Raw genomic sequence first — 71,778 nt, 5'->3', positions numbered from 1 at the left:
TTGTTTCTAATTATGTGCAATCCCTGGGATCGAACCCATGACCTTGGCGTTGTTAGCGCCATGCTCTAACCACTGAGCTACAGGAAAGCATTTATTCGCTTGTGCACCTCCATTAAATCACCAGTTCAGTTTACTCCGTGTGTGGCATCGTCTTTCTGCCTGAAGGTCTTACAATATCATTCTAATATATGTTTTAGAATGTTGATTATAATGAATAAAAAGAATAACAGGCATGCTTTAAAAACATTGGATAAGAAGTCAAATCTGTATTGTTACTGTAAACTTAAATATGAATAATTTAGCAGATATTTACCACCAGAAGAAGCGCTAAACACATCTGTAAAGTTAAGACAAATATTTGACTTCTATTTCTGCATCCATACATCAGTGATTATTGGATAATCAAACATGTCTTCATGATTTGGAGTCATGTGTTCCTTTTGTTTATATTTGAAGTGATTTTGTGTTTGTGTTGGCTATGTTGCAAAGTGCTATAAAGATTTTAAAACAAACAAAAAAAATGTATAAATAATTGAAATAATAGAAGATTCAGGCACAACAATTGTTATATAGGCCTAGGTCTCGAAAGAGTCAACCAAGAGCATTTATGTACTAATGCAAATATATATATTTTAACATAACCTCACAAAGTGGAAGATTGTTATTGACACACGCTCCCAGTAAGCCATGAACACTTAAAGTATAATATAGTAATAGTGCCTTATATTTAGCTTCTTGTGGTAATGTTAAGTAAGACTTTCATTAGTTGATTGATTTATTATGTAGATTGTATATAGTTTCATAATATTAACATTAACAATGTAATCCTAATATTTCATTTGCTCAACTTTATGCAAAGGATGGGCCACTTTCGGGAGCGACAACAGGAGTAAAGCAGCGCAGCTCACATCATCCGTCTCTCGTCAGTTACTGCATAGTTTTTGTTTATAAATTTTACTAATGCAACCAAAGCTAGAAACGCCCTCTAACAACCTTGTAACAAGAGACTAGCGACACCTAGACAGAGTCGCTGGCGGTGTGAACGCACAGTTACACACAAACATAGATGCAAAGCAACATATGATTTGGCTGATTTATGAACCTGCTTTAGTGAGTACCACCTAAAGTAAATTTTCCGACACGTTTCACTATATTTGTGAGGGCAACTTTAAAAATCTGTCTCTCAGAGGTACCGTAGCTACTAGCTACAACCTAAACTTTACACACACTCATAAACGCACACAGAGGAAGAAACTATTTGTAGCTATACATCTTCATATAATTGAGCGTGTAATGGCTCCTCTGAGCTTTCTCACAGCCAGGGGCCTTTCTCTAAAACTCCAATGATTCACACTCACCAATGTCACTGCTTTGTTTGCACCAACCCTTCATTTCATCCATTCCTCCAGCTCTTTTCTCTCTCGATCTCTCCGTTTCCCCCCTCTCCAGTGTAAACACACACTTCTCTTTTCACAGGAGCACAGTCATTACAACGTTTATAATTTTTTCATTATACCACCATTTACCAATTACCCACTGCACATGTTCCCTGCTCTGGATGTCATTAACCTCTCCTGAAACTCCCTTCTCTCCCTGTCCCTGCGACTCGCTCCGCGAGGGAAAGGCTGAGCATGCCGATCCGCTGGTCTGATATTGGGAGAGTCTCAGTCAAATCATCGGAGTGCTTCTCTGGTCTGCGGCTCCTAATTGCTGTGTGCCACAGGGTCCTTATGAAGCAATCAAGCAGGCAATCTCAGAAGACGCCTGTGCCGTAACACGTTAACAATCCTTCCCCCTCCCCTCTCTCTCTCTCGCTTTCACCTCTTAGTGGAGCTGGGCTACCCCAGGTCCCAGCAGCAATTAATGACCTTGCATGGATCTGAGCTAATAAAATACAGGCATGTTTAATGACAGAAAAAGACAACGGAGAGAAATGCTGAAAAGTTCCCATTTTGGACAATAAAATAAACCAACAAGGTAATAAATGTGATCAAACTCTCCCTATACCAACACACATTCAGAGGTGCTTTGAAGAGGATCTCTCATAAACATACATATAAACATACTTATTAGTATTTTTTCTAGACTGTGATAATAAAAAACCTCATCAAAACATTAATGTGATGATAAGAATTAGGTTGCAATAAACAAAACTCAAATAAATCAACCATCTGTTATATTTTAGTGTCTTCAGAGTAGCTAGTAAGTAGCCTACTTCAAGTAATGAATTGGCATCCATTTCAAAAACTTAAAAAAGTTAATGTTTTCACAATTATAATTTTTGTCTACACAAATCATTTCAAAAAGCAATTGGTTTTAGATCAAATGATTTTTAAGATCACAAAATACAGTACATTTCAGTCAAGTGATCTTTACTTTTGAACAGTATAGTGTACATTAAAAGTATGGACCTGAAAATTAATGCATAGTGTAATCTGTATTTGGTTGAATTTGATGAGAAATGTTTGAGATCATATTGAAATCTTTAATAACAATTAATTAACAATCATTGTCTTCTGAAACTTGAATGGAGACTGGAGTGGAGATTTGTCAGATTTCGGCCAGTTTTTTTTTTCAGTAGAAACATCCGAGATGGAGGAAATTTAAGCAAACGTTAAGCAAACGGGTCTCACCTTAGATTACTATTAGGCAGTTGTGGCCTAATGGTTAGAGAGTCGGACTCGTGACCAGAAGGTTGCCGGTTCGATTCCCAGGGTAACAACTGAGGTGCCCTTGAGCAAGGCACCTTACCCCTACTTGCTCCCCGGGCGCTGCAGTGATAGCTGCCCACTGCTCCGGGTGTACGTGTGTTCACTACTCTCTGGATGGGTTAAATGCAGAGGTCACATTTCGTTGCCTTGTACCTTCGTACATGTGCAATGACAATAAATTGAATCTAAATCTAAATCAAAAATAAAAAAAAAAAGCACATTGAAAAGACCAACGAAGTAGACCAAAGTGCTGTACAACTATAGTAAAATATCATATAATGTAAAAGATAAACAGAAATGTGTGAAAACACATAGTCAATAAAGTCAATAGTCAATAAACATAAAAGAATGACAAAGAATAAAAACAAGTTCAAATTAGAAAAGGTTATAAAAAATCTCCTTCTTTCTCCCTGATCCAGCATATATGTCTTTAACACTTGTTAAAACTTTAACACTTGTTAAACACTTTCTTAGCAATTCTCATGTTATGCTTCCTTATAATAAATCGCTGTGTTGAATTCTCATTTTTGAAGGTTGCTTTAAAAAAATGCATCTGCTTAATGTCTAAATGTAAACTCTGTGCACAGAGTCTGTCAAAGAATAAATTGTACTGTACAGCAAAAGGCCGTGAATATCCAGTTCATCATTTTTTCTGTCACAGTGACAGCCTAGATATTTGCAGAAAGTTACACTGTCAGGTGTAATGGAGTTTTAGGATAAGAATAATGAGCTAAAATTCTGCAATGACCCAAAATTCCTCCACATTATCTCTCTTCTCTCCTGCGTGAAACTGGTTCTGCTCTGTGGGACAGGTAACACAGAGTTCAGAGCTGTGTTAGGTGTCGGACAGCCACACCCCCAGCCGCAAGACACACCTGGCAGGGCGTGAGAACAGACCAGCTGAACTCCATGCTGGACCGAATCAAACCCAAACACCAGCCTTGAATTTCATCTGCCTCTTGTTTTGGACCATAAATTTGGCAGCGTCGGCGTCTGCGCGAGAGAAAACGACTCTTTTGTTCAGTGCTATCACTCGCATTGTGCTTTTCTCTTCTCATTGTCAGCTGAAAATGTAAACTAGAGAAGTTTTGTAACACTTGCTATTCCGTTTATAAAGTGCCTGTTTTAAAAGATTCCCTCACATGCAGCACAAAAGCGGCTTTGTGGCTTCTATGTGAAGACGCATCTTTTTACTGCCAGCGTGTTTTGATGGTGGCGTATGTATGAGCCTGAGTCAGCCGACACCCCTGGGAGTCCCCAAACTGAATTGATTTCCTTTCATTTGAGTTAATCCAAACTTGCACCTAGACCAGGCAGTTTCATCTATTCTTCATAACATGACTCCCATTGCAGTGTTTGCTAGCATTTTAATGTTATACATCAATTCAACACTTTCAAATTCTTTCCACAAGTTTAGTTTCTTCGAAAATGTGTAAACAAAGTTTACCGTAAAAAATAAATTGTCATGTGAGGTAGGTAGTAACGTATGCATTTCTTTCTTAAAAGGGATAGTTCACCCAAAGATAAAAACAACACAAAAGAAGATATTTTGAGAAATGTCTTTGTGGTTTGGTTACCAACGTTCTTCAAAATATCTTCTTTTGTGTTCTGCAGAAGAATGAAAGTCAAACAGGTTTGAAATTACATGAACGTGAGTAAATTATGAACGAAATTTCATTTTTGGATAAACTATCCCTTTAAAGGCACATGCCCAAAAACTACTTTGCAGGCTGCAATTTCTTTATGTATTCATTTAATATATTCCACATGACAGGCAGGATGAATAATACATCTTTGGCTAGTACAACCATAAACCTGTCTATGTAAGTTGTTTAAGTACGTAAATCTTTCGAAAAAAAGGAAAATAACACATGTAAATAGCTTTTAAACAAATATTGCTGAATATTCTAAACACTTCTGTGGCCTTTTAAATAAATGCTGAGAGCTTTAACTCAGAAATTTAACATGCAAATGTGATTCAACCTGACACATGAACTTTGGGAGGATGGGGGGGATTCCTTTGGATTTAAACATCAACTAAATCCAAAGGAAAATACTAACATATACAGAAAACACCACCTAGCCAAACTAATTATCATTATAATGATTCAGTTGAGTAGTCAGCTTTTGCTTAAAATCACACAAAATTGTTGCTAATGATCAATTTCACTATTTAAGAAAGCTTGGGGTGCGTTGACTTCCAACAGAGGACAATAGGAGATAAATGAGCAAAGCCAGACAAAGTTAGGTGGGCTTGAGTTTGAATAATAAAGGTCCGGACCTGATAGCAGACAACATTGTTCTGTGGGATTTTGTGCAAGCAGCCGCGATTTAACCCCCTCTCAGGACCTCCAGACCCCCTAAGCCCATGTCCCACGCTGACCAAGGGGTCTCCTCCGCTGGAGAAGCAGACCACTGTTTCCCAGGATGTGCACGCACTTGTCATGTAAATGAATAAGTCACAACCAATTAAAATAATTGCACCGCATCGTTCTTCTCTTCGCTCAGTGAGTCCCAGAGAAAAGGAGGGGTGACGGATTTAGCCATGGGATCTTTCCACTCATACCAGGAACCAAGGCATGGGCACCTTGTAGATGCCACGATGGCTCAGATTGGTGATATACTTCAAATATTAAAGAGAATAGGTTAGGTGTAGATTTATATATATTTAGAGACCTGGAAAATAAAAGCAATGACTATATGTGTGTGTGTGGGGGGGGGTGGGGGGTGCATGGCACAGCAGGTGGTGGCACTAATGGAAGCCTCTGGCAGTGTATAGAGTGAGGGAGTAAGTGTGTGTTTGGAGGGGGGAGTGTTTGGTAATGGTTGGATCTTCTGTGGGCTGGAACCGCTGATGTATCCTTATTGACAGAGCTGCTTGTCAGCTGAACAAGAGGATCCGCTGCTATCACAGCCAGTGCCATGGACAAATGCATGAGAGAGAGAGCGAGAGAGAGCCAGAAGGCAGATCTTCTACACACCATGGTCATCATGTCCTGCAATGGTTCTCATCCAATCCATTTCCCTCCCCTCTCTCTGCCCCCTACCTAGAACACGCTGGTTATTACAAACTGCTGTAGGGGATCCATTCACCTTCCGTACCCAGACAAACATACACGTGCCGAACAAATTGTTGAGGCAGAGGGGTCTAGCATCAGACCTTTTATGTTTCCTGTTCCCCAAGAGGAGCTGAAAAGGCTTTTATTGACAACAGCCCAGCTCACGTTCATCAAACACACAACATATAACACAGACATATCTAACACACAAAAGCACATATGAAAATAAATAAATGCTGTCTCATTTATTTACTTAATGTGAAAGAACATGCGAGTGAGTGACAGATTTTTCAGTAAACCGAGGACTGTCAGGAGAAGAATGTTAGGCCTAATAAACCATTATACATCTGGGTTTATGAGGGCCCAATCTTATAATTTTCTTCCAGGCCCCATGAAATCTAGCGACGATTGTTTAAAGTAAAAAAAATCAAGAGACTGACCTATCCTCCAGACATGGACCTGAGCACCAAGTATGAAACATATTTGTTTTGTGCTCTAATATCTCATCTGCATTTCTGCATTTAAATATGTGCTTAAAGAGACACCGCAGGGTAGCTGAGACCTTTCCCTGGTCATCATGCCACTAAATGTCTCTTTAGCTCCTCAAGGCTGTATATTTAATGAGAACAATATGACTATATAAGAAAACATGCAGTGCATCACATTCTTTGTGCCATGTTAATCTTGTCCATAAATCTGTTTTACAATCATTGTAATGTAAATATAGACATAGTATTAACACAAAAATGTTTTGGATTCTACACATTCTTTTTTTATTAAAAAAATACTCAATTTAGGAAGTTACTTTTATGCCCTGTATTACCTTTTTTTTTTTTTTACAAAATAACAAAATAAAAGTAGAAAACTACTTAATTTCCCAAAAGTGCTCCTGTCGTGTCTAGTAAATCTCGTGAGACTTTTCACAGAACAATCTTCCATTATTTTGACAAATAGCTCAACCCTCAAATCATGACATTGGCTGAGACTGATAAGATACCGACTCAAAGTTTCTGATTCACTCTAAAAAATAAGTCAGTGGCTTAGTAAATATCACAAAAATAAACAGCTATATTAACTTAAAAAAATCTTTTAAAATCATTTAAGTGATTTTTTTCAGCGGGACATATAAAAAATCGATTAAAAACCAAACAGTTAATTTATCTAAAATGTACATATATTATTCTAGTTTATTTAATGAAAATAAATAAGCATTTAACTAACAAATAATATTTTTAATATACGCTTAATATTTTGGTGAATTCTGATAGAAATATTTGAGGATTAATTACTTGAACTGATCAGTTTTAAAAATTATAATTATGAAGTAATTCCTACCAACGTCAACTGATTAAATTGAGTAAAATTCGCGGCTAAAGTGATCACGTGCGCATCATGTCTGCTTTCCTCAGCAACATGTCTAACCAGCCGTCGGCACTCCTCGGAAATCTTGGTAAGTAACATTTAGTCATCTAATCATACTTAAGTTTGTAATGTTATATCCAATAGTTATATATTAAGCATTTACTATCAATTGTCTTTGTATTTTACCTCAGTTTAAAAAAAAGAAACCTTGATGATTCTACTCGCGGCTAAGCGAGAGCCACGCTAAACGAGAGAGCCATCTAACTTAAAAGACTTCTCTTGCAAATCCTGGTAAGTAGTTAGCTAATACTTCATATGTTGGTAAACTTTAAGCTCATTAAACGTTTACGGTATGTTCGTGTATAAGTTACACAAGAGTGAGTTAGTTTTCTAAATGTTGCCGCATCCGTTTGTATGTTAGCTAGTACCAGTGACTATTTTTGGCATGGGTAAAGTTAGTACTCTTTGAATCACCGTGTATTTATTTCAACCGACAAATGTTAATACAGCCAGGATATTTAAATTTGTAACGTTAACCGTGGTCCAGCAACTAGACGTGCGAGGTTCAGCTCAATAATGTTAACGTAACATTACACTGATTTCACTCCGCCTTCCGCCACCATGTTGAAATCGGAAGCGACACGGATGTGGGAAGAAACCCGGGAGTACAGATAGACTTTGGACTACCAATCTGGCATAATTAAAACTATTTATGATTTTATACGTGGAAAACATGAGCTGAGGATGTTAAATAACACGAAATGTTTTACTTGACCACTTCAGACGTACCATCACAGTTTAAGCTACCACAAGCGGGTTTCACTCGCACACACAGCTACTCTAACGGTGTTTTTAAACGCATCATTTCTTTGATGATTTCTTAGCAACACTATACCCGCTTGTTTCTAACACTCGTGTGTGTATATACTGTATACGGGGTAATCGGCGCTCCGTTTCACGAGGGCTGAGGGCTGCTGCCGCTTCTGTCTCGTACCGGCCGGGGCTGTCCCGGTACAGCAGAGCAGCTAGAAACGAAGCACTGATTACACTGTATGTATCAGTATTTACTAGGGGTGTAACGGTTCAAACTACCCACGGTTCGGTTTGTGGCACGGGTTCGGTTCGGTTCGTGCTATGTTCAGGGAAAAGGGACTACTGACAAATAAAAATAACAACAAATAATCAAGCTACAAGTAACAGCACCAATAAAACAACAGAGCAAAGCAGAAAATAAAATAAAAATCTACCTTTTAAGGTAGAAATGGCTTAAAGTAATCAAATAAAACATAACATTGCATATGTACAAATGAAATATAGATGAATCATAATTTAAGTTACAGAAGCTATTGAGTCACAAGCAGTGAGTGATTTCCTTGACTTTTAACAGACAGCAGGAATATGCTGCTGTCGCTTTAAGAGGAATGAAACCGATCCAGTACACTGACACTGTACTAACTGTACAGTAAAAAATTTACAATTTTATTTTACATATAAAATAATTGAGTTACTCAGATTTACTTACATTTTTTACTTACATTTACTCAATTTAAACAGTATAATTCATTGATTTCACAGCTTAATTTTTTTGTGTGTAAATTGTTTCACCAAAAAAATTGAGTAAATCACAGTAAAACTTTTTAGAGTGTTGGCTGGAAAAGTGTGGGTCAATTTTTTTTTGTCAAGACAAGTGTGATTTCCCAGTAAATCTCTTTTAGTGATTTCTGTCAGGTACTAGGGAAATATGCATGGTATTAAAAATGCTTTCAACAGGTTTAAGACACTTACAGACATCAGGCAACATTCATTGTATCCTACAGAACATATTTTGTCACACTGCCATTGTTTCGATTCTATCTGTAAGGTTATGAATGAACTGATAAGGTATTCAGAGAAGAGTTTTAATGGGCGAGAAAGCTGGACGGAATGGCATGAGAAAACTCACTTTAAATCAATAATTCACACAAGCATTAAGTGCTTCTGCAGTTGTTAAGTTCCTTACAAGACTAGACTTCCTTTAAAAAAGAGCTCCCTGCCTTGATCAAAACTATCTAAAGTGAGCTTCAGTGTGTATGGATGTCTTTTTATTTTTGTCTTTTTCTGACCTGAAAGAAGATTCTTATGCTTGGATAGCATGTATAGCTATGAGAAATTATTTTGTCGAGATAATATTTATGAGCGTGTTATTGTTGCTGTGTCAAAACAGAAAGATTCATCATATCAGAGCAAGTAAAGAACTCCGATACGGTATAATCCGACTATCAGTAACGCACGGATTTATTCAAGAATGAAAGAGCTACACATTAAAACACATCCATATGCAGCACTCGAATACGCTTTAGAAGCATACACGTTCAATAATAATATAAATAAATCAAATAAAAACCCTGATAGATGAAAGTACAAAACAAAAACAGAAAGTTCATGAATATGGAACGCATCATTTTCCATTTCATATAAATATTCATCGTACACAGCGATTAGGATGTCATGATGGCGTTATTGGTTTCAACATGATTCTGGTTTAAAAAAAAAAACAGAAAAGAGGGAGAAAAGACTCTCCAGCTTGATTAATCTCATCAGGACATCATCAATAATGGATGTCTCCAATCATAAGAGTGGGAACTTACTCTCCTGCTGCGTCAAGGACTCACCACTCGGAAGGGGCTCCACCTTATAGATCTGCAGCGTGCAATATTTGACGGTCCATCACGCTGGGCAGTCGCACAGTGTGCTGATAGACCGCAGTGCAGCCACAGACTATGGGAAGAGATGATCTCACAGGGTGCCTCGTTTTGTTCAGATTGATTTAATGTTTCAGTGTTTAGCTTCAAATGTGTATGAAAGGCTCTCTTTTGCAATATTTACTTAAATCTTAAACCAGTGCTTCCCAAGCAGGGCTCAGGGGATACTTGGAATAATTACATTTTTAAATCTTTCTTTGTTGAAACAGAAATGATAAACATAAAATAAATATTTGTAAAAGAATAAATTAAGATATTTTGAAGAATGTAGCGGTCACCATTCAATTCTATTGTAGATGGAAACCAATGCAAGTCAATGGGTTCCGCCATTGTTTGGTTACCAACATTCTTCAAATGTACATATCTTCCTTTGTGTTCTGCAGAAGAAAGAAAGTCATACAGGTAAATGTTGCCAGAATTATCCCTTTAATAACAATGTATATTGTTTCTTTTCTGGAATTTTCTGGAAATAATGGTGGTACTTTTCAAGTAACTAAATAATTTCTGTGGATGACACTTGGAGTGGAAAAAATGTGCATGTACTGTATATTCAAACTTACGAAGGTGGATTTCTGCATCTCACTTGCACTTCTCTACAATACTATACACTTTGTTATTTACATCACATTATATATCAAACTAAATGTAGTTTTTATCAAACTGCTTCTAATGTGTGAGTCTGTTATTCCATAAAGTACTATTTTTAATTTGCATGAAAATGAATGTAATAATAGCCATTTTAAATAATAATCATGAGTTAAAAGACATGGGGTACCTGAGCCTAAATGATGGGGCTGTGAGAGTACAAAAAGTTGCATAAAACTGGTTTCTAAAACAGGTTTGAAACACTGCAGTGCTGGTTTTTAAGTATTCATTCCAGAGACAGTGTACCCTAAAAATGAATATTCTTTCATCATTTACTCACTTTCATGTCATTTTAAACCTGTGTGACTTTCTTCTGCAGAACACAAAAGAAGATATTTTGAAGAACGTCGGCAACCAAACAACATCGGTCCCCATTGTCTTCCATTGCATGGACACAAAAGACCAATATTTCTCCAAATATTGTTGTTATGCAGAGGAAAGAGTTTTTTACGACAGATTAGCCCTGAGAAGCCTGCACAATGCGTTTAGTAGACAGAGCACTGAGGTTTAAGTGCCTGCTTATTTGGTGCTGAATTAGTCTCAATCCGTAAACCACAGGGTAGAGATGTGTCTCTGCCTGGTCCTGCCCACCCCTACCCAGTGTGGGCAGAACATGCCTGCAGGCTTTATATGACAGACAGATAATGCAGAAGTCCTGCATTGAAAGGACCAAACTGAAAGAGGCAGAACAGGGTTTTACTGTTGGGTTGTGGAAATGAGAAACGCATTGCACTCCTGAGCGTCTAGACATTCTTTCACATAAATCTCACTCTGTTGAACTTGAAAGGTTTCCACACTTCTTTCTGTTCGTATCTTCTTTGGAGATGTTTGCCCTGGGGGGCCAGCATGTTTTCATAAGCGGCAGTGTATATGAATGCCTATTTTTCATATAATAATGTGCATGTGAGTGTGACAAACTGTATCATAACTGAGTTTATAGATGCAATATTTTTGGCACATACACCAGATAATACTTAGAAATACTTTTTTGAAAACTACCTTTGTTTGTTTGTTTGTTAATTTAGCCTCACGTTGCAATGTTATTTGTTGGGTTTTACCATCATTATTTGTCATTGATAAGGATGCTATCTAATGCAGTGTACCCCAATCTTTTTTGTCTGGTATGCCCCCCCACAGCCCTATTAATTAAGCTCACTCAATATCCAACCCGAACTGCATCCCCCTCATATTAAACTACATTTCATCATTTTCATCAGTAATGTTTTTGTTTAAATGGCCATGTACTATCATCTACTTGAAGAAAAATCAATTAGTACTACAGAGTAACACATGAAACTGGAAGTAACTTCATCCTAAGCCATTTTAGAATATGCTGTTTATTATTTAATAACTTCATATAGTTCATGAATTGAATATGGTGTATATAAGATTTATGACTGATTTTGGTGCATTCATATTTAACAAATCAAAAACTAGCAACATTGACTGATTTGAACTTTGCAACTTTAAATATAATATAAAACTGTTCCTCATAAAATGCACTAATAAGCACAAACACAAATCTAGACAAGGTATACATACACGCATACCAGTTTCGTGTTATTATATCATCAAATAACTGCTCCAAGACTCTCAGACATCGCTCTCATTTTTAATATCTAGCATTTGTTCAGCAAAGCAATATCTAATGATTGTCAAGTGTCTCATTCATGTCTGCTGTTTTTGACCTACAAATTAAAAAAGAGTCAGGTTGTTGAACAATGTATGAGTAATGATATCTGTACAAAGGTTGACAAGGACACAGGCTGAACAGATTATTTCTCCCTCATCTGGACAATAAAGCTGGTTGGCTGAGAAGGGAACAGGAACAGTAGTTTTATTTTTTATACTTTATCCAGATAAGGTAGTGTTTAAACAAGTCTCTGTATTAAGAACATTTTGAGTAAAGTTTCTATATTGTGTGATGGCTCATTCCACTACTATATTTATCTAAATGTTCTTTCAACCTTTTTCCTGAAATAAAATGTAAAAATGTTTAAATTATTTCTCTCATTTTGGAACTCTTCGTTTCTTTGGAACTTTGCATAATGTCTTATGATTGCTTTTTATTCAAAATGTGCAAAAGGTTACCCTTTATTGTTAACATGAAAATATATTCTTAAAATGTTAACTACTCTAATTTGCTATTACAGTATGTTCATATTTTACTTAATTAATTATAGAAAGCATTTCCCCATTATCCAATAATTAAATATTTACTTTTTAGTAATTTATCTTTACCTAGAATACAGAATTCAAAAAACATTTTGTTTACTCTTTTGAATGGCTCCTATAAAATTTGACAAGATCTTGCTTGGTTATAAGGCATATTTGGTTTTTTGCTTGAACAGTAGTTACTGTATAATCATTGCAATGCAGTATTTCTGATTCCCTGACATGGCTGAAATTTTAGATTTCAAGTCTAAGAAGAAGCAAAGCCTTGTTTTTGTCTGCTGTTTATTAGAATATGAAGCAGCAGTGTATTTTCAACCTCTGTGGTAAGTACATACAGTGTGTGAAAACCCCAAATGCCAGCACGTTCTCTTCACTGGGGGCATATTTAGCATTTCTGCATTTCTCAGACCAGGAGCACTAACATTTATGTACAGAAAAGGACACACAGAGCCACATTAAGCCCTCAAGAAGTTTTCATTTTCACCATTACGGTTCAATTGATTTCCTAGTTGAATTTCTCTAATAGCCTTTCAGATGTGGATACTGTTAGATGAACAGAAAGGTGATGGATCAAAGGTCAGAGAAGGTGGGAAAAGGAATAGAGGAGAGAGATGTGACATGTATTGGTGTTTATTTGGTCATGTGATTTGAACATGTCAGGCGACCCGCTTCGTGTAAAATAAAACAGCTTTATACTGCAGTCTTATGTGTGTATATAATTTTGAACCTTTTTCAATTTAAAATTAAATTAATCATTTTTCATATGTAAAATGTTTTTAATTGTTTTTAAACATACTTTTTTTAAATAAGGATTTTTAAATGAAAAGCGCAGATTTAAATGATTAGGATTATAAATAAAATATTTTTTATTTTAAAGATGTTAACTCTCTTCCCTGCACATTAATTAAAGATCACATATCACAGGCAGTTTCTGTCAATCTCATATTAATCTTGAGTACCTATACAGTAGTATTGCATATGTCGTATCTTCGAAGAGTATTTCGTTTGATCAAATTGATAAAAGAGAGATACAGCTGTACGATTATTTCCAGGAAAACACAAGCTGCTAGAGGTGGGACTAGTGGGGAGAGTGGGATGGAACTACAGCACGAACAAGCAACACATCATCACATTAATCCCTTTGTGTTTTGTACATTATTCATGTACAAGCCGATTGCCAACAAAACACAGATGTATGACTTAGTTTGACTTACCGCGTGGAGTTCATGTCAGGCATCTTTTAGCACTGGGACCGCGCCATCTATCAGTTTCAAACGATCTTCAAATCCAGTGTTATATCCACCGTTTATATAACATCCATCACTGAAATGATGAGAACAAACAGATAAACCTAAACTTCACTATCGCAAGAGTAACGAGCAGCCCATCTTGACGCAGCATAGATAATCTTGATAATAAGAGGGTCTCCTGCATCGGTTGGCTCGTGGGCGGGGTCTTTCTTTTGCCTTGCCGTGCTTTTCCGGGAGAATGGCCAATAAAAGGAATAGGATCCCTGTGACGACACAGGAATCCAGAATTATAAAAAACTTTCCGAAACAAGTTGGAGTGCTGGGGAGTATAGCAAGTACAGAAATACTACCTAATACGTCCAGCTCGTTTTTAACAGCCAGCACGTTTAACAGTGTAAAGAAGTCAGAATGCAGGACATAGCATGATACCCGATGTTTAAACATTTTCTCTATAATGTTATTGTCTTATTAATTGGTCAACACTTCTTTTATTATACCTACTCAGCCTCCTTAATAATTTACAAATAACCACTGTCTTGTGAGGTAGCATTAAAGAGTCTCTTATCAGGATTTATTTAGTGTGACAGGAGTAATTACAGCATGATTTATAATATATAAATGCAGCCCTCAGGCTCTCAAAATGAAGCCTCAGAGTCAACATTCCTGAACAGCAGACAGTTCAACATTACTGTAGGCTACTCCCCAAGCTCAGACGCACCAGTTAAAACTACGCAACACTTTTGCATGAGAAAACCGAGAAATGTTTGTGAGACCCGTGTAACATGTAGCAGAGTAATAAAGCTGAGAGGTGAACACCGATATCAGATTTGCTGGGCAATGTTACACGTAAGGCTCTCTGTGTATTGAGAAGTAATTAGGTTAAAGTGACACGACGCAGAGTATATAGGTTACCTCATTATTCTGCTACAATATATTCCCGCTCTATACTGTCCCAGGGTGAGAGGGGACCCACCCTTGATCTGTGGGATCATTGTTTCACCAATGCAACCCAGTAACGTGTGTGTGTGTTCTGGTGAGCCAACCATCAAGGGCGTATCCAAGATCACACTTCTAGTGCATCAACTGTAAATACAGTAAAATACTATTGAGCTGGCGGTGGGGGTGAATGTTGGTTTAGATTAGTGGATGGATTTCCAGCCTTAAACACAGATATGCCATAGAGGAGGAAAGGCGTCATGAAAAATGGATGACACATAGAGGAGGTGAGAAAGACATTTTAGATGAATGACAGGTCTAATAGCCTATGAGCTCCTCAAAATGCTCCTCAGGTTACTCTTGTAATCTCACTCCCTAATGTTTCTTCTACTGTCATTTGTTTTGATTTTCATCTACTGTGTCACATTTTCCACATCAGAATATTCCAAATATACACACCTCTCCATATCTTTTCTCTTTGGATATTATGAGGTCTACATTAGATTACCAGTAGATCAGGAGTAATCAAATATCTTAATCACAATTGTTTGGCTGGCATCCTCTTAAGTGATAGTTCACCCCAAAATGAAAATTCATTCATTATTTACTCGTAATGTCATTTCAACCCCATATGGCTTTCTTTCTTCTTCAGAACATTACATTGGCCCCCATTGACTTCCATTGTATGAACACAAACACATTTCTCAAAACACAAACACCTTTCTCTTCTGTTCCACAGAAGAAAGAGTCATATACAGGTTCTGAATGACATAAGGGTAAATAAATTATGACATTTTTTTTGCTGTGAACTGTCTCTTTAATAGCTCGTAAAAATGGGCACCGGTAAACACAAATTTTAATACAGTATGAAGTATGTTATCCCATCACATCATATTTAAATAGCAATCAAAAGAAAAAGGGCCCATTGTGTCCAGATGGTGTAGTTACAGCACTAGGGGTCAGAGGTCAAATAAAGAGGTCCGAGGTCAGGCCTTAAAATTATTTTTTTTGATGTTACAATCCTCTCATTGAGCAGGATTTGATTTGGGGTCAACCATACATAAGGGCACTTGCACCATACACCAGGCCACACCTTCCGGCTGTTTTAAAGACACACTGCCCTGCCCATCACTAATTACACCCAAATCTCTCAACGATCATTACATCTCTAACAACACACAAAACACAAGCAAGAGTCTGAAGATTAATATTCCGCTAATTCAACTGGTATACAGACACACTCGGCAAACCAGATTAGAGACGGCGTTTTAACTCTGACGGCAGATTACCAATCAACTCATCACTAATTACAAGCGTCCTACAGACCAGATTAACCAATCTCCCACCCTCCCGTCAGACTGGATTTAATTACTTGTCACACCAGCCTTCATAAAGATTATTTACAGTATCTTACCTTCCCCTGTAATATCAAAACAAGATCATACAGTAGCTACATATGGACACACTCCTACCCAATTTTACTGTCAAAATATATTACATTTTAGGCGTTTTGCATTGACTCTGACAGCATTAAAAGTTTTCTGTTTTGGGAAGGAATTCTACATTAGAAACATGAAAACATCACTGGAGAACACATTAATTGTATGTATTTATTTATTTGTTGCTTAGGTGGTGTGTATTCCTACACATTTGCCTGCAGCACATAGAAGAGACAGGACTTTTTAAAGTACAAATGAAATTTTCTCCCATAAACAAGAGGAGAGTGCTTCACAACGGAAACTGATTGTGTTTAACATTCTTTACTTCTTTAGTTCACTTTAAATTAGGAACAGCATGCTTTTCTCAATTGTATTAGAGTTTAAGATTATTATTGCAGTAAAGAACAGTAAAGGATTGCCAAATTGAACTTTAAAGGAGTAGTTCACCTTCAAAATGAAAATTCTGTCATCATTTACGCACCCTCTTGCCATTTCAAACCTGTATGACTTTCTGTCTTCTGCAGAATGCAAAAGAAAATATTTTGAAAAATGTTGGCAACCGAACAGCACTGCCCCCATGCACTTCTATTGTATGGACACAAAACCAATGCAAGTGAAGGGGGGCTGTTATCAACATTCTTCAAAATATCTTCTTTTGTGTTCTGCGGAAGAAAGAAAGTCTTACAGGTTTGAAATGACAAGAGGGTGAGTAAATGATGACAGAATTTTCATTTTGAACTACTCCTATGAAAATACTTCAATGCTGTCCACAATTGAGACACACATGCACACAAAATTCAATTATTGTGTTCATAAAATAATATTGACTTTTGATTGCAGATTTAGCAAATATAAACTCATATTATGACATTGTTTGGATCGTATAAATTTGTGCAATTTAATAATATGTTTTAGTATGATTTGCTTTCATGCCAGTGACTTAGGGGTGGGGTTAGGGGAGGGGCTTCAGTATTGCTTTTTTTCTAATGATCATATGCTTTTTTGTACTCTTCAGTCACCTTGTAAAATAGTTCCCGTGAGATCAGATTGGAGATTTATGGGTCTGTTTCTCAGAAGAAATATTTATGATGCAGGAGATTTAAGCAAACATTTCCATTTTGCTCTTTATTTAATATCATTGATGTCAAGGGGAAATAATTGAAATATTAAAGAGATCTCAAGTGTGATTTTTCTTTTACACGGTTTCAATTCCTTTCTTCATCTGGTCTTCTCCACAAACATGTTCCTAACTTTCATCATAATGTGGCTCAAATAAGCCTTGCAAGTAAACAAAAGCTGCTTTCAGTAATGGCTGAAACAGAACCAGCCAGTCAAAGACAACGCCATTGTCCAAACTGAAACATATATCCACAACCTCTTCATCTACTGACGGATGAATATGTTTGTGACAGTGTATACTTGTATGTATAGTGAAGAACCAGCAGTAGTTATTTAGTGTGTAAGCCAGGGGCTGATTAATTAAGCATTATGTACAATATGGGCTCTTTTTGAAATTAGTACCTTTAATGATGGCTACATTCTTTCAATCAGGCAGTTTAAAGGCAAACCATCTGCCTGAACTTGGCAATTGAGTTAAACCCCCCCACACATCAAACCATGCGGACTTTCAATAAGATGATATTATAAAAATTGTAAAGACTTCTGTTACAGGAAGAGCGCATAACTACAAATACAACAAATAACTAAAATCTGAGAGAAAAGCACACAAACATTGTTGTCCGGCACTTAATACTTATATAAACACACACAGCTTAGAATGGGGGAAAGAAGAGGCTGTGATCATTGGAAAGATTCCATGCACATGCAGCATGTTAATGAAAAGGAAATATTCATATTAGGGGAAAACAAACTATTGAGAAAGTGCTCATTAGACCTTATTAATAAATGCAAGTGCTGGTAATTAGCAAAAAGACCTTGGAGTTTGCGTTTCTTCTTTTCACTGCATCTTTTTGTGTTTGTTTATTTGTTTTTTTTTTTAAGTTGATTCTGCAGTGTTCCCTTGCTCCGAGTGTTGCCCTGATCTCCCCGCCCCTTCACTTCCTCCACAGACCCTGCCGTTTCCTTTCATCGGCGCACTACCGTCCCACTCTTCGCTCATCCCTGTGCCCAGAGGAGGGCCATGCTCCAGTCACTCTCCCCCTGCAGACAGTCCTGGCTCTGGATCCTTCTACCCATCCATCCACCCATCCTTCCACTCCTCTTAATCCAAGGCCCAAAGGCTCAGACCCACTTCTTCCTAAATTTACGCCCTCAGAGCTCAAATACACACGCACACACTCCATATGTACTGCAAATTCTAGGGGCTTATGTAAAGCACCATTAACTATTTATGTTTGGAAAGATGGGTTATTTAACGTTAGAGAGTTTGTATTTTTATTGAAATACAATAATGCACAATGTTGGTTAATAAAATGATGAATAAATGAAGTTATGATAGTAAAAAAACATAAATCCTAATGAATAAATAAGACAATATGAGATGCTTTGATCTAAAGAAGATTAAGGCACTTCACTTTAGCACAGGTGGTAACTAAAATCTGGTTGCACGATTTCTGAATATGAATGGATTTTTATGTGTTTAATAAAAACAGAAGCAAATATGAATGAAAAGCAGACTATGTCTATGATTATTTCAATGCTACATAATACCCACTGGGTGACCAATTAAGATAAACGACAAATAAAATGAATTCAAAATGATTCTCAGTTTATGTTCACAAACAGGAATTTACTGGCACAGACTTCACTTGTATTTCTTCATTACATCTCTGCCTGTTTAATTATTCACTGTATGTCTCAATAAATGACCATAAAAATACTCTCAGATGACTTTTAAAAAGTATTAGCTAATTGCAGCTAGAGAAAGTTTTTTTCTCTCTTTCTTTCTACTTTTTTGCATTGTATCATCTGACTTGTTCTGCTTTCATGTCACTTCATTACATTTAATTTATTAATGTCCAATACTTAATGTGCCAAAAATGTTAGATTCAAAGCTGTGAAAATGGGTGAAAAGGAGAGGCTCAAGCTGTTTGGAGCCTGTTGTTTTGGCTCATAGAGAGAGAGAGAGAGAGAGAGAGAGAGAGAGAGAGAGAGAGAGAGAGAGAGAGAGAGAGAGTGTGTGTGTGTATCTTTCACACAAACATGCAGGCATGACAAAACTATCATACCAAAGGACACAAGTTTACAACAACTAAAAAAACAACACCTTTCCAGGTCCTCAGACGCACTTTCAAATATCAGTTTATTCCTTTCAGAGTGATTAAATTGAGTCATTGCCAATCATTTGTCATAATGAGAAAAGTACAGTGGGTTTAAAAGTTCCTGTCGAAATTGAATTCAAAATTTACATTTTTAGGATGTAAAATCTTTAGGGTTTTAATAAACTTGAAAACATAGTAACAACATAGCACAAATATTATTTATTTCTTGAAAACATTTATTTTCATTGGAATATTCCCAAATCATGCTGGGATAACAGATCTTCTGGTTTTGCACAAACTTGAGGAGTCTATGCCAGTTCGACTGCATGCTGTCATTAAAGCAAAAAGGCATTTCAAGACATTTCAAAAATCTTAATAAACTTTTCCCTAAACGAAATAATAATTTAACTGAAGAGTAGAGAAGGAGTGGGTAAGTTTCCAGTAACACACATTCCGATTAACGTAAAGAGGAACTGCGGTCCTTATGCAACAAATTAACAGTGACAAACACTTTCCCTGCAAGCCGGCTGAAACATCCTCTCATTAATCGATTGGCTCTCAGGGTTTGTCCTTGACATCTGTCCATCTCTCATCACCACTAATTGATCGCCTATTGATTATCTTTTTCACTAACAGGCCACAAAATTAGACTTTCTTTGCTATAACCGAGATAATGCGAAGCAACGGATCCAATATTGCAGTTCTTTCCAGGTATTGTAAAACTATCCCCATTTTTGCATTGGCTTGGTTAGCTCATAGAGTAGTTAATTAAAGGCCTGCTTTACATCTCTTTGATGTCCTCTAAAACCCATTAATGTACGTCAACGGCCGTCACACAAAAGCAACTCCTCCATATGAGTGAAAATGATCTGATTCTTTCATCGTGTAAAGACGAGATGCATATAAAACAGTAAAAAAAAAACACATTATGTTTTGGTTTTCTTACTGTTTTACGTGTACTTTGAGCCCAGTGTTATGTAATTAAAAGTAATTAAACTACAAATTAAAATCTTCAGTGTGCTAGCAATAGAAAGTGAAGAGGCTGTAATCATTAATAGCACGGCAAAGAGCCTCTCAGAAACCCTGAGAACGGAGCAAAGAGCTCTCAGCTTCAGATATTAAGCATTTCAGGTAATAAAGAACTGTGTTTGTGTGAACGAGAGAGAGAAATTCGTTTTAATGCATGTGCATGTAATATTTGCAAGACATTAGCATTTGTATTAACTGTACATGCATATACTGTAATAAAAATACCTCTATTCTCTTGAGCTTCATGATGCAGATGGTTTTTGTGTATCTATTGTATTTAGCTTCCCGTTGTTCTGTTAATAATGTTCTTTCGTGCAGGGTGTACCAGATTATTTAACCAACTACTAGTAACCTGCAATTTTGTGATACAAAATTAACTTACAGTAAGTCGCCAGAGAATGAGGATTGTGTTGTGTAAAACCTCCTACTGAATAGCTGAATTACAATAGAGGCTTTATACATCTATGACTGTACTGAAAAAAGCTTAAAGTTCATCTGTGAAGAAACAAAACTGCAATACATCAAAAGGATTTAAGCCTTGCAATCAAAAAAACAAATCAACTTTAGAATTTTAGCCTTAAAACAGAGAAACATATAAATGCAAAGAATGTAAATAGTAAGTGGTCATAACAGCGTTCATTATAAAAAAAGATCTATCTTACTATGTAAATCCAGCAATGTGTAATATTTCATTTACAATTTACATTTAAGCTTATAGCAGAAGTTTTTATTCAAAGCGACTTTTTATTCAAAGTTCAACAAAGTGATTTATCTTATAAGAAGACAATAACATGACACGTTTTGAACAATATATATAAAGTAAGTATATAAAATGTACAGTGTATAAAATGTATATATAAAATGAGGTAACAAATAAATTGTACATGTGTCCTATGGTGTGACATAGCAACATTTCAAAAACAAACTGTTAATATTACATTGTTTTATATGATTAATGTTGATATTTATCATATAGCATAAGAGAGATTTATCTTAGCTTTTTCCAATTTTTTGCATCACACCATAGGTCAAATTCGCATATTAATCCATACTGTATGTTTTTCTGAATTGCCAGAGAGATTTAACTATTGAACTATGGCAACAAAAAACTTTTGAGCCCATTTCTACCCAGTAGGACAAATCAAAACGACAACAACAAAAAATTCGAGTTCACTTTTTCTGTTTTCATCTATTTTCTTTTGTTTTCTTCAGCTGTCCATGAACAAGTCTAGAGTTTTCTCTATTCGTAAACACAAAAATAAAAACATACGCAATCACCCATCTCTAACATCTCATGCACACGGACACACACAAAAACTATAGTTTCTATAGTAACAACGCTCAAGAGCCAATTTCTCGTACCATTTCGTTAATTATATCTTTGTGCAGGGTAGTACAAAACAGCACACACACACATCACTCCCCCCTTTCCCCGACCAAATCCTGAGCTGCGGATGTAAGGCTGTCCATGTCGCGGACAAACAGTCGCATTGTTAGGGCCAGTCGGTCCAGGTCCCCCTGCCCCCTGCCTCTACGTAGAGTGCGGGCAGGCGGACGGACGGAGAAACAAAATGAGCATCTTCTCTAATGAGCTGCTACCTGTCAGCTACAGTTAGGCACTCAACTGAGAGAGAGAGAGAGAGAGAGAGAGAGAGAGAGAGAGAGAGAGAGAGAGAGAGAGAGAGAGAGAGAGAGAGAGAGAGAGAGAGAGAGAGGCCTATGGCAGCAGCAACATCCACACCCCAATGAACACTTTTTCAAACAAGTGTATTCCAATAGTCGAATGGTTACTGGGAGGAGAAAAAGTGGGGCGATTTAGTTTGTTAAGGAAATTAGTGCTTGTAATGTGCTTTCACTTTCCAGAATCAGGGATGGATTCAGGGATGGATTACTGACCAGGCCCAGGGGCCCTTGACTACCATGAGCCCGAGGGGGCCCTGGGCTTGAAGGGTGCGCCATCGAGTTTGGTACAGAAAACCCAACAACATTGAAAACAAATGTTAATCTATGTTTAATATATGGGTGCCATAGCCTATACAAGGCCTCTGGATACCCTGTAAAAAATGAAATGATCAACAAATCATGGCAAAATATGTTTTTATGTTATCTTTAACTTATTAAATTAAATTTAACTTATTAATTAAATTACAGCACATTTAAATTGCATTTTCTGATTCTTTTGCTTGATGATTTGATGTGTCACAGGGGCATTTTATGGTGATAAATCATTTTTAATTTATGTGATGCATTAAATATGTGTATATTTGACAGTTAATTAAAGATGTGTGTTTGGTCCATTGTTGATTTTTCGCTGTGTAGCTAATATTAGACTTCTATAAACCCTGTACAGATTATTTTTAGCGTAGCGCAAGCATTTGACGCAGAGTGAGAACGGTTTTAATATTCATTATCATCTTAACTTTCACTTGCTATAACTGTGAATGCGCAGCCAAGGGAAAGAACTGAAAAATTGTGGGAGGGTTCCCTTGGAGGTAACTGGCCCCCGGGCCCTTTGAAGTCATAATCCGTCCCTGTCCAGAATACACTTAAATTTTGACTTTTTTATTATCACACATACACACACGCACACAGCTGATATGGTTTGAGGAGACTGGGTTATGATTCATTGTTTTCTCTGATTCAGTTCATATGGAGCTCTTAGCGTCTCAAAGTAGTTTCAACCTTAAGAAACTATCTTGGCAAGCAAACAAAAAGTTTCTATCTATGCTGATGCCACAGAAAGTCATACAAACCTTGTATGACTTTCTTCCGCAAAACAACAAAAATATATTTTGAAGAATGTTGTTAACTGGCCCCATTCACTTGCATTGGTTTTGTGTCCATACAATAGTAGTGAATAGTTGCCGACACTGTTTGAATATCAACTTTCTTCAAAATATCTTCCTTTGTGTTCTATGAAAGAAAGAAATTCCTACAAGTTTGGAATGACATGAGGGTGAGTAAACAGAATTTTCATTTTTGGGTGAACTATCCCTTTAAGGGAATAAAATCTATTAATTAAAATGTTATCATATACAGTATATTTTTAGCAAAAATAATTATAATGATAAATAAATTTAAAAAACTAAATAGAATGTTAATACAGTGTGACATTAAAAACATTTTGCCACAAAACATTGATCTTTTTTTTTAAGAAAGATCTAGTTATATTATTTTAAAATAGCATAATTAAATTTACAATTAATTTGGCATTGCAAGTAATTTGCTTTTCCTTTTAGTCTGTAGTAAGTCCTCAAAACAGCAAACAGTACCTGGCGAGACCAACAACAAATCTTTGATTACTGCAAATATTCCTATTTGAGGATTGCAAGAATGAAATTGTTGAACCCAACTGAGGTCCACATGCTTTCAGTGGCTAAGGTATAAAAGAGATCAGATGTTGACATACAACCTGCTTCTTCATTTACACGTGAGGAGATCCTAGGTGAGCATTTAACTCATGCGCTATTGGCTTCATAAATATCTTATGTAGGAAACTTTAATACCGGCGAGAACAATAGCTCAAGGTTCTACAGGAGAAAATCAGTTTCAGCATTACAGTGTGAAGAATGAATTAATACAAATGTGCCGGATGCTTTCATCACTAGAGTTTGAAAACGTTTAAAGGTGCTGTGTGTAATTTTGGAGGATCTATTGACAGAAATGCCATATAATATACACAACTATGTCTCCAGATGTGTAAAAAGACCTTGCATAATGAAGCGTTATGATTTTATTACCTTAGAATGAGCTACAGTATTTCTATCTACATACACCGCAGGTCCCCTTGCATGGAATTCGCCATGTTGTTTCTACAGTAGCCCTAAACGGAAAAACAGCTCTACAGAACGTTTCGTAAATACGTTACTTCCTTCTGCAAAGAAGTGAAAACATGACGACATCTTAGTACTGTGTCAGCCACCGTAGTGCTTCGAAAGGGAGGGTGGAGATGTGGAGTAAGCTGTTGGTTGCAATTTGCAACCTTACCGCTAGATGCCGCTAAATTTCATACACTGGACCTTTAAGTGCTACAACGTTTGAGATATATACAGATTTCAAATCAGAATCAAACTCCACATCATGACATCATCAAAACAAATCCTCTGATTCCAAGAGTTTCCGTAATAAGTTGAGCTTGTGTATGATGAGTTTGTATTGACACACGTGTACGCATGTGCTGGGGGTTCAGATGCATGAACATTACTTACAGTGACTGAGTGCTGCTGGCCAGCGCATATGTTTGGTATGTTTCTTTCCCGCCATTATGAAAATGTGCAAAACAGCTCTCACACGATGACAGCCATCTGTCTGTTTTCACTCTCACATGACAAGAGGGGGTCAGTCACTCTATGAAGAGATCGATAATCCGATAATATAAACACAAAGCATAAAGATGCACTAAACAGTTGTGTGCCTAACCATTAACTTTCACATGCAAACAAGCTGTACTATTGAGACAAATGGCCAGAGAAAAATAACCTCAAGTTGGGTGTGATGGAAATGGTGCACCAACAAAGCTTTTATTGGGCCATCTTAAAGAACGGCCATTTAATAACTGCATAAAGTAATTGTTAGGCCAGATGATGATACTCTTAAGCGTTCAATAAGCAGAAATGAGCACAGATGTTTCATTATAAAAGGCCTGCCAGTCTTATCTCTCATACACTCATCACCCTAGTTGGCATGCACACCTCTGGGCAAAGGGTGGCTGGTTGAAGATGCTAAAATATACAGTTTAGTAAAGGAGAGCTGCAGTTGGGTTTGAGATCATTTCAGATATGAGTTATGATATGAGTGCACAGGCTCAGAGTTGTTTTTCATGAATTACAGTGAATTAAATGTAAAATGTAGTCTGTGTGAAAAGCTCTATCAATGAGTATATAAAGAGTTTGAAAGACACAACACAGAGGCAGATGATAGAGAGGGGCTCTAATGGGTTGTGGATCATGGTGGAGTATAAAAAGACAATATTGTGAAACCTGAGAGTGATTGACAGGTTGTTCAATAAGTGAGACTGAACACTAAAGAAAAATGATGCTGTTGCGTTTTCCTCCAGTATTTGATGTGTCAAAGCTACTAATTGAAATAAAATACAAGTTAATTAAAAGCATACTGTTCATGTTTGGCTGATAGATTTAACATGTTTTTAAGATCAAACCAAATGGCTTTTTAATGGACTTGACATTTACAATAATTTACTGTAAAGCGCTACATCATATTTGCCCCTATACGGTTTGGTTGCACGCATTAAAACAAAGGGTTATAAATGTTCATTTGCATCTTGTCTAGACATTACATCACGTTTATCCTTTTGTTTTACATAAACAATGTATTGACCTAGTACGAGCAGGGGTACCATCTCCAACTACGGTGTAAAAACATGAAACACTCTTTTGTCTTGGGGAAATGAACACACATGGGAATTCTGAAAATTACATCATCTGTTTTTGCTGAAAATATCAAGAACAAGCCCAACTTTTGCATCCGCATAGTTCAAGGTGAGGAAGCGAGAGGGAAATGGCTGTTACGGCTGCAAGTACATTTACGATTAAACTGAATGCATTTTTTTAGAGTGACAAAAAACGCTTTAGCTTTCTGATGCAAGCATACAATTCTAAATAGTTACCTTGTAAGAGCATCGAGCTCTTGACATTCACTGCTGTATTGATCAGGAGTCAACAAGTTGTCTAATGATATCAGGAAGGAGGCGTGGCCTCACCACTCACATTGTGAAAAAAAATCACATTCGCAATCGTGCATTTGATTATAATAAACTTTAACAACCACACTGAAAAAAAAGGGTGTTGGAATTACTCAATTTAATCATGTATCCACATGATTTAATTACATTTTTTAACATAACTTTCATGTGGAACCAATGTACATGATTAAATTAAGTAATTCCAACAAACTTTTTTTTTCAGTGCACTGCATTTTAGTGACACAAGACAATGAAATCCTGCAAATTTGATATTTAAAAAATATCTTACATATCATTATTTTAGTCATTTCAAACCTAAGCATTCGTTTGTTTTAATGCACGAATGAATCTCAACATTACAAGAGAACGGTCCAAGCATTACCACACACATTTTGTTTACTTCTTCAGCCAACAGTCTACGCTACTGTTAGTGTACTTTAAACACAACACTTTACAAAAATACAGACCAATTAGGGTGGGCAGAAGGTGGAGTGGGGTCAGGGGTATGAGAGGGGAAGGAGGTAAAGCGAGGACAGAGACACAGAGATAGATGCACTTTCTCTCCAATTACCAGAAAACGACTCTTATTTAACACCAAGAACATCCGCTGCGTCATGATGCTCTCACAATACAGAGTCAGTGTAATCAAAAGCAGTTTGATAACGTTCTTGTATTTTTGTACAAGAATCTGGTATTCACTGTGAAAGCCAAATGTATCTGAATATTCTTAATTATCTCTTATGCAATGGGATTAAATGGAGAAAAAGATGCCAGTTGAGTTTCAAGCAAGATCTCAAATATCGTCTCAAATAATGCTCAAGAAACCAAATCTTCAATAAAAACTCAAACATTTCTCATCAAACTGCTTCAAGACCAAATGACATAAACGTTGTTTTTCAATGTTGAATGTCAACAACTGTCTCATCCTCGATGACAAGATCACGCAGATGACCAAAGACTAATGTTTGAATGTCAAAGCCTTTTCTCTTGGGTTCAATGAAGCAGATGAGTGATTTACGTTTATGGTTATGGCAAGCTATTCATTGGCAGTAAAAGCAGGAGGACACCCTCTCTTTACCAGCAGGTCTCTGATTAGCCCAATTAATTCTCCTTCCCATCATTGAGGAGTTCCACTGTCCAGATCAGTTTGTTTAAGTACCACAATCAATACTGTATCAGCAGCATCTCACAGCTTTTTTACACTCAACAAAACCTTCTCTTTTGGTTTTTTGCCCAAATTAGCATATTGTGATAGCAAACTCATACCCCTATGTGGATTAGCTGGAATTTAAAAACCTATTAGATACAAATTGATGGAGAGATCTTCTTGGATCCTCTCAAGTTGGTTGGTGCAGACCTCCACTCCTCACATTTCAAGTCAGAGTGAATAATTCTCTGTGTTCTTGCTGTCTAACTGTAGCTCACGCTGCCCGGCTGTTTAATTGGCACAGGCCAAATTATTCCACAGTTTAATCTTTAGATTGGACCACAAACAGGGTATAAAAATTCATAACAAGACCAGCCCAATGGCAAATCAAAACGGATACCAAATCTATCCCAGCGACCCCAGCCCAAATACCCAAACTCAAAATATCAGAACACTTTACAATAAGGTGCTTTTAGTTAACATTAGTAAATGCATTAGCTAACATTAACTAACAATGAACTATTTCGTTTTTTAGCATTTATTAATCCTGGTTAATTTTAGTTCATGTTAATACAGTTAGTCATTTCAGTTCATGGTGCATTAACTAATGTTAACAGTGACAGCTTTTGGTTTTAATAATGTATTAGCAAATGCTGAAATTAACATGAATTAATATTCATAAATGCTGTAGAAGTATTGTTCATTGTTAGTTTATGTTAGCTAATGCATAAACTGTTAACCAATAGCACCTTTATGGTAAAGTGTTACCAAAATATGTGATCAATTTTTTTCATATTTTATATATACAGTATTATATATATTTTATAGGCACTGTAAGGCATTAACGACCTATTTAAAATGGCACAGTAGCAATCAAAACACATTTTTTTATGAACAAAATCCTTCTACCTTTAACCTGTAGAACAAAAAACAATCCACAGCAACTGAATGTAGTCCAAATCCACAGGAAAACCATGGACTTGGCAACCCTGACTGTTAACTTTTATAAGTTCATCATAATTTATTCACACTTAGGTCATTCCAATCCATATGACTTTGGAATTAGACAAAACGTTTAGGACTGATAGCCTCAGTCTCCCTTCAGTTTCATTGTATAGAAAGAAAAAAAACAGCAACAAAACCATCTTTTCCTGTAGTCCAAGAAACAAATTCTTATGAGTTTGGAACAACATACGATAAATAATGACAAAATATGAATTTATATGTGAAGCATTTAAACACAACTTTGCAAAACTGCAATTAACAGGAAGACTTTAAGAAAAAAGAAAGATATTAAACAATGTGAGGAGAAGATTGTTTTAAAGCACATTAATTGACAAACGTCATTCTTGACCCCCAAATTTAATCTTCATACCCCAAACATCTCCATGAATATACAATCATAAATTTTTAAGTACCAAAAAAAATGAATTCATAAACCCCAGCACCGAAGTATAAACAAATACACCATAAGACATGATGCATTGTTTTGATTTATCTTCTCCTTTTTGACTTTGGCAGGAATTATGCCAATGAAATAATACCAGTGACTTTGGCAAGGCCATCCCATAATCACAGAGACACAACTCACAATTCCGCCATCTCATCAGTCTAACACGTCCATGGATCAGTATCCAATTATTTCCCAAGATGCTTAGCTAGCTCCACATTTACAGCAATGTCCTCTGGGTCATCACTTTAGAAAGTCAAGCACTGTCTTCCACACCTATACCCAAAATCCTGCTGTTAAAGAAACAATAAGGTGTATACATATCTCCAGTGTTATATATTATTGTAAGGCAGGTAATCCCAAAGCTTTGCTACAGGTGGTATTGAGAAGAAACCTGTAACTGACATAAAGTCCATATTAACACTAAAAAAATTGAGATATAGATCTGAACGTAAAAAAAATAAAATGTCACATTAAATTTGGCTATATGTAGTATACCGAATATTAACAATTGTTTTTTTATAAAAGAAAAATGTATCAGTCAATATTATATGACCAGATACTGGTGGTAACATTACACTTAACAAAACACATTTAAACCTCTGTAATTTTCTGTGACATGTCACATCTAGTTTGCAGCAGTCACATTTAATGATCACGCCATTGAAAAGCACCCTGGCCCGCCGTTTGCCGAGCCGCCCTCCCCACAATGACCAACCCGGCGAAGCGAACAGAAATAGTATTTTGAATCACGCTATCGTGGTTACGAGCCGTGGTCCGATGAACATCCATGCATCCACAGCCTGAGCAAAGAATGTGCAGTGATGTCACCAGGAGGCAGGGGCGAATGAGAAACGCTGTGATTTAGGGACAAGACTCAGCAGAGGGGGTGGGGGATTCGAATAGTGGAAGCAGTGAGGGGGAACGAGGATGGAGGGGTGACATGGGGATGAGAGAGAGGGGTCTGCGGGCTTCTGCTGCCACTGCCGTAATGGCCCAAACGAGGTGGGTGGAAGAGCACTGGAGTAAATCCAGAGCTGAGGCCATGATGACTCTGCCTCAATGCCATATGAGCTGGCAGCTTGTCACAACCCAACCCATCACGCTCATGTAGACTCAGACACATTCCCATTATCCTACACATCAGATCAGACCTGCTTCCCTACACATTACCAGCACGGGTGTGATGAACAAATCAGAATCAGCCACCATTCCTTGTCTACATGATCACCTCTATCACTTTTGTCACTCAGTGATTTGATGTCTAAAAAGCTTGTTACCGCAATATTCATCATTGACATTAACATGTACTGTACTTCAAGCATTTAACATAAACATTCAGTAGGTCTTACTTATTGGTATTAACAGTAGCAGTGTGACTTTATTTTATACATAAACTACAGTTGTTCAATATTTTTAAAGATTTAGGGCAGGTTGATAAAAAGGCTAAATATGATTATTGTGGTTAGGCACATTGTTAATGGAAGAACTCATGCTCTCCCTTTACTAAGAAAATAATGAATGATAATAATGAAATATGAGGTGCATATAATTTGAAATACTGGACAGATGACACACCATTTGAAGAAAACATCTATTTGAGAAAGCACAATCATTACGATAGGTGGACAAAACCAGTTTGTAAATGTCACTGATCGTTTCTTTTGAAAATTGGCCGATGGCACAGCTAATACAGAATGAATTTACTTAGTGCACTATAAATATAGACTGTAGTTCAAAAGTTTATGGTCGCTTATATTTTCTACAGAATAATTGTGATCATAATGAATAACCCAAATGTGACTAAAGCAATTTCAAAACAAAAATGAAACTAATTTTAAACTATTTCCCCAACTACACAGTAGCCATCATTTGCCTAGAATTTTTAAAAATGACATTTTATCAACCTTTTTCTTAAGGTCTCACCCTGGGATGCTTTTTTATTGAGGAAGTTCCCATCTATTTGAGGCTTTTTCATTATTCATATTAATAAAAAAAAACTTTAATAAAAAACTTTGTATTGAAATAAATTAATATATTAAAATGTTAGCACAAATATGTTTTCTACAAAATGAATTGTAAACATTTGAACATATTTCTAATATTAAAAGTATTTTGTAGATCATGACAAATATTTGTGCAAAGTAACCCTAAAAGTGTTAGTGTACTACATAGGTAGTGTACACAACATAGGCTGTTAACAACCCCATTCTAATTGTCAGCCAGCATCTATATCACAAACATATGACAAAGTTAGCAGAATGGTTCAGTAGAATATTCAGAAAAAATCAGAACAGCTGATCTTAAATCTTTTACTTTTTACCATCACTTTTTGCATTAAAGAGCAAGGAACATGACCTCCAGGTCAACTTAGTCCTCCTTTCAGCACAAACAATAATACGTTTTACGCAAATAGAAATGTTGTAGATCCTAAATAATAGATTACATTATGTCAATTACATCTGAACAGCGTTTGAAATCTTTTTGAATTTTGTCAGAAAGGTTCATGAGAGATGCTCAGACTCTTGACAGCACATGAAGAAGTTGCACATGAAGAAATTGCACAGGCAAAAGAGAAAGAGGAGGAGAGCAGCAGAATAATGAATAAAAACGAAACAATGAGAAAAACAAAGAGCAGGCCAGCGTGTGGAAAGCAGATCTGATCTGGAGACATGTATATATTTCGCATTCGGCAAACAAACAAAAGGCCAGTAAATAGCAGAAGAGGAAATGCACGGTTATCCGATGCCCCCGCTCCGCGCTCAGCCAGCACCTCCCGGCTAAAGTTTCCCTACCAGACAAAGAGCCACCAGCGCATTCTGCCGGCCTGCCCACAAAAGCTGCGCTGAAAAAAGCCAACACCTCTTCCCTTCGGGGCTCCACAAAACACTTTTGTTAGCCGATATTAAAACATGTTGCAATATCTCTTCTTGTCTCACAAAGGAAACTTTATCTCACACTTGATGAGGAAGTTTGTTGGGTGTTTTTTAATGCATCTGTAAACCACATCATCGGATCAGAAGGGTTGGTCAACGTCGGGCAGAGGATTGGTCCAGTAGTGACATCATGATTGTTTGTTAGATTGTTGTAGAGTGCACATATGGAGGTAATTTCAGTTTGTTAAAGGCTGAAGTTCAACAACAAGATTGATTTCTGCTACCTTATTCCCATATAGGTGTGACTATTAATACAAAACCTCAATGATACAAAACCGTATTAACAGATATGGTAAACCCAGGAGGAATTATTCTACTACTGATAAGATTTCTTAAGTCACAAGACATTTCGAGTTCGGAACAGCCAAGCTTTAGGTTACAAATCTTGGCAAAGCGACCGAAACATGCAAAGGCAGGCAAAAGGAGAAAACACCAGAATGAGCCTCGGTGACTGCAGTCTCCGGACGCCCTCACTCAGCTGGACAACTCCTCCCAATTTCTCGAACCCTGTCGGGGGTCCGTCTCCAATCGACACCACAAGACAAACTGTCCCTTTACTTCTCACTCTACACTGTGTCCTTTCTTCTCTTTTCGGCTTATTTCCCAAAGACCCGAGGCTCTAATGCCTCTTTCTGCTCCCAGAAAATGGAAACTCAATGCCTGGGAAAAGCATAAGAAACAACTTGAGGTCCGCTTCATGTCATACCTATTGTTTGTGGCGATTAGGTAAGACAAGTCAATTTACTGAAGCTTTGCTTCTTTAAAGCTAGCTGGTGGTCAGGTTAGTGCTGACTTTGCTCAGAGCTAACTGAAGGCTAAATGCCCGTTTAAGGAGGGTTCAATAGAAGCTCCCCTGCAGCATTGGACTCCAATTTTTTATTTTCTCACACCTGGTTAGAACAATTAAATCAACACTGAGAAAATCTTGTGTCTTGTTAGTTTTAGACACACAGAAATTCTGACCAAAAGGCCATGAACAGGCACTCACTGTTTTCTTGTGGATCCCTTCATGGGGTGGAAGTTTTGCAGCTTATTCGTATTAAACAGACAGTTCACCACAAATTTAAAATACTGTCATCATTTCTTCACCATCTTGTCATTTCAAATTTGTATTTGACTTTCTTCTGCGGAACACAAAAGAAGATATTTTGAAGGATGGAATAACCGAACAACGGTGCTACCTATTGCACTGTATGGACACAATATCAATACAAGCCAATGGGTAGCGCCATTGTTTGGTTACCATCATTCTTCAAAATATATTGTTGTGTTCTGCAGAAGAACTAAAGTCAAACAGGTTTATCAAGAGGGTGAGTAAATAATGACAGAATTTTTATTTCTGGGTGAACTATCAAATTGTGTCACTCGACTCGACTTCAACTTTCTCAATAACTTCTGGTTGCAAATCACTATCAGTGCAAAAGGTAAAAATAATAAAAGAGACCGTTATGGCACATCAGCCTATTACTCTGGCAAACTCAGTTGTCAAATATAACCAGAACTCTGGCTTTTCAACATTACAGTAGGATGTACAGTGCAACACAAAGAGAAGTTAGATGAGCTTTTTATTTCTGGCCAAACCACCAAGGAAAGAATAGCACTGAAAGGGTGAAGTAGAGTTCTATTCACGGTTCACAAAAGGAGTCCTAATCCCTCGAAAAGGCCGCAAGTAATCATCTCTCTGTCATGGTGAGGTGCACTATATACGGTTTCAAGGCTGGAGATATGGCTCGATTGTTGTTTCGATTTTTGAACAGCAAATAAAGCACAAATGTACATGATGCTATGTAATTTCTGAAAACTAAGTTGTACAGTATTACCCAGGACCTCTGTAAAATGTGGACTAAGGGATTTTAATTCTGATAAGTTTATAAAAGCACAGACACCGAGTGTTTTAGTAATAACTTTTTATATTAGAGTCTGATAGGGTCAGAGCTAATACATGTTAAAGAAGGTTCTTTGTTAACGTTCTTTGCCTAATAGAGGATTTATTGGCTGAACAAAATAATCAACTTGCAATAGGTTATTCAGATTTCATTTTCATATCAGTTTTGAACATTAAGTATTATTCTGTTTTGACTGTCTGTGTACATTTCTGAAAATAAGAGTCTAAACTCTATGACAACCCTGGAAATGATATTATAGGCTACAGGGAGCTCAACTTAGGAAACTTAATGTTATGTTACCTTTAAGATAAGAATTTTAGTTTTAGTGATTTTCTTCAGTTTATTTCTTCTTGTATGGTATACGGTAAGATTACATGACATTTGAATAAATTATAGTACAATGTAGGTTCAAGTATTCTTATGTACATCAGGTTTTGTAAACCTCACATATCAGAACATAACATTTTTGGCTCCACGTTATTCAAAATAAGGCAATTAAAACTCATAAGCTGTACACAATAATCAAAAAAGAGGTTTAGAAACATCGAAGGTAGAGACACAATTACCCACAATCCTTCACCACCAGTCCAGATGAAAGGTTCATATGTCAATTCATTATTACAGTTTACTCTGTACATTATTATTATTATATTTAACTTCCACTTTGAGAACCTAAAACATAGGTCCGATGAGAAGCAAAGCTGTATGTAATAACTGAATTATTTGTTTGTGTCATTGCATAGGAAATGCAGAAAACTGAAATACATCATACAGTAAAAAATAACATTTCAATGAATGCAGTATTGGCTCAAAAATATGAGCATGATGAATTGAACTTGAAGTTTAAACGTACAGTATTTTACAGACATTAAAGAGGTCATACCACAGAGTTTTGCCCTGAGTTCCAGCTTTTTGCATTAGAAAAGTTTTGCTTTTCATGACAATTTTAGCATGTGTATTTAATTAGTATTAATAATAAATATTAATAGGGATCTCTTTTGTTATTTCAGACAAATTTGCAGAAGTTCCAAACGAGTTGTTTTATAAGTCACATTTTTATATCACATTACGTTATTCAAAAGATCAGGAAAAAATTCATTCTTATTATATGGCCTCTTTAATACAAGTATTGCAACTAGAATACATAAAAACACTTACGAAGCTATATTAACATTTTAATACTCACAGCAGTCCCATTTCATTTTGATACATTTAAATAAAGTGGTTCTTTATATATAGCCGGGGAAAAATTAAGAGACCGTTTTATTTCATTCAGAATTTCTGCAAATAAAAACAAATTTTTATGTTTTGGGAGTAAAGTTATCACTAGTTCACAGAATGAAACAAAAATTATAGTTTTACTTAAACACGTACCTAGAAATAAGTAGGAAAACTGAACATTGTTTTGCTCTGGTCTCTTGATTTTTTTCTGCACTTTAAAAGCAACTGGTTAATAACTGATATTAAAATTAGGTCAGTGGGACCAAAAAAGGAGAAAATAATGTGTGCTTTTTGTTTCATTTTTAAATTCAATAAACAGTGTATATGATGGAATGTGTAAAGGACTAGTGTGCGTTTAACTAGACTTCATTCCTAAAAAACATTTTTGAAGCAATAGTAACGGACTAATACATTTCATCATTATCCATTAGAGGTGAATCTGACTTGTGTTATTTTTTCCACTTGGTCTCCTTTTAAACTTCAGGCACAGTTCACATTTCAACATTTCGCCTCAGAGTTTTTGCCATTCAGAAACCGTGACTACACCTTTCATGCTTATTCATTGCACACTTTCATTCATTGCAGATGTAAAAAAAAATTGCATTGTTTTAATGTGAGCTTCTGGCTTTTGTTGAAAGTGCTCTGTGTGGTTCTTGTCAAGGTTAATGCTGGTTATGTCGTAAATAAACTCAAAATGTTTGCATCACTGGCTTTTGGTTACCAGTCTTACACTATGCACACAATTAAACCTCTTCACATGCTCACACACTCGTGCCATCTGATTGGCTAATGCTGGTCACTGAGGCTGCCATCTGATTGGCTAATGCTGGTCACTGAGGCTGCCATATGATTGGCTAATGCTGGTCACTGAGGCTGCCCTTTGACCTGTTCCTTAAGGATGCCGGTCTCTGTGGCTCTCCACACGTGCAGAGCACTGCTGGAGGTGAGAAAGAGGAAGAGGATGAAGGCTATGGGGTAGCCCACAGTGTCCACCATGCCCCCAGCCAGGGCGCTAAAACTCAGCTTCCCCAGGACCTCAAGAGTGGCCAGAAAACTGTAGTGGGTGGCCTGAAGGTAGAAGAGATCAAGACAGAAAAAGAGCATTACTATCTGACATCATCACTGTGATGCACTGTTGACAGTGCTAGAAACATTTTGCACTGGACTCATGAAGGGACAGTAAGAGAAATATATTGATGGGAGAGTTGATTCTCATTTTTATTTTCGCATCAAAACAGGTGGAACCTTCTGAATCCTTCCAAACAAGTGTTTCCATTTTCATTCTCCTGAAACCCAGCATACTGTATGGGCTGGGAAAGCAAAGCCAAGCTCATTCCTTCACATGGCCCCGCCACTAAAGTTAAGTGAGGTACCTTTATTCCTACAAACTTGTTTAAGGTGTTCTGTTTCTCTCTCCAGGGCCTTTTCAAAAACATTCACAGTATTGGTTTTCGGACATCCAATACCACCTTAAAACAAACACACACAAACACACACACAAGCTGGTCCCGCTAACGTGTGCATGTTATAAGAACATTTCGAATTAACCTACAGTTTACAATCGTCCTCTTGGTTATTTTCCTCTGAACGTGAAGAGGGAGTTTTAATTGCTTGGAGACCGAGGGAAAACATACCGGCGCTTTTCTTTGTTTAATGAGTTTGGTAAGTGCCATTAATTCAGCGCGTATTGAGTTGATAGAGTGACAAATAGCTGGGAGAGGAGATCACATGCATGCAACGCAGGGCCATTTAAACAGGACAATATAGGCATGTCAAAGATGAATGAAGGGACGAAACAGGAGACCCTGGGAGGGGAGAGATGTACAGTGAGAACTATCCATTATCATCTCAGAGACACATATACATTATAAACATACAGAGAAAATAAACGAATGACGAAAAGAAATCAGGCAACAGAGGATTAGAGAGATACAGCTGGGAGAGATTCTTGTAAAGTGGACAGATTGTTTGATGGACACATTGTGCTACTAGGGCTAGTCGATACACTTAAAAACGTATATCTCAATATATTTTTTCACGATAATCAATATATACAGCATCTTGATAATTTATTTTGTACTAAATAAAGAAAGTACACTTCATCCCAGTTTTCTTACTGCAAACCTTGCAAATTAGGAGTGTCACAATATACCAGTACCGACAATAATTTAAATAAAAAAAAATAACTCTTTTCCCTTAAAGGGAAAGTTCACGCATGAATAAAAATTCTGTATTCATTTACTCCAAATCTGCAAAAATGTATCTGTTCTGATTAACACAGAGAAAGATATTTGGAAGAACAGTTCTTGAACACCATTGACAACCATAGTGGGAAAAATTAGTTGGTAGTCATAAGGGCCCTAAAACTGTTTGCTTTCTTACATTCTTCAAAATATCTTCTTTTGTGTTCAACAGAACAAAGAATTTAATGAAGCAATTTTTCCTACTATGGTAGTCAATGGTGGCCAAGATCTGTTTGGTTACAAGCATTCTTTCAAATGTCTTTCTCCGTGTTCATCAGAACAAAGAAATTTATACAGATTTGGAACAACTTGAGGGTGAGTAAATGAAGACAGAATTTTCATTTTTGGGTGAAATGTTTCTTTAAGAGCCATAATGACATGTTACGTTTTGCAGTACGCAGGAGCAGGGGTGGCGCTAGGGGTGGGCTAAGGGGGCTGAAGTCCCGAAGGTTTTCAGTAAAGCCCTGAATGTTTTTATTACCATGCCCGGTATGAATAACTTTACGTTTACATTTTGTGTCTTTTGCATGCGAAAGTTTGTTATTTTGAATGTAGATGCGCTGCAAGGGCTCAAATAGAGAGCAACACTGTTGCGGTGCGGCATGCTCTTCATTTCTAGCGCGTCAATGCTGAAAATCCATCTATCCTATGCCGGAACCTTCACAATGAGCGCAACTCATGGTTGCTTAGAAACGGCAGATGCCACAACAGCGCAAGCTCCCAAGCGCTCCCAAGATATTTTATATCTTAAGCACAATTATCTCAATGATATCTAATATTCAATACATGTGTGCTACTGTGTTTTGGTACATTACAGTGCACAATGTTGCCCAACTACAGCCTGATGAATTCTTGAAAAAAAAAAACCCTCAGGCTTCCAAACAGAAAATTGCTGGTTTGACTTCCAATTGAAGCGAGCCATGAGCTACAATGGGCACTTAACCTCAGGTTAAACTAAAGCAGAGGTCACCACAGTGCAAATTGCTTAAAATAAAATGACATAAGTGTAGCTTTTCTTTCTCTACATAATGGATTCTTTTCACTGCGGCAACACAGAACCTACAGTTTCTGTCTATTTTTGAAGAGCCTCTCTTCCTTTTGTTATACACGCCAACAATAACAAAAATACCTGAAACACAGTAGAAATTACTGTCCAACACTCCTCGGGACCACATCATCTCATGATCTGAAAGGTGGCTGAGCCCCCGTAAAGCTACAAACAAGACAAACCAGTTTTGAAATTGACACATGGAGCCGTGGTGCTCATGCGGATAACACAGAGCATGTGAGGGAACCACCGTGCCACAGCTCCAACCAAACATGCCACCTTGATAAATAAATAAAAGAATCAGATGTCAAATCCACAGTTCTATTAGCAGGAATATGAGCACTCTTTGTAACGCGTGCGCTTTGTAGGTGATTGATGCGACATATTTGAAATCGGTTGACGTGTGGCGCTAAAGAGAGTGTAATATCTGCTCGGCTCTCAGACTGGAGCTGTTGACTGACAGATGAATGTCCTTGTGCACGCGACGGATAAGCTCTCAGGATTAAGGCCTGTTGTGGATTTCTACTTGTCAACAAATATCAAAAACTAAAAGATGCGTGTTTTGTTTCTTGTGAGCTTGGCTAGTGAACTGAAGCGAAAATAGATTTGTCAAACGACTGACCTCTGGTGAACGTGTGCAATGTTGTTCGCAGCTTGCTTTAGCCTGTCAGGAAGGGCGAGAGGGTGTGGTCAGTTGAAAGGGGTGGTGGAGTGTGATACCTGTATGCTCTCATCGGCTCTCTGGGTGCAGTTCATCATCAAGGTGAAGGTGAGAGTCGTGATGAGACCGGCTATGAAATGCTGCAAACCCAGACTCAGCACTGCCATACCTGAGAGAGAGAGAGAGAGAGGGAGAGAGAGAGAGAGAGAGAGAGAGAGAGAGAGAGAGAGAACCCGTTTATACAATATACTGAGCGATAAAAAGCATACAGCCACAGACCTCCATCTTTAATTTAATTAAGTAATTGTCACTTAAAAAAAGTTATTTGGGGGTTTTGATTGATTAATTAATTTACTTGTGTAATGTCCATCCAGTGCATACACTTGTGGAGTTCCAGACACTCGAGGTCATGAATCTCAAAATCAATTATTACCCAAACCCCACCAACAATTTTTTTTCGTTTTCACATTCAGCTCCATCTGAATTATTCACTGGAAGTGTTTAGTTCTGCCTAACAAGACTTTTCCATTACTTATCCAGAAACCACAGGAAGGAAAATCAGCTCTTCTGAGGCATCCGGTCTCATACAATATTGAAAAATATTTTCTGCAGAACTTTATCATTCTTTCTTTTTTGAGGGGGGCGTGTAGAGTAGCTTTGTTCTGTTTCATATGGGAGGGCGTCAGAAAGCGAGAGAGAATAAGAGAGATGAGGGAGTTGTCAAACAGAAGCTTGCTGACAAAAACATCTCCACTAAAAAGCCGCGACATCACGAGGAGGAAGAAATACAGTGGCAGAAAATACAGAGTAAAACAGCGCGAGAGCTTCTCCCTTTTCCTTGATCATTTTCATTAAAAAAATATCCAAAGCACCTGTGAGGAAAAGAGACAGCGCTAGAAAAAGAGAGAGAGGGTTGAATATGGATTTATTCAGTTATCAAAGTGAGCCGTGAGAATACTTGAGGTAAAATAGCGTTGACTTCCACAGACTGAAACAGAAACGCAAATCCACTTAAGCAAGTCGAACTGCCAGACGGCGTGTTTGACATAACATCTGTATGATCTCCTCTATACAGCTCAAGCATAAAAATTTCGCTTGAATTGTGCTGAATACATGTGATGGCACTGTGACTAAAGGTTATCACAGTAGATCTATAGGAGTCTTGGAAATCAAATAGGACTAAAAGGTGGAAATTGCAATAGCTCTCTCTGCACCTTTAAAGTCACTTCACCTTTAAATTAAACTTGTCCACAAACACCGTATCAGAATACAAACTTATTTGTATATATTATTGTAACAATCCAGTACAGTAAGTCTCTGAGACAGACGTGTGTGTCTCACCTTTCATAAGAGGTGAAGGTTCCAGCACTACCAGCAGTGAGCTCTGGAACACCATGCTGAACGTCCGCATCATAAACACACGTCTCATCAGCAGTCCAATACTGTGAACAGAAAAGAGATTAAACTCAAGAAACAACATTTATAATCAGAAACTTCCATTATTTAAAACTATTTTAGAGAAAAACACTCAATGCACGTGTTTACACACATGCAGTGTGTTTGCTTACACACTCTAATTGATTCGCTATTGGCAGTTCAGAATCCCCCAGTGAACTTCCTTCACGACATAATCAATATCGCAACAAGATCCACAGGCATGGGCAGATTAACCTCATTAGTGACCATCACGCACCTAATACACAAACACATTGTTTTCTCCAAGCTCCATCAGAACCTGGAACATTCCTTTAAAGCCCCAACGAGTGTGTCCTTTCCATGTGAACAGACTCGGAGGCCCCCAACAGAGAAAGAGTTGTGAGTAAAGGTCAGCTGGACGTTGAGAGAAGAGCGAGGAATCGGCTGTCATTTTAAACCAGTCTTTTACTGTAGATTTACATGAACCCAGTCAACAGCAGCCGGTCAGACAGAAAGCCAATCTCCCATTATTCTCATGCAAACACCCTCCCTACATCCACTCAATAATGCTCTTTCATATTTCACTCTGATGAGAGGAGAGAAAGAGAGAGAACTGTAGGACAGACAGACGCAGAAAGAGAGAAGGGTGCGAGAGATGGAAAGCAAGTCTAAAACAGGCGTATCACACGAGCAGGTCCGATAAGATTCGTACTCTCAGATTGCTGATGGCGATCACTGTATGCGGGTCAGTTTTTGGTCACTCGAGCGTTTCAGATGGGGCCGGGATAAGTGTCCAAATTAGCTTTTAGTGGGCCTGAACAGACAACGGCAGAAACCCAATCTGTGGGAAGCAAGGCCTGAATGCACGACTGTGTCGAATGAACGAGCCCCCTGCGAGTGTAAAACTTTACATTCCTCCCCATTCACGAACATTGCCTTTAGCATTGAGAGAGAGAGAAAAGAGAAGGAATTAAGAAAAAGCACATATTTCATTTAAATTTTGCACTTTTGAAGGTAAAACATGTAATGTCTGTGCCGCACGGGCATCAAACGAATTTGCCAAGGCAATAGATATTATGCACGCAGGTTGATGACATACTTCGCCTAAAATCTCAGCCAGCTAAGCCACTTCCACTCCCATAACGCTGAAGTATTCTGTCACGAAATGATAACGCTATGTTTCGTTTAAATTTCATCACACCGACAGCACTATGGCTAAGCATTGCTGAATGCTGGGATAAAGCTCGAGTAAGTACATACTTGAAACGTATGGCTTGAAAGCTTTCCCCTTTTTGGTTGTCGATGTAGTGTTGGGATAATTTGACTCACATCATTGACCGTAATCCTAGGTGCATCTTGAAGCGACCGAGTGAAAACCCCTACTTGTTGTTCCCTATGGATGCTATGTGCGCCAGATGTAACTGAGCTGGCTGAGACAAAACGCGGAAGCGATCGTGCATAGAGTCTATTACTGTTTTCAAACAGGTTGCCTAAACACTCGCCCTAGAGCTGCTGAGAGAGAGTCACGACAACATCAGGTTCCAAAGCAATTGTTCTGACAGGTACGCTCACCTCTCTTGCGTATACATTTGGGCGGTCTTAGTCAAATCATACCACGAAATGATGTAGATTTGTGGGGGTGTGGTTACACGAGGCGTTTCAGGCAGGTCTGGGTGAGCATTCGCTTTTAGATAGAATGCATTTTTTGTTCCGACACTTTAATTTTTGCAATTTTACCTGTCTAATACATGCATGGGCAACTTATAACACATCAAAAACACAGAAAAACACGTGTTCGCGCCATAGTACCCCTTTAAGCTGGGATAGGAAAAAACCTACAAAGTAAAAAATATTACACAACACGTTTGAATTGAGGCACTAAAATTATTAATTGAAAATAAATAAAAACTAAAACAAATTAAACTTAAAAAGCAACATAAAAATGTAACAAATACAGAATAAAATGACAAAATCACATAACAAAATGGCTAAACTATGTCTAAAAGAACATAAAAATACAATAAATGCCAATTCAAAATATTAATGAAACTATAATAAAACTGAATACAAAATCACAGTGATACACAACACACAGCTTGTGTGTTGTGAACCTATCAGAATCAAGGACTGGAACTAACCATTTTGTAAAGGAAATCAAATAACTTACAGCATGCATCACTCTTAACCTATATGTTATGCATATGGCAGATGCTTTTATCCAAAGTATTTACAGTACAAACATCTTATCACTAGCCTATGTTTGTTCCCCGAGAAACAAACCCTCAATCTTTGCACTTCTAACACAATACTCTTCAAATTAAGCAGGACATGCGTTTACACATTATCGGTCAAGACTAATATTAGATGGCTGGGGAATTGTCCACAGCTCTATGGGAAGTGAACAATTACCTTACTCTCAGGTTATTATTAGACCAGCATTACATCATTTTAACTCAAGCACACACCAATGCCTTAATAGCTCTTATCATGTTACGCAATCCAGTGGTGTATAAAACTGAAAAGCATGTTGTTTCCACTATGTAAAGTTATATGTACTGTAATGTGTGCCTCTGTGTACAAGGGAGATATGTGACTGTCCGACTTCTCTTGAAACGGTTTAGACAAGCAAATCCTATAGTAACTATTATATATGACACCCATGTAAAACTGTCAACGTGTCAGCATGGCGTAAAGTACATATATACTGTATAGTGTGTGTGTGTTTGCTTGTATATATTAACACATTTCCCTTTCTATCTCTCTCACACACACTCTCTATATCTCCTTTTCTCACGCCTGGGGCTGAGATGGGTGAAGAGATATAGTGAGAAAACACTGAGAAGGTGGCGGCGCTATGTTTCTTTCACAGAGAGATGGCGGATGAGACCAGCTGATAAAGGAAGAGGGGGCCGACGAGGCTTTGAGAAAGGTCTAAGACGACATTCAAAGAACGAAGTCTTCCATTTCTGCAACATTAGTGGCAAAGCATGGTATGGCTAAAAAAGGATGTTACAGTTGATTTCACCATTGCTTTATCACACAATACACACACACACACATCGTACCTGTACTGGGAGAGTAAAAAGCCCCCAATTGAGGAGCCACAGATGGAGAATGCCATGGCAACCACCCCGTTCCACACCCCCAGCTCTCTGGCTGTCATGTGGTGGTCCAGCAGGAAAAGTGGAAACATGGTGATCGCCCCCTGTTCACCTGTACAGGAAACAAAATGACATGAGCTCACACACAGATCAAGGAATATAAAGGATCTTTCAGAAACCAATAAGAGACCATTGAAAAGACAGGTTCATAACACATTGCATCAGACCCTTTTTAAAAATTGGTGTTTGGAGTTAAACTCATGACACAATCCACAGATCAAAGTAAAAAAACATACAACTTGTTATCTGAGAACGAAAAAGTGATAACCTGAGCACAGGCCGCCATGTTTTTACTCCTCAAAGGATTGCCTCGCAGTCATTTTTTCACAGAGTTTGTCACTTAAATTCAGACAAATGTGACAAAAACAAAAGCTGTCAGAGAAAACATCGCTGTTACACGTCATTGCGGAGCCCTGCGTTGCTGCGCTATAGCGGGCGCTCGGAGGACCCGGTAACCCGCCGCAGTGTATTATTTAACGCTATTGTCATTATTTATGGAGTCTGCCTTCAGTTCGAGGCTGACTGACAGCTCTGAGACTGCCGTCAAACAGATCCTGGGCTTCCGGGGTCCCCGAGATGAAACCGGTGAGAAACAAAAACAGAAAATCAAATAAAAAATCAGACGTTTCCGACAGAGTTCTGCTACGGTCGCTGACAGCGCTACGTGAATGCTTTGACATCGCTTTCTTTGTGGGACACCGAGTCTGACAATAGAGCTAAATTTGTATGGGATTTTGTAAAGTCTGTAATGTGGTGGAAACAACGAATAATGGAACTTTTTGTTTTTAACATTCAGCAGATCTGCTTTTTTGTCTTATAAAGCAGATATGCTTCCCAGGTCCAATCATTTCTGGAGTGTTATAAAAAGACTCACTTAAAGTGATATTTCACTCAAAAAATAATAATTTAGCAGATATTTTGAAGAATGTTGGTAACCGGACAACGGCGGTACCCACTGACTTGAATTGGTTTAGTGTCCATACAATAGAAGTGAATGGGTTAGCCACAAAAAGTATCAATGTGGACCTATTGCTATTAAAAGTACGCCTATGCAAGACTAATTATAGCCTTACTACATTTCCTGCATAAACATAATCTTACGGATACCACAGACAGAACATTCTACGGCTCTTCATTACCACAATAAAGCAATATAGGTAAATATATACAGAAGACCAAAGATAAATGATTACTCAAGTACTCAGACGCTTTAGATCATCCCACATGTGCGATCTGGACATGCGCTCCACCATTATGCCTCTATTTTTTCTCCTATGCTGTTTCAAACTAATTATTTTTTATGCAGGGACTGAAAACAAACAACAAGGCTGCTTATTTATGTCTATAAATAATCTCAGAGCAACAATTGTCCATTTCACATGGGATTTCATTAGACATCCACAAAAACACAAAGTGGAGAAAAGCAGGAGGCAGCGGCATGGGGAGGAGACGGGGAGACCGGGGTGTGAGAGAGCGAGAGAGATGAGATACTGTAGCAGTTCGCCTCTGTTTGAAACGACAGATAATGGGGAACAGAGTGAGATAAGATAAAAATAACAGAGGTTGAATGAAATGAAAGAGTACAACAGCAAAAAGGTAAAGAAAACGCTCTATAATTGTGGTACTAGTTCTTGGCCGCTATTGACTATAGTAGGAAGATTTTTGTGTTCTATTGGACACAGAAGAAGATATTTTGAAGAATGTAGGAAAGCAAACGTTTCTGGGGCACTACCAGACTAACAAGATATTTGGAAGAATGCTTGTAACCAAACAGTTCTTGGCCACCATTGACTACCATAGTAGGAAAAATTACAATGGCAGTAGTCAATGGTGGCCAAGAACTGTTTGGTTACAAGCATTCTTCCAAATATCTGTCTGTGTTCATCAAATAAATTTTATACAGATTTGGAACAACTCGAGGGCGAGTAAATGATGATAGAATTTTCATTTTTGGGTGAACTGTCCCTTTAATTGGCTTAAAGGTAACATGTTTTAAACCTTTGATAAGGTAACCCAATGAACAAGCGCATGCACAAACACTGACAAAACTAAACAATCACTAAAGTGTGCGAAAGTATGAGGTGCTGACTAACACCAGCGCTATGATACACCTCCGAACTCCCCAGAGTCTTTAGCATGGGAACAGGCTGATCCTCCTCTGCCTGTAGCTACAAGCAACTATAAGGAACCTCTGCCCCTCCCAGGTCTTGTAGGTCACTGTGCCGTGTGTATCTGCATCTGCGTGTACTTGAGCCGGTCACATCGCTCCATTGTAGAGACTCCTCAACCAACAACAAACCAGGTCTCTAAGGACCTGTGAGGTCAGAATACGTCTAGTTTATTCCCTTTATGTTGTGGGACACAATGACATAATTGTTTGGACAAAACAAAAGCATCCCGAACTATCACTTGCACCGTTAGTTATGTGAACGTGAGGGAAGATATGGAGAGAACAGTGCAGCATCCTATTCAAAGTATGTGATGTAAGCTCACATGTCTTAAATGCAGAACTTTTTCAGCGTTCACACCCGAGTCACACAATGGTCCAAACAATGAGGGAAATATTTAGGTCAGCTAGAAGACATCACATACATTTACTGATCTTCTTTCTTTCATTCTGGATTATTTCTCAATCGCTTTCTAGTCTTGCGTTCTCTCATCATATCGATGCCCCCTGCACCCCACCAACTCACTGTCTGTCTCTCTCAGTCACTTTCTCTTATAGTTGACCATGTGGTGGGTGTTCATTAATTCATCCCCCCTGCAGTCCTCCGCGTTCCCTCTGGAAAATATTTGCCTCCTGCTCGCGTCACCCCTCAGTCGCCCCATAAGCCCCTCCTTTCCCTGATCCCTGCTGTGCAGAATGAAGAGAGGGTACAGTCAGGCTATAGAAACTTATGTTTGTGTTTGTTAGGTATACATAGTATGAGAGCTAGACAGAGACAGACAGAGCAAAATTGGTTTTCTTCTCCCAATGCATTTAGTTTTAAGCCCTCACACTCCCTCCCGCCTCCACCTGGACTCTTCCCAGGGAAGCTCCACGTCTGGCCACATCCCAGCCCCCTTCGCCCCACCATCATCCTCCACGCTGGGACGGACTTTGTTCTGTGACCCCCTCCATTACTCTTTATGAACGCTTGAGATGAGAGAAGCTGTATACAACACACGTGTTACAACAGAAGTACTGGATGGATACACGTATGGACATAGTGTCTGATTTGTTTTGTTCTTTTACTAAGACACTTAACATTAATCTACAATCCAATATCCACATTTATCAAAGTTACAAAGGTTCAAAAACCTAAAACAATTCAGTTTAAATATGTGGACTTTGGTACTTCTCAGCCTCTCAGTAGATGTAAATGTTCCATCCTTGCTCTACAGTATATTAATAGTTTAAAAAGAATATTTATTGTCTTATTGATCTTTCAGGGAAATACCTAAAGCTGAATGCTGCTAATGCATTAGTAAAAAGGTTTGTGTTGTCTGAAGTGCTGTTTAATAGGGATTATAATGATGATCACGGAGAACAGAGATTAAGGAGGAGCTCCCACTAGTTCTGTCTGTTTTCGTCTGCTGGAGCTCATCCGATTAAGGTGCCACTATGAAATGTGGACACATCCACACACAGCACAAAAAGACCAGATATCTGATAAAAAAATCAAGTATTCCACAGAATGTTACACATACGTAAGCCACACAAAAAAATCTTATTTCTCATTTCAGTTTTCAATTGAAAACGCCACAGACACAAAGAGGCTCTAATCCTAACGTAATCCCCTTCTGGTACCAAACACCAAATTCAGTTCATTGAAAGTGACTCATTAGCTGGGCATTTATGTCTAAATTCTGGATTCTGATCATGACACAAGAGTTTGTGATTAAGAAGCGGACAAAAGGTTTAAGATCGACATCTGAATTTAAGATATTCTGAACTGTTTGACCCAACAGCCTATGGTTGCCTGGTGTTTCACAGACGTTGAAGAGTTTACATAAAAACGGAGCAAGACTGCCATCTTGTGGTAAACCAACACTCTGTCATACATGTTAAAAACAGAGATGAAGCCCTGAAAGTGTGTGTAATTTATTTTAAACATTTCCTTACTGATACTTATGTGACATTGTAAACTGCAGGTTGACTTCTTTTGAAGAGTGTAGCCATCATGCTGCTTTCAACACATACAGTTCTATGTCTTCAAGGGAATGACATTTCAGGCTGCAGTGTGGTCTAACCAATGCAATGGGTTTGGGGTGGGACTATTATGTATATGAATTTAACTACAAAATGAATGGATTATTGAAAAAAAAATTTTTTTATATAAAAGCATCAAGTAAGAAATATGATAAAAAGCATCTCCAAATATATTTGTCATTGGGGTTGATGCTTAATTACAAATTACCTAGCTTGTAAGTAAGGACGTAGAATGCTGTCCATGATGTTCCTGGCACAGACAGAAGTTTCCTCCAAACCTTCCAGGGCTGCATCGCATCCCTCGACCCTCTCCGTCCTTCTGCTTGCCCCCGTGCCGACTCTCCATCCAACACCGGGGCGCCCCACACGAACAGAGCAACGCCACCATACACACAGGCCAGCAGGGCAAACATCCAGCCCCAGCCTGCAACATCAATCACAGCCAGAAGCCCTCCTCCAGCAAACAAAGATCCAGCTTTATATCCCACTACCTGAACCATGTTCCCGAGGCCCACCTCTCCCTGCCCCTTCAGCAACCGCACGGCCGCTCCATCCGCCGCAATGTCCTGAACCGACGCCAGCACATTCATAGCGAGCAGGGAGCCTGCTACACCCATGTACTGAACATCAGGTGCGAGGGTAGCACTGACCAAACAGGTAAGGGCCAAGCCAGCTACTGTGCCCACCAACCAGCAGCGCTTGGTGCCCGTACGGTCCACCAGAGGAGCCCAAAGGACCTTGAGCACCCAGGGGAAGTAGAGGATTTTGGTAAGGCTGATGCGAGTGAGGGAGTGGCCGGCACCTCGCAGGTACACTGGGAGCAGGGACGACTGCAGGCCATATGGGATACCCTGGATGAAGTACAGGAGACCCAGGAACACCAGCTTGTCGTTCATCATTGGGACAGATAGGTTTGGAGAGCCTCAGCTCATGGCTGTACTGTGGAAGGAACACAAGAAGGATGTTTGACCAGGACCTGCTGGATCAGCAGCATATTGGTTTGATGCACTTTATAGGAATCAAGAATAACCAGGAATAACATTTTCATATTAAAAAGTAAATCATCGTGATCTGCCCAGAAAACCATATTCAATCGTTATGAAGATACAATTCATTCACTGCATATGCGATTCATTCATACATTCATTTATAATATGGACATCACAGCTTAGAATAGTTGTATTGAACTCTATGAAAGTTTACTGAGTCGTTAGGTATCTTTTATAAACCACTCATTTTGCAAACTACAAGGCGCAAAAATGGGAAAGGTAATCTTTGTTTATGAAATCGTTAAAGCGCTAAGTCAAAGAACCATATGCTCTACTTGACGGAGACTTTCATTCATGAATGAACGTTAAAACCACTGAAATAGCATCTACAGAATTGCACACATAACACAATTTTTTTGAATATTACAAAATCGTGAATGTATTTACAGGTAAATGTCTCCTTCACCCGCTGTGCTCGATGCTGCATAACCTCTATTACCAATCTTCAGCACTTCCGCGGGAGCTGGTGACGACACACGCATAGACAGCCAATCAGCAGAACGCATATGAGAGCTCAACAGCACCACCCACGACAAAAGCGGTACTGCAGGTGCGGACAGACCAACGCATTTTTGTGCTGGTTCTCGAAGTCTATGTAAATCTAGTAACACCACGGCCCTGTTTTTAGTCGCAAACGTAATATTTATCCCCACTATTTATTTACGACATTATATATTAATTTACTGCAAGTACCAGTGTAATTCCCATTTACAACGAAATCACAGTTATGATTATTTTTTGTGCTCAAATATTTTCCCAGTTTAAAATGTGCTGCCTACACTATTAACAAGTATTTACCAATAAAGATATACTGCATTAAAAGTTCAAAACCTTCAAAAGGTTTTTTTGTTGGCATAGTGACAATAAATGGTGGGACTTTGGGGTGGGACTTATAGCTGTTTAACCAGGGATTTACTTTACTTCTTTGACCAAACAATGGCAGGAGTGTTCCAGAAACTGGTTTGGAAACTGTTATTTTTGCAACACATAATGTATTACACCTCCCCTTACTGAATGAAGATAATAAAATGACAGGTGTGTGTCAACGTATTAAAAAAAACACAAACACCACTTCACGCCTAGGTTTACAGATATATCATACAATAATGATTGACAATGCCACATTTTAGAACATACACACAGAATTTTTTTATTTATTTATCAAAAAATGTAAATGTATGTTTACATGGCATATATCATTTTTATACTGATGAACAATCATCATCTGCATTCATTCGTTATTGGCACCAATTAATTGCCACACAAGGCCAGCAGGATTTTCTCTTAGTCTCCTTTTGTGTCATCCTGAAAACAAATGAAACAAGATTTAACAAATAGGCCTTATTTTAAAAACATAAATGTCTCTTTAATAAATCTCTAAGATTTATTTACCAGGATGTCTTTGTAGAGGGACTTGCCAAACTTCTTCTGATACTCTTGCTTGATTTTGGCCAGGTCAATCTCAGAGCGGCTCACCAGTATTCTGTTCAAGATCTTGCCCTTGTAACCAGAACCCTGTGAAAAGAAAGTCACATAATGATCCTTGCTACAGTTACAAATTAAACACAAGGAAAAATGTAGTTATACTTGCCTTCATTGCTAGATTTAGTTTGTCAGCAAAGAATGCAGGTTTGCATCCTGCACATTTTACTGTCAAAGAAAAAATAAACCAGTGTTATCTTTTAAAATAAATTATATATACAGTACAGGCACATCTAAAAAAATTAGAATACCATGAAAAAGGTCAATATTTTTATTTCTTGAAATTTTGATGATTATGCCTTACAGATAATGAAAACCCAAAATTCAGTGTCTCAGAAAATTAGAATATTACATAAGATCAATAAAAAAAGGATATTTTAAACAGAAATGTCAGGCTTCTGAAAAGTATGTTCATTTCTATGCACTCAATATTTGGTTGGGCCTCCTTTTGCATGAATTACTGCATCGATGCGGCGTGGCATGGAGATGGTAGATGGCTGCGTTGACAGTGGACTTCAGAAAACACAGTGGACCAAAGTCCTCTTTTCAGATGATCTATGGGGTATTGTCAAGAGGAAGATGAGAGACACCAGACCCAACAATGCAGATGACCTGAAGGCCGCTATCAAAGCAACCTGGGCTTCCATTACACCTGAGCAGTGCCACACGCTGATTGGCTCCATGCCACGCCACATTGATGCAATAATTCATGTAAAAGGAGGCCCAACCAAATATTGAGTGCATAGAAATGAACATACTTTTCAGAAGCCTGACATTTCTGTTTAAAATATCCTTTTTTTATTGATCTTATGTAATATTCTAATTTTCTGAGACACTGAATTTTGGGTTTTCATTATCTGTAAGGCATAATCATCAAAATTTCAAGAAATAAAAATATTGTCCTTTTTCACGATATTCTATTTTTTTTAGATGTACCTGTGTGTATAAATATATACAGTATATATACACTGTATATATACATTTTAAATAGAAATTGAACACCTGATATACTGTACTTGATCTTTAAACGATCCTTGCCATACTTTGAACTTCACAGAAACTGGAGTGTATACTGTACTGTAAGGTTTCAAAATGTGCCTTACCGACAGCAATCAAGCAATTTTCAATGTCACCCTTCAACTCCAGATCAATGGCCTTCGCAACGTCCACCTTACTGTACTTTGAGTACAGACTGAACACTAAACAAAAATCATATGTATTGTCAGATACACGCTGCTGAGAACTGCAGATTTTTGTAACAATATTTTGCACTGCTGCTCTATAATAGGGAGACATACAATGGGAAATTAACATACCTTGTCGCAGGTGAGGACCACTCCTCGTAGTAAGAATGTCGATGAACACAGAGCAGTCTGTGCCTTTTCTTTTTTCTCCTGCCTCATATAAGGCCTACAGAAAGAACGAGGGGTCAAGAGACATGCATGACAAACCATAGATTTACCATCCACATGCACGCACGCACACACGCACGTAGGCACACACGCACGCACACACTCACACACACACACAAACATACCCTGGCATCTTTGTCAGCCAGGTCCTCTTGCACAACATGGTCTTCACTTTTGCAAGCCTGTGAACAAAAGTAAACAATTTACTAATACTTGAGGATGCAGTAGAGCAGCATTTCTCCCCTCTGTATCTGTTTCAATAATCTGACACACCCACATGCATGTCAGGAACTCTGAGTAGAATCAGATGAGTCTGATAAGGGAGACATCTAAAGCATGCGGTACTACTAGAAGACATATTGACAAAAAACTACATTAGAATATGTAAGGGTGGATTTTCTAACCTTGCTTAGAGAGAGAAGAGCGTTCCTGAAGTCTCCACCGGTCTCAGACTTGATGTCTGCCTCTAGATCTTTTTTGTAGTCTACAAACGTAAACCATATAATAATTATACCGAACTTGCAGGTCAGACAACCAAAGCATTTTTAAATCATTGATATTAGCATTTTAATTTACCATGTTTGTAAGCCTCTTTAAGATTTCTGATCTCTTTATTGGTCCTGGAAGCCAAAATCTCAACAAGTGTTTCTTCATCCGTGCCTAAACCCTGCAGGGAGAAAAATGTATTTTACTAACATTTCTAACAATCCTTTGAGCTACTGCATACAATGTCGATCTGTCTTAAAATATCTACCTTCATAAGATAAAAATGAGTCTGTCAAAGTTGAGAATATTACCTTCATGGCATTTTTCAGCAGAAAAGCATCATATTGTGCTGGAGGCATCAACAGAGCCAAAACCACTTCTTCCAGCTCACCTTTAAGAGCAGCTTTCAAAGCCACATCCAGAGGCTACACAAAGGGAACAAATCGGTAAGAAATCGCGTAAGGATGAAAATATTTTGATTTGTGGTCCAATGAATGTGTGACACCAACCTTGCCAGAGGCTTGCTGATAGGCAGCCTTAATTTGCTGGCGTTGGGCATTGCTCCTGTGGACCAGAGTTTCAATGATTGTGGCCTCATCCACACCTGAGATAACAGAATAATGTAAATTGCAGACAACAGAGATTAAACAGATGCAAATGCTGGGACGTATAGATCGTACACATTTTTTTTACATTAATACTCCTAACCTTTTGCCTTGATAGCTTTGTCCAAAACAGCTACATCTGCAGCTGCATTAAACTGAGGATAGGGCTTCACTGTCCCCTGTCCCTCCTAGAGACATGAAAGATATTGATTAAACTTATTCCAATAATAAAAATATATAAAGCATCATTGCAGACTAATTTGGAGCAGACCAATGTAAGGTATGTCAATACCTAAATAAGATTCAAATTTATTCAGTAACATTTTGAAGAGAATTTTAAGAAGGAAAATCAGAAACATTGAAACGTGTTCTCTTTAACGGCCTGAATGTGGCTAGAATGGGGAGTGGAACATTCCTATCGCTGACTCATAGTGTGGTGCTGTTCACATTTTCCAGAAAAAAAGGAAAACCACATTGAAGCAAACTTACTGTGATGTCCTGCAAATCCTGCATGCCCTGATAGGAAAGCTGCTCAAGGAAGGCATGGATGAATGACATGTTGGCACCTGGAACTGAACCTGGAAGACTCAAACTACATGGTGGAACATATAGAAAAACATATATTAACATACAGAATACAAAACACACTAGGTCACTGCATTTACATGTATCAGCAACTATCATCGGTCATATAGCCTATTAGGTTTCTAGCAATCTGTTTTAAAGGAAGTACACATTATTCACGAATATAAGATATATTATAACCTTTGTTATTTTAGAATTGACAAGTAGTTACACAACAAAAGACTGAAGATGACTGCTTTCAATTCCAGAATGTGGAAATGTGGTGCTTGACGTAGTTATTTGTGTGAATTGTTTGTTAGCTGTGCAAAGTTTCTAAAGCTTCCAAAACAGAATTACATAACTTGGCAAACATGTGATCTGCGTCAAAATATGCAACATTTTACAAGATTACAGCACTGGTCATGTAAAATGCAAACGTGTAACATATTAAAAAAGTTAAGAAATCTCAGTTAGTACTTACCAAGAGCGAAGACAGCAAGCGAGTAAGAGGAAAGCTTCATCTGTATTTATACCCACCGAACCACACCTAGCAACATCATTTTAACTGTTGCGCTGCAACAGGGTGTCGACTTGACAAGCATTTTTGCTTGCTTCCTTTTGGTGTGGGCAAGCACGGGTGAATGCATGCATTCGGTTGAAGTATTTGATGATGTTGTATTCGGCAACATTGTGTTCCGCAACATTTTATATTTAAACGCGGTTTAGTTTAGATTAAGACCAACATTTGACCACGCAACAGAATGACTGATACATTACAATACAAACGGATACATTTCGCTCGTGAGAAAGGCCAGTGAAGGACAAAAGACGACAAACGCGCGTTTCTGTTTCTCCAGCATTCCTCTACCACTCGTCTTAATTGATGCAACGAGACAGACCATATGAATTGGCTACTTGTTGTTAATAGAAAAAACGGTCTATACACGGTTTCTTGCTGTTTTGTTATAGACTTGTCAGCACACGTTTATGAATAGGACTGACCGACCTAACACGGGCTAAACAGATCTTGGTGTCTGTCATTCACACCTTTTTGATTATTTTTTATAGTTGAAGCATTCCATGTAAAGTAAACGTGTCACATTTTCACACTGACACCTATACAATTAGTGTTTACCATTTCCGTTTTATGTAACTGAGCAAGTCGTATGTTTCCATAGGCTACTTGGTATCGCAAAAATAAACTCATTGAGTTTCTCGTCATATTTCAGAATAAAATCTTTTTTTATTTATCATATAGTAGACATGCAACGTGCAGCACAATAGAAGAATTTCTGAAAACGTGCGTTTTGCTTGAAATCTGTCGGCGCTGTATGTTGCAACCAGTGTTGGGGGTAAAAAGTTACAAGTAACGAGTAAAATAAAGCAGTTACTTTATAAATTTACATATCAATACTCGAGTTACTTTGTTTTTCAAGTAAGTCGAGTTACTTTTCAGTCTAATCATTGATATTAACATTTTTTAAACTGCAGAAGTGAAATTCTGAATTAAAAGTAGTGTAGACATGATCGCTCGTGCTTGCGCAGAAACCGTCGCTAGTCAGACATAAGCAGTGTTGCCATGTCTGCAGCGCTGCAGTGTTCCGGCTTCGTTTTTGTTTTTCAAATCTGGCAACCCTTGACACAGCGATGGGAGGCCAGAGCTCATGCGCAGCTATAGTGTGGTTGCACTCGCCTCCATGGACAAAATGCCTGCAAATGCCGGTCATGCTCAATAGATAACTTTCAGATCGTGAAATTAGCGCGAGTCACGAGTCGTAACAGCAATCAATTGTCCTGCAAATGCCGGTCATGTTTGGAAGATAACTTTCAAATCGCGAAATTAGCGCAAGTCATGGCACGCAACAGCAATCAATTGTCTCATGCCTCGTGAATGTAAACATAAGCTGTGTTCGACTGTTTGTGGCGCTGCACGCACAGACAGATCTGCAGATTTAAATGGGCATGGTCACTGTTAGAAGAAGGGTTGGGGAGTGGGCGGAGCACGGGAGAAAGAGAGGAAACAACTGTCATCTGTTTGTCTCCTCACCAAATACCAGCATATATACAACATAATATGTTAAATGTCATTTTCCCCTCAAAATAATATTATATAATATTAGTAATATATTATATATTAGATTATAAAACGGTCAGTTCTGGTCCTTGATTCTGATTGGCTGAGCGGAGTTCTAAGCCGTTATAAAATACCTCAATAACCCACTGCTTCTTGGGGCTTATTGCTTTATTAATCATAATTTCGTATAACACTATCGAGTTGTTCTGGCTCAACGAAGTACTCAGCAATGCAAAGAGGATCTGTCATATCCCATTTATATTACTTTTTAAATCTAAAAATTTTTTTGGAGGCCCAAAATCCTGCTTTTCACACACAGTGTTATACGACTGGAAACTCTGCCGACTCTGTCGGCGCCATCTTGTGCAACTAGCCGCGCTGTCAAAACACAATAAATATGGAGAGTGACATCGAAGTTAGGAGTGTCAACAGTAGGCAGAGCTCTGATGAGGTGGAGGACTACTTGTCAGGAAATATTTGAAATGTGTTTTTTAAAGAAAATAAAGGTGTGTTATAGGCTATATAAGATTATTAAATGCATTACAGTGTTAAACACTAAAGAACAGCAAAGTCTGGAAAAGCATGAGCATCAGTTAGGTGAGAAAAAGTAACGCAACAGTACTTTCAGTTACTTTCCACAAAAAGTACCCAAGTACTGTATTTAGTTACTTTTTTATAGAGTAACTCAATATTGTAACTAGTTACTTTTAAAAGTAACTTTCCCCAACACTGGTTGCAACAAGGCAACTCTGCGCAATCAACACACACCCGAGCTTTCCACAGCCTCCGCCGACAGCATCAACTGCCACAAACTTACCATAAATAAAAACACAAACGAAATATGTAAACACGCTATTGTTAATTGTAAAATAAAATGTTGAAGGAGCTTTTTCATCTCTGTCAATCACAATACCGTAACTTTCCAACCTCAGTAAATTTAAATCTCGAGTATGGAACTTGTGGTCGCTTCAAGAGACATCAACCCAAATTTACAGTGAATTACTTGTAAATATTAGATGGACATGAAACAGTTCCACATCACAATTCCATGTTTCTTATAGAGCCGGTGAAGTATAACGTGCCTTCACTAAGGTCTGGGCCCGGCTGGCTCAGTATTATAGGTTTATAAGTACATAGGCCATTAACAAAGTCTTGAAGAACACATGATTTATGAGCATGTCATGGTTCTCAACTCATGAAAATATAAAATCCTTCATTAAAGGAAGATGCTAATTGACAAACCTGTCAGATGCACAACAAAACAGCTTTCCATTAGCATTGCCCTAGAAGGAAAGAACAATGGATCCAGTTACAATCTCAAATCCCACACATTGGAAACCTGATGAGAGTCTGCAGCCTTTGTTGGCCAATCGGGCAAACTAATCCCCACTGAAACCTCACCCACAAAGGTTAATATTTAACAAGTGTTGAGAGTTTAGTTCCTCACAAATACAAGCATCTTTCCAGTTTTACCTTTTCTCTAATACTCTTTTCAGGCAGATATCCTTGGAGCACCCTGCAGTCTACTGTCATCTTGAAATTAAGGTAATTCCTCTAAATTACAGATCATAATTTTTTTAATATATCTCCTAGAGCAATACTCCTGAATAAAGCGGTATTCCGCTCCAACACCTTGTTTTCAATGGTATATTGGCAACATAGTCGGTTTACATTGAAATAAAGTAAACTTGAGAGGTTGTCATTTTATTGCAGTTTTGTTCTAAAAATGATTTTAGAAATATTTTGTTCACATTGTATTTTAGCAGGTGATGCTCTTTATTGTTTATAGAACCATTGTTTATCTGTGTTGGATGTTTCAAATGTTCTTTTGAACTGCAATGTTCAGTTTGCATGGATACGAGTAGATTCTGCTACTATCACCTCAGAGTGTAACGTACTGTGTATAATTGTGCTTTTTTTTTATCCATGGTCAAACAATAACAGAGATACACTCACTGTGGCCAACATGTATGTCGATTCTGAAGCAGAAAATGTGTCCATGTCTTTGAACTTCATGGGCAGGAAGTTACGTAACCATACTGTTGCCCCAGCAGCAAGACAACGTACGTAAATATCACACAAACACAATCCTGTACTTCTCATCTCTTGAAACATCGCTTTAGTCATATTTGATATATTGTGTCATCACATGCAAATATAACATTACATTACATTGGGTAATAAAGGGCTTTCCCTATTGGGAAAATAAATGCGTTTTTTAGGAACTACTGTCTGTTATTCCTGTATTTGTTTGTTAGAAAACTGTCTTTTTGAACCTAACCAGACACCGAACTAACTATCTGAGAACAGGCTAAAACACTGTTTTCTTTGGTTATCTCTAGGTGCCTGGGAGACCACTGATCTCACATCTCACGATGATGCAGTAGGCACTACCCGGGTGGTACTTTCTCATCCTGTTGTGTCAGTATCAGAAGAGCTGCCAGGCAGTGTGCCAGACCTGAAAGAAGAGGTTCAGCGGTATAGACCATGTAACATGCACAACACACTCTTAGATCAGGATAAAAATAGAGGTGAGTCACCTTTCATAACATTATGCAAAATTTAAGTAATCTCAATCTTAATTTCCATTTAACACTATCTAACTAACTTTTTCCATGCTGCACCTGCAACTTTTATTACAACAAATGTCTTATTTTTCTTTACATAGATCTTTTTCCTTTCTCTTAAGAAAGAAAGTCTGGAACAAACGTTGCAACATGATGTTTTTCCTACTTCTGAAAGTGGTACAGGAAGAGACCGAAACAATAACTAAAATAAAAATAAACAAAATAGTCTCTGCTTTTAGAAATAAACTAAAGATAAACTAAAGGTATATAAACATGCATAATATATTTTGATCATAATATTGTGTACAGTAGAAATGGTTTAATATAATGTAAAATGTTTTTTTCAGTGTAATGTTTTGTTCACTTTCATTCTTAATTAAATACAATATGTTAATGGAATTAAATAAAGGAATAAATAATAAAGAATGATTAATGATTTCAGTTTTATTTTGCAGTCTTTTATTTGTCTTTTACATCTTTCTATACAAAAATTAAACACTACATAATTGATAACATTTTATACATATGATAAGCATATTGACTTAAATGTTATTGTGTCAAACCTTCCCCAAGCTCTCACAAACAAAAGACTCTAAAAGTGAGCTGCATAAGAAATAACCTTTAACCCCAACAACTAAAAATTGTAAAGTACTGTACACTATTTATGATGACCTGAAATGATTCTGAAAGAAGTGTTACAGCAACTGCATGTTAATATTTAAAGGTCCAGCTAAACGCGAGGTCTCCTGGCTAAGGAAAGTTAAAGTTAAATGGAACCCATTTAAGCGCTGGATTGGCACAGACCGACATCATTATCCAAATTCTACCTTCAAAGGTAGGCTTTTGCAGTATTTGCAAAAAATATATAATTTACAGTTGTATTCTTAGCATCCAATGTCTCCTATGAGTGCAGGAATAAGAGTTTGTGAAGATCAGCCTGCAATGGATGTCAAGATGTTTATTCCATACGACTCTGCAAAGCTTTTCATAAACCAAGTATGTTGATATTACTCCTTACAGGAGTGTTTTGTATGTGTGCACGTGTGTGTACCCTTACAAAAAGAACTGCATTGGTAATACAGTATAGTTATGGTACCAGACCAAAGAAACTGAAATGTACAATATTTGTTATATTTTGATAAACATTGTTGTTTATCATGGTCCATCCATTAGACATGCATCCTAAAACAAAGTTTTTTTTGTTTGAAGCAGAGTTGCGCTTCCTGCATTAGTCATGTGTCTGTCACACCCTCTGTTGCCCTTAGGGAATGGGGTGAGGATAGAACATTCATTTTATGTCACATGTTTGTAGTTGGTCTGGGAAAAAAGCTCATTCATGACTAAACATTTCTAAAGAGTTGTCTGTTACAGCCACCTCTCAGCTCAGAACATCATTACTTAGGATGTCATAAGGACAAATCTCAACAGGTTCTAGTACACACCCATTTTGCTTGATGTGCCAGTTACAGATCTATTAACTGTCACGTGTAAAACCCACAAGATGTAATCAAACAATAATCTCACAATAATCTCAGGCCAAATAGGTGTTTGCATTTTCTCTGACACTGTATTGTGGTTTATATTTTGTCATCATATCAACAGATGACAGATGATATGATGGCAATGAAGAGCAGGCATGAGGAGATGATCAAGGAACTGGAGGAGAACTTTCTCATGGCCTCACGAGAAAATCAGGTGACAAAGAGGAGAGATTTAAAAACAAAGAATGTGGCGCACTGCTTTCATATATTTATATGTACACATGCATGTTTATGCAGGAACGAACAAAGATTAAAATGAGGATATATTACCAAAATAAGCTTAACACCCTGAAGAGAATCCTGGATATTTACCAGGAAAAGGTGGCCAGAAGAAATGCATTCTGGGAAGAGAAGGTTAGGGTGAGTCACACAAGCATCATCAAATTTGTTCTACTTCCTCCTTTAATCCTCAATTTAGATTCACACATGATGTAATGTTTCATCTTTTACTTTATTATGAGAGTTTTAGTAATTATGCCATAATTATGTCATGTGCTTTTTTGGGCTGATCAGACTCTGGAGAGTCTAAATAATGGCCTTCAGGAGCAACACAAAGTGCTTCACCAGAGGAACAGAGAAGATTTAGCAGCATGGAATGAAGAGAAGGTGTCACATAATTGTAGCATTTTACTGTTTGTTTAGACTGGTAGTGGAAGTAGTTATTTCCAAGTAGTAATTGTTTCAATAGTATTATATCACTAGACTGAGTCACTGACGACTGTGTGAGAGATATTGAACTAAAAGGGAACAATAAAAACATTTGCAGAACAAGATGATGGAATTGTTTTCCTCCAGATTGGACCTCCTTCACAACCATCAGGCATCAAGTAAGATAAATATTTTATCTTACAATATATACACTAAAATGGTTGACAAATTTTGTGTTTTAATGCAGAGATGCATATGGAATGCTGCTCTCTCCACAAAATAAAAGTGCACTGTTCTGTTAAAGTGGTAAAGAACTTAAGAAGTCATTTTTAAAGACGTTGGATCTCTGTGACAGCACTTCAGGAGCTGCAGTTGGCCAGGGCAGAGATGGGGAAAGTCCAGGAGATGCTGGAATCCTCTCAGGAGAAGAAAGAACCAGAAAGTGAAGAAAAGGTAGAACATATTGATTATTGCATATATACGACTTCATAGGGGACAGTTTTCAAATCTTTTCAGTCTTTTGTCAGAGGATTAAAAGTCAGAATTGGGTGTTTATTATTTAAAGTAGGCCTAAAGTATTTTTTACCGATCTTCTGTCATTTCTTTTTGTATTTGTTGATCTTCTGTAAGGGAACTTTGACTGCAGTGGACTGCAGTGACTCATATGTACCACTAGAGGGAGCACAGGCCCGTCTGGAGGTTCTGAAGGGTAACCTGCTGAAGAGAGAAAGGGAGATCTCAATGCTTCTGGAAGGAAAAGAGGATGTGACAGATTCTGTTGAACAGTCAGCATATGTTCACCTCCTGAGTGCTGTTATTAAACAGGTGCTCTTGAATACATAACATTCATAAAATACTATTTATAAAAACTGTTTTTTCCCCTCCACATTATGATTTTAGGACCATTTAAATACAGAATACTATAATTTTGCTTATGATAATTTGCATCTTTAGATTCAGCATACTTAAAGGAACAGTTCACCCAAAAATACAAATTCTGTCAAAATTTACATTTACTGGTTGTTCCTAATCTAGAAAAATGTATTTGTTCTGATGAACACAGAGAAAGATATTTGGAAGAATTCTTGGCCACCCCTCAAATGTTTGTATTTACCAGGATAAAAGGCTAAATTCAACAGGATAAGTTATACACTGTTTCATGTTATTTTTATACTAAGCACACTGAGCCATTCAACTTTACAGTTGTTATAGTTGTACTTTGTATTTCAGGCTCATCGTGTTTATACTGAGCTGACAGAGGCTAAGCAGCAGTTTGACCGGATGGCAGAAGACAACCAAAAAACTCTGGCAGAGATTAAAGAAAGCCTACAACAAGCCATAGAAGAATCCAACCAGAAGAGTCATGAGGAACAGGAGTAGGTTTTTAAAGAGTCCGGATGTAACTTTAAACATGCGTATTTGATAACTGGACGATGCACATTAGAGCGATAGTTCTTTCAGAACTTTCAGAAATGAAAGTTCTGTCATTATTTACTCACACTCTTGTCATTTCAAACCTGTATGGTTTTCTTTCTTCTGCAGAACGCAAAAGAAAATATTTTGATGTTGGTACCCATTCGCGTCCATTGGTTTTGGGTCCATGCAATAGAAGTGAATGGGTAATGCTGTGTTTTGCCTACCAACATTTATTAAAATAGCTTCTTTTGTGTTCTGCAGAAGACTGAAAGTCAAACAGGTTTGAAATGACAAGAGGGTGGATAAATGATGACAAAATTTTAATTTTTGGGTGAACTATCACTTTAATTCAGGGTGGAGCCACAGGTGGATGATGGATCACAGACCAGTTTACAGCACCATGAGGTCATACAGGTGGCTTTGGAGTGCATCAAAGCTGGGACTGTCATTGGTAAATTAAAAATTATGTTAAAAAGTTAATGTCTTCTTATAGATGTACAATATAAATGAGCAATACGTTTATTCTGTCACATTTATGGAGTCCGACACGAATGAGGCGTGGAAAGCAGAGCTGGATGAAAGAGTCAGGGTACGTCGCAAATGCAGAAAGACATACTCCTTTTATTCTGCACTCAGTCTCACTACAAATTTACGCTTTGTCACCTTTTTTAGAAGTTTGAGGAAAATTTCCGCAATAATGGACTGTTAAACTGTGATATTGAGAAGAGTGTGGGCCAGCAACTGCTGTTACTGCAGGCTGAGGTGACCACAGCCGAACACAACTCACTTAACACTAAAAAAATCACTTTCTCCATTTGTTGTCTAAGCATAAATAATACATTTTGTGGAAAAAAAGAAAAAACAATTGCTAGTGAGATAATAAAAAATAAATTACAGGTAATATTATCTGAAAACAAGTTTTATCTTACACATGCAGTGTTTTTTAAGCACATTTGTCAAGTTTGAAGGAAATGTCTTAAGATATTTTACTTTAGAACTGTGAATAATATTAAACACCCAACATTACATTTCTTAAAGTGCAACAGGGATTGTATCAGATGAAATCTACTCAGAATGCATTCTTCTGTTTTTTTAGTTAAAGCAGATCAAAGAGGAAAACAAGAAGATTGTTGAGAACTACACAGCTGAAAGGACCATGAGGAAGAAGTATTACAACATGGTGGAGGACATGAAAGGCATAAAACATTCCCCACATATATCTTCAGCGAGAACATAGAAATGTGTTTATATAGAAACTGTTGCCAGTCACGACAAGCGCTGAAACTCCTTTTTTGGCTATTTACAATTTAATCTGAGTCTTTGGGCCAGATACTGTATATCCAAGACTATTGACTGGTTTCCCAGACATTCTTCTCCTGTATGCAGATCCAACAGTAATAGATGAATATAAAAAACTAAGGGCATTTTGTGTTCTTGTAAAGATTTTTAATGCCTTTGCATTATTGAGGAATATTAATACAAACTGTATGTAGATAAACTCTGCACATGTTAATAAAGAACCATGGTGCCTAGCACAACCTTTTATTAAAACCTTTGCCTTTGTCTTTGACTTTATGTTCGGTCTTTTACAGGTAAGATCAGGGTGTTTTGTCGAATAAGGCCCTTGACACGCACAGAGCAAGCGCGAAGAGGTCACACCATAGTGACTTGTCTCGATGACTATTCTGTGATCCTGGAGACGCCTCGGGGACCTCGTGAGTTTCAGTTTGACAAGATCTTTAACTCCGAGTGTACACAAGAGGAGGTCTTCCTGGAGTCCAGTGGGTAAGCGTGCTGTTAATATTAGTTCATACAGTACATTTTGATCCATTTTGCTGATAAAATGCGAACTTCTCAGGCTAATCCAGTGTGCGATTGATGGCTTCAATGTATGCATCTTTGCATACGGCCATACAGGATCAGGAAAAACCTTCACGATTGTTGGAGACAGAGATCAGAGAAACCCAGGCATCATTCCCAGAACCTTCACCAAGATCTTTGAGATCATCCAGGAGAACGAGTCTAAATTTGATTTTAAGGTACGCTTGGATATTTGAGGTTACATAGGCTGAGCTGATATACACCCTCCTCTGCTGTCTATCCTCAGGTTTCAGCCTACATGTTAGAGCTGTACAATGACCGTCTACAAGATCTGTTCGTAAACCCAGCTGAGGCGTTCAGCAAGCGGATTGAAATTAAGAGGGACAGAAAAGGTCTTATGTTTGCCCAGGGAGCAGAGACAAAGGAGGCGACCAGTGCCAGCGAACTCTTCGCATTATTCGAGCAGGGATGCGCAAACCGTCACATCGCAGCCACCAGTAGGTATTTCGTAAAATATCAAAAAATGGTTTGGATTAATTTCTTTAGTTGCAGTGAATATTAATAACTGGTCAGAATATGAAGACTTGACAGAGCTACTGTTTTGGCACAAACTTAGGTTTGCTTTATTTATTCATTCAGAGATGAATGTTGAAAGTTCTCGTTCTCACCTGATCATTGGCGTCATGATCGAGAGCTCCAGTCTGACCAATGGGAGCGTGAGCTATGGGAAACTCAGTCTTGTGGACCTGGCAGGAAGTGAACGAGCAGCAAAAACAGGAGCCAAAGACGACCAGCTAAAGGTTTTATGTCAAACAAAAAACGAGTAAATGTATTTTTTCACCGATTCAGTTCACGCCTTAAAATTTGAACTTTTACTTAAAGTACGTCTTTTTAAAAGTTGTGTCTTTCATTTTATTGTACTGTATTGTGTACTGTTTGTTTCTCCCAGGAGGCAAACTCTATTAACAAATCTCTGAGTGCTCTTGGAGATGTAATTTCAGCTTTATCAATGGAGCAGCCTCATGTTCCATACCGTAACAACAAGCTGACCCAACTCATGCAAGACTCACTGGGAGGCAATGCCAAGACCCTCATGTTCCTCAACATCTCCCCCTCTGACAGCAACCTAGACGAGACTCTCACCTCACTCATGTGAGATACAAATATCTTACTGGGAGAGTGACGTAACACTTTTCAAATGAATTTGAAATGAAGTTGTGTTTCCTACATTGTGATGTTAATATCTCAACGCAGCTATGCAACTCGAGTGAAAGCCATTACCAACAGTGCTCAGAGGAACATCGACAACAAAGAGATCGCCCAGCTGAAAGAGGTATATATCGGTTTATGTTTTTTTTCAAGATAATACACTTATTTTTTCTCGTGAATGATGGCCTCAAAATTGGCCTTCTCTCATTTTTATATTTACTTATTTTATTTTAAAGGTGATTTTAAAACTGAAGTCAGGCCAGCCTGTGGAAGAAGATGTATAAGTTCATGACATACAGTATAACCCTGGGTAATATAGCTTTGTTTTCAATAAAAGCCTGTTTTCTCTTTAAAACATATGAAGCTGAAACTGAACCCTAAGCCTATCCATTACAAAAAACATGAAAAGCAAAATTTTGATCACAAGTTGAAGCTAAAGTACGTGTATGTACTGAAATTACAGAATTGCATTCATCATATGAACTGTCATGCATTCCAATCTCAGTAATGGCCTTTTTGTGTGTAATGTGTCTGTTGTTTATATAATGTTTGTTCAGTTTATGTGAAGATCAGTTTGTATCCAGAAGCTCTGCTGATTCAGATTTAACTGTTATTCAAGCAAATACCACAATTTAAATTTTTTTATTATTCGTTCAAAACATTACTGGAATAAAAAATGAAATGCACAACAACTGTAAAGACAGGAGCTTTACAATCTGTAACATTTGAACCAATAAACTGAATTATGCAGTAAATCTTTAAATGTTCTTTATTCCATAACATTATATAATAATGAAGATTTATTAGCTTAGTTAAACTGTAGACTTGACAAAAAAAACCTTAAAAGGTTTAAAACCTATATTATCATCAAGGTCTATACGTTCTGTTAAGATGTAAAATGCGTTGTTCATTAATGCAAAGTCATCAATACCATTCATCACATTTTTGGCTTATAAAACAACATATAAAATATCATTTTTATACACATCGCTCACATCATTTTTATACACACAAACCAAGTAAAACATCATTTTTGTTTAAGGAGGCGTTTTAGCTTTTTAAAAAAGGCTATAAAATTGACTTTGTGGCTTTCCACTTAAAAAAAAAGTACACACCGAAGCCAAAACACTTTCATGACCCTTCATGCATTAACACAAATATTGCACAGACATGAAAAATATGTGCAACAGCAAATATCTGGGAAGAATGCTTATCCAGGGCTTACATTTCAGACATGATTCTGTCCATTTGATGTCTGTATAATTACAAATAACAAAGAAACAGAATACTGATAGCATATTTAGTTACGAGGTGAGATTTTTATTCGGAAGTGTTTGGGCTTCATGGTGAGGGCAAATGTGGAGCTCAGGTCAAGCTCCTGCCCAGGAACGTTCTCTATGTTTAGACGATGGAGCAGAGTGGTTAAGAACACAAACATCTCCAGACGGGCAAAATTGTCACCGAGGCAGCGGCGTGTTCCCTTTCCGAATATCATTACTTTCTCTGTGAGTGTTTTATTTACAATACCAGACTGGGTGAGGAAGCGTTCAGGGCGGAAGGACTCTGGATCACCCCAAATCTCCCTTTTGATAAACACAGCATTTGTAAATGATACATAAACACAATGTAGTCATGTTTTTACTATAATATATATACAAATATAATTATATAATAAAAAAGAGCATTATAAGAAAATATAAAGATTCTTGGGAGTAATCTGATTATACTTACATGTCATGATTGACTTGATATTGGTTGATAAACACACATGTGTCTTTGGGGATGAAGTATCCATTAAATGTAATGTTTTCTGTTGTGCTACATAACACAAGGGGAACAAACTAAGAATGGGTATTTATGTATATTAATGTGGTTATTATAGACCGAAAGAACTTAGAAACACAGGCTTACCAGTGAGGTATAGTGAAAGGCACGTAAGATGCATGACGAAACACCTCATATATGAAAGCCTCAGTGTATGGCATGTTTGGTTTGTCTTTAAACTGTGGAAGCCTGCTCATCCCAACCTGGTTATCTGAAAACACATGCAAGAATAATAAATAACCATATAGAAGATGGATTATATCCTTAAGTGAGAGACTGTTTGGGCTACTCCTGAACTACTTGAAAAACAGAAAACGAAGAACAAATCCTATTAGAAATAATAAGGTACTACAGCTTGCTTTAACACTTGAGAATTTCTTGCTTCCATTAGAGACTTCAGCGGTTTCTAGATCAATTCCAGAGAAGGTTTGGTGTCGCCAAATTAGTGTGATCTGGGCTCGAGGGAATAAGCCCACTTAAGACCCACCAAAGATGAGCTCACTGTGCTGAAATGGGCCCATCTTGTAAGATACCACCCACCGACACAAACACCACATAGACTTTGCATTGCAATAAATTATAGTAGCTATCAGGTTTAGTTGCCTACTGCAGCTATCTAACAGAAAACAAAATACTACGAAACATAAATGCAAATAGCATGCATCTGTTTGTCAGTTTATGCTGAATTACTTTCAGATGTCTGTGCTATTATAATCATTTGCACGCATTGGAGTCACTTCTGAATAGATAATATCTCATTTAAACAAAAAAGAAAGTTTAGTTGTATGGCCATAAGCCTTAATAACTCTTGCACATCTCCTAAGCACGACTTTCAAAATCATGGATCGGATTTTTATATTGTTTTTGGTTTCGCGTGTGTCTCTCATAACCAACCACAGCTAATGGAGATCCAATTTCTTGAGAATGCAGTCGCAGAGCTGAAGAAAATGATATGCATAGAGGATGTTTTGTTTGGAAGAAACAGAATATTGTTTTAATGGTCTGAATCTTGAATCTTTACCTATCTCTTGGATGATTTTAGCTTGAATGTCTGTAAACTTGATCAGGTATAAAAGGCTCCACTGTAAACCTGTGATGATAGTGTCAAAACCTATGAGGAAAATAGACAACAGTTATGATCATAATCTTCACTCTTATTCAAAAAATGAAAGGGTATACATTTCATAAATGCTTGCTCAGCTTTATTTATAACAGAATGTGTATGTCCAGCTGGTAAATGAGCAAGTGGGCAACCAATTCTGCTAAATATACAGTACTGTATTGTAAGGGGAAAACTCACAAATATTCTCAGTTTAAGAGAATGAGCAGTTTGGGTTTCTCATAGGGGGTCTGTTAAACATTCTTTAATGAACCAGAACTACCAAGAGCCAGAAACAGGAATGACTAGCGTGAGCCAAGCCCAAATGAAAAACATACATCCAAGGCAAATTCTTAGAAGAACTTAAATTCTGGCAGATCAGTCTGCAGCCTGGTCCTTGTGACAAAAGCACAGAGCCAGGAAAAACATCTGGTTTTGGATGTAAATGCGTGTCTTTTACAAGCAAAGCTATTAGTGTAACAACATCCCATGGAGAAAAACTGGAGCCCTGGAAGGCATGTTTTTATGTCTGGCAAACTGCAATGAATTTTTACCTAATGCAATTAATCATGACTCTTCTATATACACAAAAAATTCTCTGTTCTACATGCAGAGCACAAACTGTAGTACTGTTGACGCAATGTTGTTTATACTCTCTTTTTCATGCTTTTGATTTGTGGTTTCTTACCGGCTCCAAAGATGTCGATGACACTGTGCACGATCTGTGAATTGCTGAGTGTAGCTTTCTCTCCGTCCTCATCTCTGTCTTCACACATTGCTATTAAAGCATCTGTGATGTCCCGGATACAGTTCTGCACAAATGACATGTCAATACAATCACATTGACAGTGTAAAAAGAATACTACACTCTTCAAAAAAGGTGATTCGATGCCATGCAGAGCCTTTTGGTTCTATTAATATCCTTTCTGTTTCACAAAAGGTTCTTTGTGGCAAAAAAATTTTTTTTTTTTTTTTAAAAATTTATTAATTTTTTGTTTTTTTAATTATCTTTTTTTTAATTGTTTTTTTTTGTATTTAAAATTTTTTTTTTGTGGAACCTTTTATGCACCTTTATTTTTAAGAGTGATACCTATTGAATCCCTTTACTCACTCTTATATCACATCTATGTTCATCTTGTTCCTGGCAATGTACGCATGTGTGCCGTCTGCGGAACTGTTTATACTGAATTCAACTGTGCATGCGAACATTTCAGTGTGTATAAACAAAATTCTCAGTTTATAGGCGGTCTGAAGAAAGAATTCAAGTTTCACACAGTGCTCCAGTTTACAGTTTTCTCTTTGAAATCATTCTATATACTGTAGCTACCAAACAATGTGTGCAAAAAATAGCAGACACGTCGACCATAAGCTATTAAAATTATATTATGCATTTATTTAAAAATCGAAATAAATCTACCTAATAAATTGTTATATCAAATTTAAATCAAAGTTTTTCTATAGGAACCTTGTAACCTTTTCCATAGTTATTTAAATTTGTAATGGATTCAACATGGAAGACATTACTGACTTTAAATAATACTCTTAAGCTCTTCAGATAAAGTGCAAACAGATGCTGAGAAAGACACTGTAGCGCAACCAATTTTCGTCACAGGTCTTAAACTTTCCTTTCTTTGTCTACTGATAAGAACTCATGAGAAGAGACACATCTGAGCATCCTGACATTAACAATATTTGGGTTCAGTTACATCTACATCCAAGATAAGTTTGTCTCTCTCTCTCTAACACAATGGCATAATATAGGTTATTATAGATATTGGTTTACCCTATCAAAGGTATTGAGATGTTCCTTGATGTTGTGTTCCATAAAATCATTCATCCTGTTTATGAACTGAAACATCTTTCTCAAAGAGGGACTGGGTAGGTAACGAAAGATGGGAAAGAAGTCCGCCAGATTCCCCGCAGCGAAGATGCGCAGAACTTCCGTATTAATGTTGACAATGGTTAGGAACTCTGTATCATTATAGTCGTATCTCTTCCCAAAACACAGAGCGCAAACCACATTGGCAACCGAGGTCACAAGCAGTATTGAGGGATCGATCCCCTCCTCTCCAGCCTCATCTCCTTGTTCCTTCAGAGCCTCCACCATCTCCAAGGCTTCTGCACAGATATGTTCCTCTAAGAGACAAGAAGCACTCGAGTCTCTGGCTTCAGCTTGCGAGAAGGTCTTCAAAGCATTTCTGCAAATCTTTTTGTGAAGCACCCAAGCTTCACCATACTTCTCACTAAATGTCATGCTTTCGCCATTAGCGATCGCCGAGAAGGAGAAAAAATCAGGACGTCCGGCAAATGCCTCTCCTTGTCGCACCAAAGCCTCTTTGACCGTAGAATAGCCGCTCAAAACCACCACCACAAGAGAACCCATCTTCATCTGGAACACATCTCCATACTGAACCCTCAGGTTAGTTAGGGACAAATGGACCTGTTCCCCAATCTGGAGGAGATTGCCAACTAGCGGCCATGGTCTGGGACCTGGAGGCAAGGTGCCACATGTTCTTCGCTGACCACGGAGAGCCAGCAGGAGCAGAGAGAAGACACAGAGGAGCACAGTCACTCCAGAAGTAGACATACAGAAGATCTCCTCAAGAAACATGACACGTGCTGCAAAATATATGAAGCTCGACGGGTTATATTTTTATATTAAAATAGCATTTAAAAGCATTACATTACAGGAAAAGGAAAATGTTTGTGAAACATGTAAACATCGCCATGTAATTGTTTAGGCTGCTCTGAAGTTTTTTAGTTTACTCATAGCAACATCCCTGCCTCGTCTAAAAACTAATAATAATGCCTTTCTCATACATTGCCTTGACAATAAAAACATGTAAAATAAAAACATGCTTGACAGAAATGACACTGGTTGAAGTCTTATCTACTCATCCGCAGTACGTGGATGTAAGCATTTTCATGTGGATGAAGAAATTAAAACGTATTATAAATAAAATATATATTTGTATAAAATGTATTAATGCAAACAAGGTCAAAGATAGATCAGAAAATGAAAAGGTAAACATGCTGGGCAAATAAAACCATGCATATACCTTAGTGACTACGTGTTTGTTATTAAAACCTTGACAAGTTTCAACAGGAGGCAAGTCCAAGTCGCTGCGATAAATGGCTGTGCGTGCGTAATCTTCTGACTGCAGGAGCTACAGACTGACTTGAAGCACTGAGCGCGAGAGGGGCGTAGCGGCCAGATCTACTGTTGTAATCATTTGACAAGCATAAGGATATGGAAGCATATTGGTAGCATATTTCAATTTGAAATTCAATACGCAAAATGGCAATGCAGTTTGTAAAATGACACTGCATTTATGTAATTAAATATACATTTAAAACAACATATGTGCAACATTAGCTGCAAAATGAAAATTCAATAATATAATTGAAATTTGTCAGTTCCTACATCAGTTTTAATATATAATTTAAATATATATTTTAACGCTCTTTAATTTGCAAAATTAAATGCATTCCCCAGACTGATTTTATATGTTTAAGATAGTCAAGCAAAACTGTGTCAATATGATCATTCAAATGTTATTTTCCCTAAATCCATTAACATTAACAGGTTGAACATTTGGGATTGCATTTTCATTTACACGCAGTGCATTGAGTGTTGCTAAATTAAATGAGGACTTGAAAATGCATTTCTACTCGTTGATGTGCGGTTAAAAACGTGCTGATAAAAGCATTAAATCGCTTCCACACACACGTTTTCATCATAAACACATTAAGTATTTGTTGTCTTCTTAGTGGATATCTTAACATAATCATTCAGAAATTGTTTTTGTGGCGCAACATTTCCGTAACTTCAGGAATTGAGTTACACTGGATTAGGGGGTCGACCGATATGCGGTTTTCAGGGCCGATGTCGATATCGATTATTACAGATCAAGTAGACCGATAACCGATATTTTGAACCGATATATATGTCTGTTGTAAAAATAAAAAATATGTTAAAAATTAAGAATAACAAGAGCTCTGACAAAGACGCTGCCCAAAAACCATGGTTACTACACGTTTACTATAGTAACACCATGGTAAACAGTAAGGAAAGAAAGAAACAATACTCGTCAGAAAGAATGCACTCCACTTGATGCCTTTGCAATGAAACCGTTTATCCTCGGAGTGGTGATTTTTTTAAACGGAATGTAAACCTTTCCTCTTTGTTTAGGACTGTCTGAAGATCTGTCGTACATGGCCAAACTCGCAGTAAAATCAACATATTTGACAAAGAATCTTGCTGTTTTGTTGTTCCATTGCTTGGGGCTTGCGCAGATGAAATAGAGCACTCTGGGCAAGCCAGGATGTGATCACATAATGAGGTGATGCG

The 71,778-nt window shown here is 37.6% G+C and overlaps 5 protein-coding genes across 7 annotated transcripts; 2 read left to right on the top strand and 3 right to left on the bottom strand.

Annotated features, from left to right (window-relative positions):
* Positions 1 to 33,726: 33,726 nt before the first annotated feature.
* Positions 33,727 to 49,178, bottom strand: mfsd3 (major facilitator superfamily domain containing 3). The gene is made up of 6 exons (XM_057326651.1): positions 49,067 to 49,178; positions 47,839 to 48,569; positions 43,343 to 43,490; positions 40,203 to 40,303; positions 38,921 to 39,030; positions 33,727 to 35,977 (listed from the first exon to the last, which is right to left on the bottom strand). Exons 2-6 carry the CDS (start codon positions 48,527 to 48,529, stop codon positions 35,774 to 35,776), a joined length of 1,254 nt encoding a protein of 417 aa, XP_057182634.1. The 5' UTR covers positions 48,530 to 48,569; positions 49,067 to 49,178; the 3' UTR covers positions 33,727 to 35,773.
* A 625-nt stretch (positions 49,179 to 49,803) lies between these two features.
* On the bottom strand, positions 49,804 to 53,738 carry anxa1a (annexin A1a). The gene is made up of 13 exons (XM_057358953.1): positions 53,710 to 53,738; positions 53,154 to 53,256; positions 52,768 to 52,852; positions 52,569 to 52,663; positions 52,371 to 52,484; positions 52,150 to 52,240; positions 51,978 to 52,057; positions 51,699 to 51,755; positions 51,478 to 51,571; positions 51,265 to 51,360; positions 50,271 to 50,329; positions 50,072 to 50,194; positions 49,804 to 49,984 (listed from the first exon to the last, which is right to left on the bottom strand). Exons 2-13 carry the CDS (start codon positions 53,220 to 53,222, stop codon positions 49,964 to 49,966), a joined length of 984 nt encoding a protein of 327 aa, XP_057214936.1. The 5' UTR covers positions 53,223 to 53,256; positions 53,710 to 53,738; the 3' UTR covers positions 49,804 to 49,963.
* Positions 53,739 to 56,741: 3,003 nt separating this feature from the next.
* LOC130545694 (uncharacterized) lies at positions 56,742 to 60,113 on the top strand. The gene is made up of 8 exons (XM_057320386.1): positions 56,742 to 56,847; positions 57,247 to 57,365; positions 57,645 to 57,833; positions 58,594 to 58,704; positions 58,783 to 58,865; positions 59,472 to 59,564; positions 59,648 to 59,770; positions 59,924 to 60,113. Exons 2-8 carry the CDS (start codon positions 57,269 to 57,271, stop codon positions 60,050 to 60,052), a joined length of 825 nt encoding a protein of 274 aa, XP_057176369.1. The 5' UTR covers positions 56,742 to 56,847; positions 57,247 to 57,268; the 3' UTR covers positions 60,053 to 60,113.
* A 1,189-nt stretch (positions 60,114 to 61,302) lies between these two features.
* Positions 61,303 to 65,248, top strand: si:dkey-96l17.6 (uncharacterized). Of its 3 annotated transcripts, XM_057320353.1 has the most exons (12): positions 61,303 to 61,434; positions 61,828 to 61,925; positions 62,016 to 62,063; positions 62,147 to 62,236; positions 62,571 to 62,670; positions 63,067 to 63,259; positions 63,333 to 63,513; positions 63,582 to 63,792; positions 63,935 to 64,095; positions 64,245 to 64,447; positions 64,550 to 64,628; positions 64,741 to 65,248. In XM_057320353.1, exons 1-12 carry the CDS (start codon positions 61,422 to 61,424, stop codon positions 64,786 to 64,788), a joined length of 1,425 nt encoding a protein of 474 aa, XP_057176336.1. In that variant the 5' UTR covers positions 61,303 to 61,421; the 3' UTR covers positions 64,789 to 65,248. The 3 variants fall into 3 exon arrangements, with proteins under 3 accessions (XP_057176336.1, XP_057176346.1, XP_057176355.1); XM_057320363.1 differs by lacking the exon at positions 62,147 to 62,236; XM_057320372.1 differs by lacking the exons at positions 64,550 to 64,628; positions 64,741 to 65,248 and having other exon boundaries at positions 63,935 to 64,118; positions 64,245 to 64,392.
* An 85-nt stretch (positions 65,249 to 65,333) lies between these two features.
* Positions 65,334 to 70,596, bottom strand: LOC130569619 (cytochrome P450 1A1). Its single transcript, XM_057359368.1, has 7 exons — positions 70,487 to 70,596; positions 69,211 to 70,046; positions 68,116 to 68,239; positions 67,350 to 67,439; positions 66,416 to 66,539; positions 66,236 to 66,322; positions 65,334 to 66,087 (listed from the first exon to the last, which is right to left on the bottom strand). Exons 2-7 carry the CDS (start codon positions 70,036 to 70,038, stop codon positions 65,805 to 65,807), a joined length of 1,536 nt encoding a protein of 511 aa, XP_057215351.1. The 5' UTR covers positions 70,039 to 70,046; positions 70,487 to 70,596; the 3' UTR covers positions 65,334 to 65,804.
* Between the last annotated feature and the right edge of the window lie 1,182 nt (positions 70,597 to 71,778).

This window comes from Triplophysa rosa, linkage group LG2 (assembly GCF_024868665.1).
Source record: "Triplophysa rosa linkage group LG2, Trosa_1v2, whole genome shotgun sequence".
Lineage (NCBI taxonomy): Eukaryota > Metazoa > Chordata > Actinopteri > Cypriniformes > Nemacheilidae > Triplophysa > Triplophysa rosa.
This window is presented reverse-complemented; position numbering and strand designations above follow the sequence as displayed.

Coding starts and splice junctions, on each gene's coding strand:
- mfsd3 (XM_057326651.1), bottom strand. CDS start 48,529: ATGATGAACGACAAGCTGGTGTTCCTGGGTCTCCTGTACTTCATCCAG. Junction 40,304..43,342: donor TTTTTACTCTCCCAGTACAG/GTACGATGTGTG, acceptor TTCTGTTCACAG/TATTGGACTGCTGATGAGAC. Junction 35,978..38,920: donor GAGCCGATGAGAGCATACAG/GTATCACACTCC, acceptor TTCTACCTTCAG/GCCACCCACTACAGTTTTCT.
- si:dkey-96l17.6 (XM_057320353.1), top strand. Junction 61,926..62,015: donor CAAAGCTGGGACTGTCATTG/GTAAATTAAAAA, acceptor ACATTTATGGAG/TCCGACACGAATGAGGCGTG. Junction 62,671..63,066: donor CATGGTGGAGGACATGAAAG/GCATAAAACATT, acceptor GGTCTTTTACAG/GTAAGATCAGGGTGTTTTGT.
- LOC130569619 (XM_057359368.1), bottom strand. CDS start 70,038: ATGTTTCTTGAGGAGATCTTCTGTATGTCTACTTCTGGAGTGACTGTG. Junction 66,540..67,349: donor TAAAATCATCCAAGAGATAG/GTAAAGATTCAA, acceptor ATGTGTTTTCAG/ATAACCAGGTTGGGATGAGC. Junction 66,323..66,415: donor CCTTTCACTATACCTCACTG/GTAAGCCTGTGT, acceptor TGTGTTATGTAG/CACAACAGAAAACATTACAT.
- anxa1a (XM_057358953.1), bottom strand. CDS start 53,222: ATGTCATTCATCCATGCCTTCCTTGAGCAGCTTTCCTATCAGGGCATG. Junction 52,485..52,568: donor ATCAGCAAGCCTCTGGCAAG/GTTGGTGTCACA, acceptor CCCTTTGTGTAG/CCTCTGGATGTGGCTTTGAA. Junction 51,756..51,977: donor CTCTTCTCTCTCTAAGCAAG/GTTAGAAAATCC, acceptor TTTTGTTCACAG/GCTTGCAAAAGTGAAGACCA.
- LOC130545694 (XM_057320386.1), top strand. CDS start 57,269: ATGTATGTCGATTCTGAAGCAGAAAATGTGTCCATGTCTTTGAACTTC. Junction 57,366..57,644: donor TGCCCCAGCAGCAAGACAAC/GTACGTAAATAT, acceptor GGTTATCTCTAG/GTGCCTGGGAGACCACTGAT. Junction 59,771..59,923: donor TCTGGGAAGAGAAGGTTAGG/GTGAGTCACACA, acceptor TGGGCTGATCAG/ACTCTGGAGAGTCTAAATAA.